We start from the raw sequence: 72089 nt of genomic DNA on the forward strand, positions 1-72089 counted from the left end.
CCACTGGCACTTGTTGTCAATCTGAGTTTGAGGTATTGTATCTCTGGGATAGATTTTGGTAAGATTTAGAGCTGCAAAATATACTGCGCTGTATTGCTGCAGGAGACCAAGTAGAGTGAGAACAAAGATTCATAACATCCTTATGACCAACTAGCCAAGGGATACTTGTCCCTAATGGAGAAACTGCATTCAAAGGCTAAGGCTGTCCAGGGAGATGGTTACTGACCTTTTCGACAATCTGCAGAGACATTCTTGGGTCAGCATTGTCCTCCTTGTGGAAGTCAAAGAAACATCTCTCAAGTTCCTATGCCACTGTTAGCTTTCTGGACCTAGTAAAGGACATTAAAGTGTACACAAGGTGAACCATAATTCATAATTATTATTCAAGTGACTGCTATGCTGTTTGGCCATAACTGCCATTTACCTCAGTTTTCAGGGCCTATACCTGTTGGTACGGGTACTTTCCCAATGCAATATTTAAATTTCTATTTCTATTTTATTTGAAGATAAATATAATCAATTTGTAGCAATAGATCCCAGGGTTTCTAACAGCTAAGTAACATTGATAGAGCAAACAGGACTTTTGACCCTACTTTGTGCCACTCATGTTCATCCTGCAGTTCCCAAACAGCCTCTCTAATACTGAGCGACCTGGGCACCAGGATGTACTTGGCATCCAGGACTGCTCAGCAGCAGAAGTGGGGCTCATCAGGGTTTCCAGGCCTGGGTCCGTGCCTCAATCATTAATCAAAATGTCGTCAGCTTTACTGATATTGCCCCCCAACTAGTGAATCAAATTTTTCAAATGATTGGCCAGCGAGCTGCTTAGTGGCACCAGTTTCCCCACACCCCCCTTCCTCTGACAGGGTGCCCATAGTGGCACAGGCGCCTGTCACTTCCACTGATGGAGTGGGCCGTGGATCTTTGGGGCCATCAAGTTTCAGCATGGGCTTCAAAATATGGTTGTGTTCTTAGACCCAGGAGGGAGGGAGTCTCTAGTGCATGTTGGGTGTTTTCTCCACAGACTGCTTACACTGGTGTAGGCTGATAGCTATAGTCTGCTACCTTGCTGGGTTTCCTTTGAGTTGACAGAGTGGTAGCTTTGGGAACCCTCACAAACCCATGCCTTAGACTTCTCAGAAAGGAGAAAGTCTGTCAAACAACATTGTCAGAGACATTTCAAACACACAAAAGTCAAGGAAGGGAGGAAGGGACGAAGAGAGGAAGAAATAAATGTGAGCACATTGCAGATGCCCTAACTATACTCTTTCAAAGTTCTCTAGATTCAGGAACTGTCCCTCTAGATTGGAAAATTGCACATGTCACTCCGCTTTTTAAGAAAGGAGTGAGAGGGAAACCAGGGAATTATAGACCAGTTAGCCTAACATCTGTTGTGGGGAAAATGCTGGAGTCTATAATTAAGGATAGGGTGACTGAACACCTCAAGAATTTTCAGTTAATTAGAGATAGCCAGCATGGATTTGTGAAAGGTAGGTCGTGCCTGACAAACCTCATTGAATTTTTTGAAGAAGTGACTAAAGTAGTGGACAGGGGAATGTCAATGGATGTTATTTATATGGACTTCCAGAAGGCATTTGATAAAGTCCACATAAGAGACTGTTAGCTAAGATAGAAGCCCATGGAATCGAGGGAAAAGTACAGACTTGGTTAGGAAGTTGGCTGAGCAATAGGCAACAGTGAGTAGGGATAATGGGTCGGTACTCACATTGGCAGGATGTGACTAGTGGAGTCCCACAGGGATCTGTCTTGGGGCCTCAATTATTCACAATATTTATTAATGACTTAGATGAAGGCATAGAAAGTCTCATATCTAAGTTTGCCGATGACACAAAGATTGGTGGCATTGTAAGCAGTGTAGATGAAAACATAAAATTACAAAGGGATATTGATAGATTAGGTGAATGGGCAAAACTGTGGCAAATGGAATTCAATGTAGACAAATGTGAGGTCATCCACTTTGGATCAAAAAAGGATAGAACAGGGTAAAAAGTTAAAAACAGTGGATGTCCAAAGGGACCTTGGGGTTCAGGTACATAGGTCATTGAAGTGTCATGAACAGGTGCAGAAAATAATCAATAAGGCTAATGGAATGCTGGCCTTTATATCTAGAGGACTAGAGTACAAGGGGGCAGAAGTTATGCTGCAGCTATACAAAACCCTGGTTAGACCGCACCTGGAGTACTGTGAGCAGTTCTGGGCACCGCACCTTCAGAAGGACATATTGGCCTTGGAGGGAGTGCAGCGTAGGTTTATTAGAATGATACCTGGACTTCAAGGGTTAAGTTACGAGGAGAGATTACACAAATTGGGGTTGTATCCTCTAGAGTTTAGAAGGTTAAGGGGTGATCTGATTGAAGTTTATAAGATATTAAGGGGAACAGATAGGGTGGATAGAGAGAAACTATTTCTGCTGTTTGGGGATTCTAGGAGTAGGGGGCACAGTCTAAAAATTAGAACCAGACCTTTCAGGAGTGAAATTAGAAAACATTTCTACACACAAAGGTTGGTAGAAGTTTGGAACTCTCTTCCGCAAACGGCAATTGATGCTAGCTCAATTGCTAAATTTAAATCTGAGATAGATAGCTTTTTGGCAACAAAGATATTAAGGGATATGGGCCAAAGGCAGGTATATGGAGTTAGATCACAGATCAGCTATAATATTATCAAATGGCGGAGCAGGCTCGAGGGGCTGAATGACCTACTCCTGTTCCTATATTCCTAAGTTCCTAAATTGTATTTATATAGTTTTTTCACATCCTCAGGGAATCCCAAGGCACTTCACAGCCAATGACTTACTTTTATTTTGTAGTAGATTTTGGAATATACAGCATAATGTACCTTGAAGTAGAACGGTATAAGCAATAGGTTAGATCTTTGTGCTTTTAACCCCTGGATAAAGGAGAGGCATATAACATTGGCAACCACGGTTCAAAAGCAAAATAATTTGTTTGCAATATGTTGCTTCCATTGAAGTTCACTTTATAAAGAAAGAAAGTTTTGAGATCAAAATGAAGCCTTGAATTTTAATTTATGTTTTGCATCTTACAATCAAGTAAAAACAAAAATGTACAAATATGAAATAGTTAGTTGAAGCTTTAATTTTACTGCACTAGGAGATGAATAATCCTGATTTGATGAGCATTTTTTTGCATCAGATGTGTAAAGATAGCATATGAACATAAGCAGATTTAAAATGTTGATATATCAGTCTCCAAAGATCATAGGCTACATTATGTATATTTTAAATACCCTGCTGTAGGAGTTGCTTTAACTTACAATGTGTTACATTTGATGAACATCAATAAATCTAACAGCCGTACTGTCGTAACCTCCCGTTAACTGCATGAATATTAATTGTCTGTTAAGCCCCACTGTAGACCTTTTCCCAAGACTGTTGTGCAGGAAACCAAATTGTTAACAGAATTGTTCTCATGGCAACAAGGAAAGTCGAAGCCAAGGAGCTTTCAAGCCCTGTACAGAGGCCAAAGAGGCTGGATTCAGGGTTTTGACAAAAGGTTTTGCTTTCTGCTCATTATAGCAAGGCGTCAATGATCCTTCAGTATTGTGCGCTGTTAGCTGTAAGTTAGATCATTAGGAGAAGGCATAAAAAAAAGCAATAATTTTTTAAGTGACTGCTGGCCATTATAATTTGGTAATGTAGAAGTTTTTGTGTTGATGGAAAAAATTTAAAACAACAAAAGAATATACCAAGATTGACAAATTAAAGGAAAGATGAATGTGGGCCCCTTTTTTAAAATCATAGATGCACCCTTGTAGCTAAAGACTTGCTGTCACTTCTAATATCAGCACAAAATATGGTGCATTGATCTTATAGTCTTGCTCTAGTGATTTGTATTTACTGTGATTGACATAACAATTAGAGACTCCACCTCAGAGATCAACTGGTTGGTGAAATTTCATTCTCAGCTTATTTACTCTGTCACCGCTGTAATGTGTATTTATAATGACAACATTATTCAGAGTTTTGCTTAAAAAATATCAATGCATTTCATTTTCACGCTCCACTGACTATTCCACTTAAGCTGTAACTTTCATAAGTAAACAAGTGTCAGCTTGCCTCAGTTGGTCGAGCTCTTACCTCTGAGTCAGAGGTTCTACGGTCAAGCCCTACTCCAAGACTTGAGCACATAATCTAGTTTGATACACTAGCATCAACTTGCATTTATATAACACCTTTAACATGGAAAAACATCCCAAGGCGCTTCACAGAGGCATAGTATGAAAAATGGACGCGGAGCCAAAGAAGGAGATATTAGGAGGGGTGAACAAAAACTTGTGGTAGTCATTTTTAAGGATGGTCTTAAAGGAGGAGAGGGAGGTAGAGAGTCAGAGGAGATCAGGGAATGAATTCCAGAGTGTGGAGTATAGTATTACTGCAGGATATTTGTATTATTTGAAATTCTGTCCTTTGAATTAAATGCTAAACTGATGTTATGTCTAGCTATTTCATGCAAGAACACAATAAACTGAGGGGTTTGGATGACTCTGTAGCTCAAGATATCATATCATCTGAATTATATATAGAATAATGGATAGCTGGGAGTGATTGCAAGGTTGTAATCTAATCAAGGAATTTCAGATGACATCATAAACAACTTGGACAGTTTCTGAATATCATCTGGAACCCAAATTTAGATAACAGCCAACGTGTTGCTATTTATAATATATGCTGGGCACTTTTTATACGTGTTTCAATTTGTTCTTCCCACCATTTTTGGTCATGGGGCTGTGTCTGGAAGTTGTGTGATGTAAGGAACCCGTGGGCATATCTCACATCGGCAGTCAACCATTTATTTTCAGCATGTTGCTGCCATTCTCATGTTGGTGGATAAAAATTCCTCTCTCTTCATTAGCAATTGTGATTAAAAATAGAGTTGACCTGAGTTTGTTTTTTTTTGTTATGGTGTTTGAATTGCTGACCTTTTTTAGCTCTATGTAGGTTTCTGTGATAAGCTAAAAGCTAAGAGCAGTGCAATACGATGTTCACAGAAGAACATTAAAGATGTTTGTCAGTATTACATGTTTAAAGAGAAATAATCTGCATTTGACTAGAGGAGTACTGTACATCTAGGGGGAGTAATTTTAACTTTGGGCGATAGTGTCAAACGGGTGATATCAGATCAGCCGCCCATTATACATCACTTCCGATTTTCCTTTCAATTGACTTCAACCTATTGGTGTAAACTTGCCATTGTGGATCAGCCGCCCCTTATAGAAACCACCCGATTTTTATTCCTATTGATTTAATTGGCTGCTTTCTATAATGGATGGACGAACCACAACATCAGTTTTACACCCAGGCAGCATGATGATAATCTACCCCAATTTTTCTAGTTTCTTCCTTGCTAATCTCCCATCATCCATCCTCCATAAATTGCCATAGTCCAAAATGAGGTGGCCCACATTCTGTTCCACATTAAATTCAGCTTGCCCATCATCACCCCCCCCCCCCACCCCCAACCCCCTGCAATGTGGCTCAATCCATTTATTAAATTTAAAATCCTCATCCCTGTCTTCAAATCCCTCCATGGCCACACTCCCTCTACCTTTGCGACCTTCTCCAGTCTTTTATATCTTCCTACACACTTCAGTCTTCCAACTCTGACCTTTTGTGCATCCCCTCCTCCCCTCACCCCGCATTAGTGGCAGATCCTTCAGCTGCCTTGGGCCTACCCTCTGGAACTCTCTCTCTAAAACCCTCCACCTCTTCACTTCTCTCCAGCTTTAAAATCTTCTCAAAAAGCATATTTTCATCTAAACTCCTAATCTCATCTCCATTTCTCAGTGCCTGTTCCCTTATCTGTTCCAGTTTTTTTTAGCTTCTGCCTATGTAAAGCACCTTGGGAGATTTTCTGCTTTAAAGCGCTATATAAATGCAAACTGTTCTTGTTGTTGTTTGTTTTTCTATCCTACATCCATCAAGACTGACTTCTTCCACTTCCAGAACATTGCCCAATTTTCCCCAACTCACCTGCACCATTGCTGAAACCCTCAAATCACTACAAGAATTGACTTCTCAAATATTCTTCTCAATAGTCCCAGCCCCTTTAGTCTACACAGTTTGCAGTCCATATTCTGACCCACATGAAGTCTTACACACCCATCACCCTGTGCTCATCCACTGACTTTGCGATCCTTGTTCCCAATTTCGAATTACTCCACAGTCCAGGTCTCAGTCACTTTAGAAAATCTTCTTCAGCTATACACCCTCAGACCACACCCTTCACTGCTCTGACTTTGGATTGCTGTTTGTCCCTCGCCCTTTCCAATCCACCAGTGGAGGAAAATTCTTCAGCCATTATGCCTCTGATGTGAAACTGTCTTCCTCAACCACTTTGCTTTTTCCCCACCTTCAGAAGCCTGTAAAGATCTTGTCACCATGTCTTCATTCTCTCCCTCACCCCAAACATGTTTACTTCATGCTCAGTGTCTGTCTCTCCCTGGAATGTTCTTTTATGTGAGGACCACTATATAAATGTAATTTACTGTTGTAAATTTACATTATCTGTAATATAAATGGTTGTCAAAAATCTGGCATATATATTCTATTAGGTATAAATTGTCAGTGGTCTATGGAACTATTGTAATTATTTAACACTTACAACAAACTTCAGCACTCCTGGGCTAGAGGGGCAAAAATTGAGCCTAAATTGCCACCCATAATCATTATGGAGTGACACATGTTAGTACACTCGCATGTGTGGCTGTTGAGTGAGAATAGGATTGAGCTGTGCTGTGATGCCTTCCACAATCAAATAGCTTTCTAACACTCACTGTCTAGGCTTACATTTGAAGAATGGTCACTTGGGCAAGACACCAAAGGAATGCATGCATCCATGGAAATGTCCCCACCAAAGATCAACACCTTCAGCAGAGGAAGGAGAGAATATTGGCATTAAAAGAAGTAATCACTTTTCTAGCAACAAGGAAAAAGACCGAGATGAAAAAGCAATGAAAAATAACATTTTATTAAAAAGAATATGCAATCAATTTTCAGGCAATGATTATATCCTGGATTCTTCATCTTCCTACTTGAGTAGCCTTCCTCTCCTTCAAACACAACAATGATTCTACATTTGAACATAAATTTGGATGTTTGGATGTCTAAAATAGGAATTGTAAATCGAATGATTTTTAAAAGCTATGCCACATAAGACATGCAATATCACTATATCAATATATACTATATAAAAATGGATTGTAAGAGCTTCTCCAAGAATGTAAAAAGGAAAAGTGCAGCAAAAGTAAATGTGGGTCCCTTAGAGGCTGAGACAGGAGAAATTATAATGGGGAATCAGGAAATGGCAGACGTTAAACAAATATTTGCAATCTGTCTTCACAGTAGAAGACACAAAGAAAGCATATCAGAAATAGTGGGGAACTAAGGGGCTAATGAGAGTGAGGAACTTAAAGTAATTATTATCAGTAGAGAAAAAGCACTTGAGAAAATAATGGGACTAAAAGCCGAAAAAATCCCCTGGACCTGATGGCCTACATCCGAGAGTTCTAAAAGAGGTGGCAGCAGAGATAGTGGATGCGTTAGTTATGAACTTCCAAAATTCCCTAGATTCTGGAATGGTTCCAACAGATTGGAAGGTAGCAAATGTAACACAAATGGAACACAGCTATTCAAGAAAGAAGGGAGAGAGAAAACAGGGAACTACAGGCCAGTTAGCCTGACATCAGTCACCGGGAAAATGCTAGAATCCATTATTAAGGAAGTTGTAACAAGGCACTTAATATGATTAGGCAGAGTCAACAGGGTTTTATGAAAGGGAAATAGCGTTTGACAAAATTATTAGAGTTTTTTGAGGATGTAATTTGCAGGGTAGATAAAGGGGAACCATTGGATGTAGTATCTTTGGATTTTCAAAAAACATTCAATAAGATGCCACATAAAAGGTTGTTACACAAGATAAGGGCTTATGGGGATGCAGGTTACATATTAGCATGGATAGAGGATTGGTTAATGGACAGAAAGCAGAGAGTAGAGATAAACGGGTCATTTTCAGGTTGGCAGGTTGTAACTAGTGGGGTACCACAAGGATCGGTGCTTGGGCCTCAGCTATTTACAATCTATATTAATGACTTGGATGAAAGGACCGAGTGTAATGTATCCAAGTTTGCTGATGATACTAAGCTAAGTGGGAAAATAAGCTGTAAGGACACAAAAAAGGGATATAGACAGGTTAAGTGAGTGGGCAAGAAGGTGGCAGATGGAGTATAATTTTGGAAAATGTGAGTTTATTCACTTTGGTAGGAAGAATAGAAAAACAGAATATTTTTAAATGGTGAGAAACCATTAAATGTTGGTGTCGAAAGAGACTTGAGTGATTTGGTACAAGAAACACAAAAAGTTAGCATGCAGGCACAGAAAGCAATTAGGAAGGCAAATGGCATGTTAGCCTTTACTGCAAAGGGGTTGGAGTACAAGAATAAGGAAGTCTTACCACAATTGTACAGGGCTCTGGTGAGACCTCACCTGGAGTACTGCGTACAGTTTTGGTCTCCTTATTTAAGGAAGGATATACTTGCCTTGGAGGTGGCGCAACAAAGGTTCACTAGATTGATTCCTGGGATGAGAGGGTTGTCCTATGAGGAGAGGTTGAGTAAAATGTGCCTATACTCTCTGGAGTTTAGAAGAATGAGAGGTGATCTCATTGAAACATATAAGATTCTGAGGGGCTTGACAGGGTAGAGGCTGAAAGGTTGTTTCTCCTGTCTGGAGAGTCTAAAACTAGAGGGCTGTGGATGCTGAGTCGTGGAGTATATTCAAGGCTGAAATGGATAAATTTTTGGACTCTAGGGGAATCAAGGGATATGGGCACCAGGCAGGAAAGTGGAGTTGAATTTGAAGATCAGCCATGATCTGATTGAATGCTGGAGCAGGCTCGAGGGGCCGTATGGCTGCTCCTGCTCCTTTTTCTTATGTTCTTATGTTCTTAATCTTTTTGGCACTTCTCGGCATACCTACTGATATGGGACACCTTGTTTATTTCTTGGGGCATCTTAACCCAGGCATTTTATTGCATAGATGATTTTGGCTTTGACTGGGTAATCCAATGATACTTTTTTTCTTCTTTTAGAAATTCTTTCACTGCTCTATTCAATTCTGTGAAATATGCCATTTTCCTTGATTTACTGTTGTTCACAGTACAAATGATTCATTTCATTTTTGCTCTGCAATTTGCATAATTTCATCAAAGCTTATTACAGGATGGTGTAACTCACTGCCAGAAGTACATTATCATGCAGAAATTTGAAAAATATCATCTGTGCAGGAAGTATGTATAGTTCACACAGAGTTAACACCAAAGTTGCATTGATACACAGAAAGGATGATTCACTGTGCTTAGCGATTACATCACTTGACTCAGTATAGCTTTAAAAAATTACTCTAAATAGCACATTTAATCAAAAGAATCATTCTGATATGCATTTGACTCAAAGGACCATTTCAGACGGTGCTGCTTAACTCCTTCAATAGCCAGGGGCAGGGACATGGGAGCTCGGGATGTGAGAGAGGTGGTGGCCAGAAAATACCTGGAAGAGGTGCAGAGCAGGATATAAAAGCAGCAGGCAAAGTGGGCTATTAGAATAGCAGCCAGATCAAAGATGTCAGCGACAAACTTCAAGGAGCTACACCTGCAAGTCCTTTTTGAATCTCAGGACTCCAAACAAAGCAGGAAGAAGTTTAATGTCTCACCAGGGCAACCTACCTACTACCCGACCCTTGCTTGTAATCTCTTTACATATGTGGTACTGCTTCATTCATTCCCCTCAAAAGGTTTTTTTTTAAATTCGTTCACGGGATGTGGGCGTCGCTGGCAAGGCCGGCATTTATTGCCCATCCCTAAGAGGGCAATTAAGAATCAACCACATTGCTGTGGGTCTGGAGTCACATATAGGCCAGATCGGGTAAGGACAGCAGGTTTCCTTCCCTAAAGGACATTAGTGAACCAGATGGGTTTTTACAACAATCCGGTAGTTTCATGGCTATCATTACTGATACTAGTATTTTAATTCCAGATTTTTATTTAATTAATTGAATTTAAGTTCGCCAGCCGCCGTGGCGGGATTTGAACTCATGACTCTGGATTTTAGTCCAGGCCTCTGGATTACTAGCCCAGTAACATAACCACTACGCTACCGTACCCAAATCAGAAGTGAAAGTGGGATTTGGCAGTGGGGGGATAGAGCATCCACAGAAGTCAGCTTGTGGAGCCAGTTCTCTGGGGCCCTGCTCTAAAAAGGAATGCTGGATGAGTATCACACTCACATAGAGGCATTGAGGATTATCTCAAGGACCTGAGACTGATGCCAGGGGGCACAGTGGAGTCCAATGACATCCTCGCTGCCAATATCTGAGAAGAATTTGTCGCAATGCAACACTACCTAGAGCAGCTGATGGCACCCCTGACAGAGAGGCCACCAGTCTAGGCAATGCATCCAAAGTGGATACTTTGACCACTGCGAGACAGTTTGTAGAGAATGATGGACAGCTTTGAGATTCCGAGAGCTTCGAGGTGACATCTCTCAGGGTCTGTAGGGGCTAACTGGTACCATGCCTGCTCCTCCCGCTGATCAGTGGGTATTCAGATCCTGGACCTAGTACAAGTGGCATGGCTAGAGTGCACCTTCATGATGCCATCCTCTCTCCTGATGACAGTTTACATGACCTTTCTAGCCAGCCCCCTCAGATGCCTGCTCATGTAGGTGTCAGGATGCAGAATCAGGCTGCCCACGCACTTGCTGTGATGACGCAGGCTGCTGAATAATCTTCCCAGGACTTAGAAACCCTGAGACAAGAGCCAACTCAGTCTTATGATATCACAGCACAGCCAACTACCACTGGCGTGCCTGGCCTTCAGGTAGCACCTCAGCACAGCACCAGGATAGCTTTAAGAACAGTACAGAAAAGCACCGGGGCAGGTGTGGTAGTAACAAGAAGCACTTGCTGTGTGCGGCACAGTAAAAGCTCTTTGTGATGTGCACTGCAGTGTTTCTAAGTAAGTCTGTTGTTTGATTTTTGTATTTTGGGGATGCTTGGAGGTCAGTCTCTAATGGGAGACAAGAGTTCCTGTTCCATATCGTCTTAACAAGGCCTCCTCTGAGATCATCAGGGGAACAGTGCGGTCTGCGCGCTCTGGTGGAAGGGTCTCTCCCATTTGGTCTTGTTCGCCTTTGGTGTAGCCTTATCCTATGTGCCTCTGTCATTTCCTCTTCCACCTGCTCCTGTTCTGCCTCCACAATAAGGAAATACATGGGAATGCCCAGAGTGAACCCCATGCTAAAGGCTCCACAACAAAAGGCTGGGGAACAAACAATTTCACTGCCTGAAACTGCTGAAAGGCATTTGGAGAATCCTTTCTTAGCAGCGCAGCCGAGAAAAGATTTTTCTAATAGCTTTGGTCGGAGCTGCTATTTCAGATAAATTTTATGGACATTCAAAGCCTGTGAACTCAACCACTTTCAAGTTTGACAAGACATGTAGGTAATTCACCCCTCTTTTCTACAAGCTTAGTTCAGGTGTAATTCTGGTGTAAATAGCGGCATTTCTGGGACAACAGCTATGGCGCACATTATCTTGTTATTTGCATATATATAGGTGCAATTCCCTTTTGAAAATTACTATTGAATCTGTTTCCACCATCCTTTCAGGCAGTGCATTCCAGATCATAACAACTCGCCACGTAAAAAAATCTCATCTCCCCTCTGGTTCTTTTGCCAATTACCTTAAATCTGTGTCCTCTGGTTATCGACCCTCCTACCACTAGAAACAGTTTCTCCATCAAAACCCTTCATAATTTTAACACCTCTATTAAATCCCTTAACCTTCTGTGCTGTAAGGAGAACAATCCCAGCTTCTCCAGTCTCTCTACATACTTGAAGTCCCTCATCCCTGGTACCATTCTAGCAAATCTCTTCTGCACCCTCTCCAAGACCGTGACATCCTTCCTAAACTGTGGTGCCCAGAACTGAACACAATACTCCAGCTGAGGACTAACCAGTGATTTATAAAGGTTTAGCATAACTTCCTTACTTCATACATCAGAAATCAAACTTCAAAATGTCTAAAATATTTTTTTAAAAGGCAGTTATTTTGTGCTGTATTTTCTTACCTGTTATAAGCAGCTGCCAAACTGCAAACATCTCTCACCAATAGCAATTATCCTGTAATTGCCCTTAGTAGATACCTATTTACAGGAATCAGAATGTGTGGCTTTAATGGTAGGCCATTTTAAATACAGAGGCACTTTGGAAGGGAAACAATGCATTATGCATTACATGGTACTACAGTTTTTAAATAAAACATATTTTTAACCCGGCCTCGCCCAGGTCGGGTCCTCGCCGCCGCCACTTCTTCCTCATCGCTCCCACAGCTCCAGTGTTCTGATGGACGAAGAGTGTTTGTTAGTCCCCATCCTACAGTAGAGCCTGGTCTCCAATCATCTCAGATTTCCCTGCCATTGGGCCAAGACCTTGCTCCGCTGGGATCGTGTGGTGGTTGGTGTGCAACGACCATCCCACGTTAAAAGAATCCACGCACAGGCATCTTCCACCCCAACCCCACCCTACCCACCCAAATGAATTTCGGGACCTGGAACGTCAGGACCCTTATGGACAATCCCAACAGCGACAGACCTGAACGTTGCACTACCATCATAGCCCGGGAACTCCGGCACTACAACATCGACATCGCTGCCCTGAGCGAGACACAGCTGGCAGGAGAAGGCCAGCTTAAAGATCAAGGCGGCAGATACACCTTCTTCTGGAAAGGCAAACCAGAAGAAGAATGCTGTCTTAATGGGGTCGGCTTTGCCGTAAAAAACTAATTGGTTGGACATCTCAACGAATCCCACTTTGGGGCAAGTGAACGCCTCATGACCCTACAGCTCACCCTGGCCCAGAAGCAGCACACCACAGTTGTCAGTGCCTACTCCCCGACCCTAGACGCAACGGACGAGATAAAAGAGGTATTCTACTCTAGCCTTGACCAATCGCTGTCCCGTATCCCAAAAGGAGACAAGCTGATTCTCCTCAGCGACTTCAATGCCAGAGTCGGGAGGGACGCAAAACTTTGGAAAGGCGTGTTAGGCAAGGAAGGCGTAGGGAAAGCAAACCCCAATGGAGTGCTCCTCCTGACAAAATGCCTAGAACATAACCTCATCATAACGAACACCCTGTTCCACCAGAGGGACAAGTACAAGACCTCATGGCAACACCCCCACTCTAAGCACTGGCACCTAATAGACTACATCATCGTCCGAGCGAGGGACCGCAAAGATGTCCGCATCACCCGCGCCATGACCGGAGCCGACGACTGCTGGACTGACCACTGACTAATCCGCTCTACCATCTCCATCAACCTGGCCCCAAACCGGCAGCAGCAGAAAAAACTCTGCAGCAGGAGACTTAATGTCGCTGGACTCAAAGACCCTGAGAAGAAAGACCTACTCAGCCGTCACCTTACAACCAACCTGGCGACGACCAACGAACCAGAGCCGCAGAGTGCCCACAGCGCCTGGTCCGCCCTAAAAGCCACCATAATCAGAACCTGCGAGGAGACGTTCGGTCTCTCGACCAGGAAATTCCAAGACTGGTTCGACGAGAACAATCAGGAGATCCAGGATCTCCTAGACCGCAAACGCAAGGCGTTCCTGAATTGGCAGCTCCACCAAAACTCGAGCAAGAGGAAACAAGCCTACAGGCAACTGAAGGCCAAGGTGCAACAAAGAACCCGTGACCTAAAGAACAGATGGTGGGTGGAAAGAGCGCAGGAGACTCAGCAACTCGCCGACAGCCACGACGAGCGCAGCTTTTTCAACGCAATTAAAGCCATCTACGGTCCGAGTACCCAGGGACCGACCCCACTGAGAGCCAAAAATGGAGAGGCGCTCATCAAAGACAGAGAGGCAGTCAACACCCGCTGGAGAGAGCACTGCAAGGACCTCCTCAACCAAGACGCAGTCCTCGACGCAAGTGCTCACGACACCATCCTGCAACACACTACCCGCCACCATCTCAGCACAACCCCAGCCCGCTGTGAGGTAGAAAAAGCCATTTGACAGCTGAGAAACAACAAGGCCCCTGGCGCAGATGGATTCCCCGCTGAAGTACTAAAATACGGCGGAGAGGCACACTTGTCCCGAATACACAAACTTATCACCCTTGTCTGGAAGGAAAAGAGCATGCCGGGAGATCTCAGAGATGCCGTAATTGTGACCATCTTCAAGAAAGGAAATAGGTCCGACTGCGGAAATTACAGAGGGATTTCCCTACTGTCCACCACGGGAAAGATCATCGCGAGAATGCTCCTCAACCGCCTCCTTCCAGTGGCCGAAGAGCTCCTCCCTGAGCCTCAATGCGGCTTCCGCCCATCAAGAGGCACAATGGACATGATCTTTAGCGCGCAACAAGTCCAGGAAAAGTGCAGGGAGCAGCATCAACCCCTGTACGTGGCCTTCTTCGATCTCACAAAGGCCTTCGACTCTGTCAACCGTGAGGGATGGTGGAGCATCCTCCTCAAATTCGGCTGCCTGCAGAAATTCGTCACCATTCTCCGCCTGCTCCATGATGACATGCAAGCTGTGATCCTCACCAATGAATCTACCACAGACCCAATACGATTGCAAACTGGGGTCAAGCAGGGCTGTGTCATCGCACCAACACACTTCTCCATCTTCCTCGCTGCAACACTCCACCCCACCACAATGAAGCTCCCCGCCGGAGTGGAGCTAACCTACAGGACAAGCAGGAAACTGTTCAACCTTCAACACCTCCAGGCCAGAACCAAGACCACCCCAACTTCTGTCATCGAGCTGCAGTACGCACACGACGCCTGCGTGTGCGCACACTCAGAGGCCGAGCTACAAACCACCATCGACACATTCACCGAGGCGTATGAGAGAATGGGCCTCAGGCTAAACATCCGGAAAACAAAGGTCCTCTACCAGCCCGCTCGTGCCACACAACACTGCCCCTGATCATCAAGATTCACGGTGAGCCTCTGGACAGCGTGAATCATTTCCCACACCTCGGGAGCCTCCTCTCGGCGCGAGCAGACATCGACGATGAAATTCAACATCGATTCCAATGCGCCAGTGTAGCCTTCGGATGCCTGAGGAACAGAGTGTTCGAAGACCGAGACTCAAATCCAGCACCAAGCTCATGGTCTACAGAGCAGCTGTGGTCCCCGCCCTCCTGTACGCATCAGAAACATAGACAATGTATGACAGACACCTCAAATCCCTGGAGAGATATCACCAACGTTGCATCCGTAAAATCCTGCAAATTCACTGGCAGGATAGGCGTACCAACGTGAGCGTTCTCTCCCAGGCTAACATCCCCAGTATCGAGGCACTGGTTACACTCAACCAGCTGCGATGGGCGGGCCACATTGCCCACATGCCCGACACAAGATTCCCTAAACAAATGCTCTACTCCGAGCTCCGCAATGGCAGGTGATCACTGGGAGGGCAGAGGAAACGTTACAAGGACAATCTCAAAGCCTCTCTAAAAAAATGCAACATCCCCACCGACACATGGGAATTGCTTGCCCTAGAACGCCCAAACTGGAGAAGAAGCATCCGTGAAGGCGCCAATCACCTCGAGCGTCACTGAGTGAAGGCCAAACGTAAGCAGCGGAAAGAGCGCGCAGAATCCAGAGCATCTCACCCACCCGCCTTATTAAACACTACCTGCTCCACCTGTGGCAGAGTCTGCGGCTCCAGGATTGGACTATTCAGCCACCGCAGAACCCACCCTCCCAGAGTGGAAGCAAGTCATCCTCGACCCTGAGGGACTGCCAAAGAAGAAGACTACAGTTTTAGTGAGACCTCAACTGGAGTACAGCGTACAGTTTTGGTCTCCTTATCTAAGGAAGGATATACTTGCCTTGGAGGCGGTGTAATGAAGGTTCACCAGATAAATTCCTGGGTTGAGAGGGTTGTCCTATGAAGAGAGGTTGAGTAGAATGGGCCTATACTCTCTGGAGTTTAGAAGAATGAGAAGTGATCTCATTTAAACATATAAAATTATGAGGGGGATGACAGGGAGGTTGTTTCCTCTGGCTAGGGAGTCGAGAACTAGGGGGCATAGTCGCAGGATAAGGGGTCAGCCATTCAAGACTGAGATGAGGAGGAATTTCTTCATGCAGAGGGTTGTGAATCTTTGGAAATTTCAACTCCAGAGGGCTGTGGATGCTGAGTCATTGAATATATTCAAGGCTGAGATGGATAGATTTTTGGACTCTAGGGGAATCAAGGGATATGGGGATCGGGCGGGAAAGTGGAGTTGAGGTCAAAGATCAGCCCTGATCTTATTGAATGGCGGAGCAGGCTCGAGGGGCCGCATGGCCTACTCCTGCTCCTATTTCTTATGTTCTTATGGTATATTGTTACTGTCATGGTGTTACGCATACTAATTTCTACCCCAGTGCGTCCAAATAACTGAATGTGGCCATGCCAAGTGCCAGGATGTCGGATCGGGCCCATCATGTAAATTGAGTTTGACACCCATGGTCTATGGCATTCTCTCAACCCCTCAATGACATAACTGTCCTGTAATTGTTCTTTAATTGTCATTATTCTTTCCTTTTTCTGTGAAGACATTTATTCTTTTTGAGAATCAGTTTAAAATCTATTAATTTGCTAATGTTTTCAAGTGTATCCAATAATGAAACATCTAAACTGTGAAATGATTTTTAAATGATGGGTGATAGTAAACATTTATCAATATTTCATCATTTACATTTTTTTTTCAACATTTCCTTTTTAATATTTATTAAGGTAAAATATAATGCAAAAAACAGGTCACTTAAGTCGTGAATTGTAGAATGGATAATTTATTCCTCTTGTAAAGAGGATTTTTAATAAACTTATGAATTTGTCACTCACCAGTTATCTGGTCTTTAGATTAGGTTTTACTCAAAAAAAGCTCCCTGATGGTAGAGACACTGACTAATTGTGAAATATTGAGACTGCTAGATATTGAAGAGAAAACATCAAGTACACAATGCATTTAGTATATTAGTGCGTGAAACAGTGATTCAGAAATGTCACTCCAGACACTGACCAGCTAATTCATGAACTTGAGTTCTATTATTGGCACCTTGAACAGATTCCTTTTAAAGCATAACTGAATAATTTTCTAATAAATGCAATTAAATGGAATCATATGAGGTTTGACGGATCAGTGCATATCATTTTTTACATCTCATGAATCACAAATTTATAGCTACAAGAATAATTATAGTTTATGTAACTGAATTAGTCCTCCACAATAACTAATAATGTTCAAAATTGATTTCCTTCTCGAGATTTAAACTGTTGATACTCAAGTTCATTAAATTATACAAGTACTAAACCAAGGTCTGATGCTTCATTAGCCAGTACCAGATACAATCTAAGTTTTCCCGTTGAAAAGAATCGAATGCTTACCTTTACAATTGGCAGTGGACTATTTAGTTTCATGGAAATATTATGCTCAAATATAATCACAAATAAACACACACTGGGACTCATGATTTATTAAAGAGTTGGACCAACACAATGCACTTTGTGATTTATTAACTTTCTGGCAAAGCACTAAATTCCATTGTGTATCTTACTCGCAATACATATTTCCAGGAAATTGTAAAGTAAATATTGCTCATGGTGAATGGATTTATCATTGTAAAAACTAACTGGATGCAATAATACAGGGTTGCAATGATGTAATATGGTATAATATGTATATTGACGCATCACAAGACTTCAGCAGGCTCTAAGTAATGTTGGTTAACAAAATGCCAAGCTTAGTTAGAACAGTGCTGTTACATTGAGTTACATCGAAACTACAGCACAGAAACAGGCCATTCGACCCAACTGGTCTATGCCGGTGTTTATGCTCCACATGAGCCTCCTCCCTCCCTATTTCATTTAACCCTATCAGGATACCCTTCTACTCCTTTCTGCCCCATGTGCTTACCTAGCTTCCCCTTAAATCCCTTAAAATGTCTTTGCGAATGGAAATCCGTTTCCAGTGGTGTGCCACAGGGCTCAGTGTTGGCTCCCTTGCTGTTTGTGGTATATATTAATGATTTGGACTTGAACGTAGGGGGCATGATTGGCAAATTTGCAGATGACACAAAAATTGGCCATGTAGTTGATAGTGAAGAGGATAGGTGTAGACTCCAAGAAGATATCAATGGGTTGGTGGAGTGGGCGGAAAAGTGGCAAATGGAGTTCAACCCGGAGAAGTGTGAGGTAATGCACTTAGGGAGGGCAAACAGTAAAAGGGAATACGCAGTAAACGGGAATATATTGAGAGGGGTAGACGAAGTGAGAGACCTTGGAGTGCATGTGCACAGGTCCCTGAAGGTGGCAGTACAGGTAGATAAGGTTGTGAAAAAGGCATACGAATGCTCTCCATTTTTAACTGAGGTATAGAATACAAAAGCAGGAATGTAATGATGGAACTGTATAAAACGCTGGTAAGGCCACAGCTGGAGTATTGTGCGCAATTATGGTCACCACATTACAGGAAGGACGTAATTGCTCTGGAGAGAGTGCAGAGAAGATTTACAAGAATGTTGCCAGGGCTTGAAAATTGCAGCTACGAGGAGAGATTGGATAGGCTGGGGTTATTTTCCTTGGAGCAGAGGAGGCTGAGGGGAGACTTGATTGAGGTGTACAAAATTATGAGGGGCCTAGATAGAGTAGACAGGAAGTACCTGTTTCCCCTAGCGGAGAGTTCAAGAACTAGAGGACATAGATTTAAGCTGATTGGCAGAAGGATTAGAGGGGAAATGAGGAAAAACTTTTTTACCCAGAGGGTGGTGGGTGTATGGAATTCGCTGCCCAAATTGGTGGTAAAGGCAAGGACCCTCAACTCTTTTAAAAAGTACCTGGACCTGCACCTAAAGTGCTGTAAGCTGCAGGGCTATGGACCGGGTTTTGGAAGGTGGGATTAGAATGGGAACCTGGTTGTTCTTCGAGCTGGCGCGGACATGATGGGCTGAATGACCCCCTTCTGTGCTATATCGTTTCTATGGTTCTACGGTTCTATGGTTCTAAATGCATCTATGCTATTTACCTCAACTAGTCTTTGTAGTAGCTCGTTCCACATTCTTACCACTCTTTGGGTAAAAAAGTTTCTTCTGAATTCCCTATTGGATTTATTAGTGACTATTTTATATTTAGGACCTCTAGTTTTGGACTCCCCACAAGTGGAAACATTTTCTCTATGTCTACCCTATCAAACCCTATCAGTATCTTAAAGACTTCTTTCAGATCACCCCTCAGCCTTCTCTTTTCTAGAGAGAAGAATCCCAGCCTGTTCAGCCTTTCCTGATAAGGATATCCTCTCAGTTCTGGTATCATCCTTGTGAATCTTTTTTGCACCCTCACCAATGCCTCTACATCTTTTCTATAATGTGAACACCAGAACTGTGCACAATACTCCAAATGTGGTCTACCAAGGTTCTGTACAAGTTTAACATAACTTCTTTGCTTTTTAATTCTATTCCTTTAGAAATGAACTCCAGTGCTGATTTTTATGGCCTTATTAACCTGTGTCGCTACTTTTAATGATTTGTGTACCTGTACTCCTAAATCTCCTTGCCCCTCTATCCCGTTTAGACTCTTATTATCCAAGCATTTTGTGGCCTCCTTATTCTTCCTACCAAAATGCATCACATCACACTTATCTATATTGAAATTCATTTGCCAATTACATGCCCATTCTGCAATGTCCTCTTGCATTTTGATGCATTCTTCCTTTGTATTAACTACACCCCCCCAATTTGGTGTTATATGCAAATTTTGAGATTACACTTCCGATTCCCAAATCCAAATCATTAATGTAAATTGTGAACAACAGTGGTGCCAGCACAGATTCCTGTGGAACACCACTTCCCATCTTTTGCCAGGCTGAGTCGCTACCCTTAACCCCTACTTTCTGTTTTTTTGTTTTGTAGCCAGCTTGCTATCCATTCTGCTTCCAATCCCCTAACTGAGTCATACAACGAGAAGGTCTCAGGCTTGATCTTCAGTTAGTATTGAGTTAGCTGATTTCAGCTGTGGCAGAAGTTAAAATCTTGCAATTGGGCACAGCACCTCTTGCGTAAGAAAGATAAAAATTATCCAGGGTTCCCACTTTTGATTGTTATCCACTGACATATGCTGGAAAATGTGCATGTACTGCCATCATCACACCCATTCTCAAAAAGCTTACACTCGATCCCTCTGCTCTTGCAAACTGTTGCCCCATCTCCAACCTCCCTTTTCTCTCCAAAGTCCTTGAACGTTTTGTCACCTCCCAAGTCCGTGCTCCTCTTTCCTCCAACTCCATGTTTGAATCTCTCCAATCGAGTCTCCGCCCCTGCCACAGCACTGAAATGGCTCTGATCAAAGTCACAAATGACATCCTCTGTGATTCTAAACGTGGTGTACTATCGCTCATCATCCTTCTTGACCTTTTTGACATGGTCGACCACATCATCATCCTTCAACACTTTTCCTCTATTGTCCAGCTGAGTGGCAAGTGAACCTCGCTTGGTTCCACTCTACCTATCCAACTGTAGCCAGAGCATCACCAGCAATGGCTTCTCTTCCCTCCCCCACATCATTTCTCTTGAGTGCTCCAAGGATCTATCCTTGGCCCCCTCCTCTTCTTCATCTAGATGCTTCCTCTTCGTGACATCATCCGAAGACATAGGGTCAGGTTCCACGTTTACGCTGACGACAACTAGCTCTACCTCTCTACCACCTTTCGACCCCTCCACTGCCTCTGTGTTGTCAGCCTGCTTGTCCAACTTCCAGTCCTGGAGCATTCACATTTCCTCCAGTTAAACATTGGGAAGACCAAAGCCATCGCCTTCGGCTCCCGGCACAAACTTTGTACCCTCGTCACCAATTCCATCCCCCTCCCCAGCCACCTTGTCAGGCTGAAACCGAGCGTTCACAACCTCAACATCTTAATTGACCCTGAGCTGAGCTTCCACACCCTATCTGCACTCCATCACAAATTCCACCAACTTCCACCTCCATAACATCACCTAAATGTGGTCCTGCCTCAGGCCATCTGCTGCTGAAAGCAACATCCATGTCTTTGTCACATCCATCCCTGACTATTCCAATGATCCCCTGGCCAGCCTTCCATCCTCTACCCTTCATAAACTTCAACTTACCCAAAACTCTGCTGCCTTTATGCTAACTTGCATCAAGTTCTGCTCACCCATGTGCTCACCGACCTACATTGGCTCCAAGTCCCCCAACACTTCCAATTTCAAATTCTCATCCTCGTATTCAAATCCTTTCACGGCCGCGCCCTTCCCTATCTCTGTAACCTCCTCCAGTCCTATAACCCTCCGAAAATTCTGCATTCCTCCTACTCTGGTCTTTTGTGCATCCCCCACTCTTTTTGCTCCACCATTGGCGGCCATGCCTTCAGCTGTCTAGACCCTTAGTGCTGGAATCCCCTCCCTGAACCACTCCGCCTCTCTCTCCTTCTTTCAGATCCTCCTTAAAACCTACTTCTATGACCAAGTTTTTTGTCATTCCTCCTAATATCTCCTTCTTTGGCTCTGACAATTTTTGTCTCATTACACTTCTGTGAAGCATCTTGGTATTTTTTTTACATTGGAAGACCTATATAACTGCAAGTTGTTGTTGTTACTTGACTAATACACACACCCAATTTCACTTAGTACCATCACTGACAGTAATAGTTTACTGCATAAGTGGAACAAATGGGTAAATGTCAGTGGGTCACCATAATTACTACCTACTTTCAATTTTATCTTTTTTGAAGGCGTATTACCTTCCAACGAAGGTGCACATCTCTTTTTTGTTACTGTCCAGCAGAGCCACGTAACTCCAGTCGCTGAGACAGCCAAGTGGTGTGCAAAGTCTCCTGTTTATAATCCACAAGCATCTCTCCTATATATCTCTTACCAAGATAAGTTATGCTAAACCTTGATAAAACAGGAAAATTATGCTAAACTTTAATAAAACACTGGTTAGGCCTCAGTTGGAATATTGTGTATAATTCTGGGCACCACACTTTAGGAAGGATGTCAAGGCCTTAGAAAGGGTGCAGAAGAGATTTACTAGAATGGTAGCAGGGATGAAGGACTTCAGTTATGTGGAGAGAATGGAGAAGCTGGAGTTGTTCTCCTTAGAACAGAGAAGGTTAAGGGGAGATTTGATAGAGGTGTTCAAAATCATGAATGGTTTTGACAGAGTAAATAAGGAGAAACTGTTTCCAGTGGCAGAAAGGTCTATAGCCAAAGGATACAGATTTGAGGTGATTGGCAAAAGAAGCAGAGGCAACATGAGGACTTTTTTTTGACGCAGCAAAATGTTGTGATCTGCAATGCACTGCCTGAAGGGTGGTGGAAGCAAATTCAATAGTAACTTTCAAAAGGGAATTGGATAAATACTTGAAGGGAAAAAATTTACAGGGCTATGGGGAAAGAGCAGTGGAGTGGGACTAATTGGATAACTCTTTCAAAGATCTGGCACAGGCACGATGGGCCGAATGGCCTCCTTCTGTGCTGTATCATTCCATTATTCTATGATAATCGTACTCAAGTCTAATCAATAACCTATTTAAAATCACACTGCATGGCCAGTGTTTGCATTTTCTTTTGCAGGTTTTGCAGTTGCATTCAGCTTATCTGTTAGACATGACAAAATGTTACCTAGAAAAATCAAATAGTAGGCACCTGTGCAGCAAAATCCTCTTCAGAGCAAATAATAGTGCTTCCAGGAGATCGTTCCCATATAGATTTAACTTTCACACCATTATTTGGCCTAACTAAAAGTTTAGGCTGTATATAGTGACACCACTATTCCCGGCCAGAATGGAGATGATTGGGTAATTTCCCCGTCAATCACACCAGGAGACTGCACTGCTGTAAGTGACTGTATTGATTTTACGCACATAATTTGTTTTATGTAACTATCCTCCATTCATTGCATTTTGCTGGAGAAATTATCCTGTTTTTATCGGGAGATGTTGCTGTAGTTTGTAGTTTTGGTCATGAGTTCTCTTAGAGACTCTTTTTAAATAGACTCTGTTTGCTGTTTACTGAGTAAATAGACTTTGTTTGCTGTAAAATAGACCTTGTAAGTCCAACCCTGCCTCCAAATCATTGGCTGACACAGTTGTGTCAATAGACATTCTGAAAAGTTTATTCCACGTAAGATAAAAACTATAATACTAACAATATATTAGCATTTTTGCATAATGGCAATTCCTGTTTTCAGAACCTACCATTACCTATATAGGACAACACATATAGATTGGAATGTTTATAAGACAGTAATATATCAAGGGACTCAGATGGCATCATGAATTGCAACCGTGACTCTCAAGTGGATTAAGATCATCTGAACCCTGAGATGTATTCTGTCCTTGAAACAGTTTAATAATACACACAGATGGAGCTCATAGGATGATTTATTCATTATTTGGTGAGACTGTTTTGCTAGTGAGAGGAACCATTGCAGACAAAAGAGGATGGCACATTACTGCAGCTGAATCCTGTGATTTGAACTAATGTGCTGCTGTACCTCATGATTTAAATTGTAATAATCACAACCCATATTACAAAGGAATAACATTTCTTTTAATTATCAAAAGGTTGTGTGCCTATAACATTTTGCAAATAAAACTCTTCACAATAGTTTGAAAGATATGAAAAAACTATGTAAGAGTCTAGAGTCCATCTGAAGCTGAACAGCGGTACTTTCATTCCACCGAAGAGCTACTTCTCCCAATCCCATCCCATTTTATGAAAAAGGTACCTAATTCTGGTATACTCTCCCTTGTACTTTGCATGTAGTTTAGCCTCTACATCCCTTTCTACCTCACCTCCTGTGGTTGCTGGCTCATACTCACCAGCTGCCCTCTGTATCTCATCAGACGGTTATTCCTCATGTGCAAGTTTGCAGTGAGTGTTGGTGGGCTATTCAACTCTGGATGGCATAACATCTGAGCCTGATTATCTGCACTGGGGATATTGGATAGCAATCACGAGTGAGAACCCAGACTAATTTCTTCCAACTCAGCACAGGATGTGCTGAGGCCAATTATAGTGTTCCAACTGCAATGAGCTAATTGGGCAAAAATCAGGAATTGAACCTCAAACCTTCTGGTTTGCATGGCTTAGTACTACACCAGATGGTGCCTTTATCCATTAGGTGATTGTGGAAGTTGAATGTGGTTTTTTGATTAGAAGAATATTTTAAATAGAGAATTTCCCTTAGCTATCTAATTGCAGTAACTGCCCTGCCTCCATTTTTAGCACTATTATAATATATTCCTGAAGACATGTCGGGAATAAAAAGAGGGAGAAAGTGATTCACCTTCATTGTGGCTGTCTCATTCCTTGAATTGATTGTTCACATATTTCCTCCTATTTTTAATTCTTCATAGTCTAACTATATCCCATGCTTCATGCTGGTGGCAGGGCTTTTAAGCAATATGGGGGGAAAATCATAGGATTCTCACACAACTGCATAGAGAATTAAATTTCTAAGAAAAACAATACTCCAGCTGGAGAATTAGGTCTATCGTAAAAGCACATGGAGAATAAATGAGTGAATAAGATTGTTCTACATATATATTATAAACACAGATGTGTATTTCAAGTCAGTAACACATCAAGTAGTTTTTGACGATGTGGAAATGACTCAGACTTTTCCCTAAATCAAAAGCAAAATACTGCGGGTGCTGGAAATCTGAAATAAAGACAGAAAATGCTGGAGAAGCTCAACAAGTCAGGCAACATCTGTGGAGAAAGAAACAGTTAACGTTTCAGGTCGAAAACCTTTCGTCGGAACTAGAAGATATTAAAAGAGTTAAAGTGTTTGAGCAAGCACAGAGCCAGGGGAAGGGTGGGGGGGGGAGGAAAGAAAAAAAAGGGAAGGTCTGTGATATGACGAAAGGGATGATGGTGCAAGGCAAGGAAGGTGGTAATGGAACAGGTTAAGAAACAAAAGATTGATCAGGAGTAGCTGTAAATGGCAGCAACAGAACCATTACCAGCACAAGCTGACCAAAAAAATGGGAGCAGTGCTTATGATCTGAAGTTATTGAAATCAATGTTGAATCCAGAAAGTTGCAACGAAAGATGAGGTGCCATTCCTTGGGCTTACGTTGCGCTTCGTTGGAACAGTGTAAGAGGCCGAGATCAGAGAGGTCAGAGTAGGAGTGGGAAGGGGAATTAAAATGGCAAGCGACCGGCAGGTCAAGGTCACGCTTGTGGACAGAGTGGAAGTGTTCAGCAAAGCGATCACCCAGTCTGCGTTTGGTCTCGCCAATGTAGAGGAGATCACATTGTGTGCAGCGAATACAGTATACTAACTTGAAAGAACTACAAGTAAACCACTGTTACACCTGGAAGGAGTGTTTGGGGCCCTGGATGGTGGGAAGAGAGGAGATGAAGGGGCAGGTGTTGCATCTCCTGCGCTCGCACAGGAAGTTGTTCAACATAAGTACAACTTATTCCCTCCAATCTTGACTTTTTTTTTCTCCCCTTGTCCAGTCTCTTCATACCTACATCCGCAACTCTTCTGACACCCTCCACCACTTTAACAGTTTCCAGTTCCCCGGCCCTAACCATCTCCTTTTCACCATGGATGTCCAGGCCCTCTACACCTCTATCCCCCACCTGGATGGCCTGCGGGTCCTCCGCTTGAACGGAGGCCCAACCAGTCCCCATCCACCACCATCCTCCTCTGCCTGGCTGAACTCGTTCTTATGTTGAACAATTTCTCCTTTGACTTCGCTCACTTCCTCCAAATAAAAGGTGTTGCTATGGGAACCTGTATGGGTCCGAACTATGCCTGCCATTTTGTGGGATGCGTGGAACGTTCCTTGTTCCAGTCCTACTCAGGTCCCCTCCTTCACCTTTTTTTCCGGTACATTGATGACTGTATCGAAGCTGTATCCTGCTTTCACCCTGAACTGGAAAATTTCATTAACTTTGCTTCCAATTTCCACCCTTCCCTCGCCTTCACATGGTCCATCTCCAACACTTCCCTTCCCTTCCCTTCCTTGACTTCTCTATCTCCATTTCTGGGGATATGCTGTCAATCAATATCTATTATAAGCCCACCAATTCCCACAGCTACCTTGATTACACTTCCTGCCACCCCGCTTCCTATAAGGACTCTATTCCCTTCTCCCAGTTTCTCTGTCTACGTCGCATCTGTTCCGATGATACCACCTTCCGAGACCAGTACTTCCGATATGTCTTCCTTTCTTCTCAACGGAGGATTCTCCTCCACTGGAGTTGACAGAGCCCTCAACCGTGTCCATCCTATTTCCCGCACTTCTGCCCTCACCCCTTCCCTTTCCTCGCAGAACGATAGGGTCCCCCTTGTCCTCACCTTCCACCCGACCAGTCTCCACATTCAACGTATCATCCTCCGCCATTTCCGCCACCTTCAGCGTGATCCCACCACCAAACACACCTTCCCCTCCCCTCCCCTTTCAGCATTCCAAAGGTACTGCTCCCTCCGCAACACCCTGGTCCACTCTTCCATCACCCCAAACACCCGCTCTCCTCCCCATGGCACCTTCCTTTGCGTGGTTTATTTGTACTTCTTTCAATTTAGTATACTGTATCCGCTGCACACAATGCAGACCCCTCTACACTGAGAAGACCAAACGCAGATTGGGTGATCGCTTTGCCAAACACTTCAGCTCTGTCCGCAAACGTGACCCTGACCGGCCGATCACTCGCCATTTTAATTCCCCTTCCCACTCCTACTCTGACCTCGGCCTCTTACCCTGTTCCAATGAAATACAATGTAAGCTCGAGGAACAGCACCTCATCTTTCGTTTAGGCACGTTGCAACCTTCCGAACTCAATATTGATTTCAATAACTTCAGATCATAACCACTGCTCCCATTTTTTCGGTCAGCTGGTGCTGGTAATGGTTCTGCTGCTGCCATTTACAGCTACTCCTGATCAATCTTCTGTTTCTTAATCTGTCCCATTACCACCTTCCTTGCCTTGCACCATCATCACTTTTGTCAGTTAATCACTCGTGCCCTCTACCCTATCACAGACCTTCCCTTTAGTCCTTCCCTTCCCTCCCTCCACCACCCCCTTTCCCTGGCTCTGTACTTGCTCAAAAATTTTAACATCATCCAGTTCTGACGAAAGGTCTTCAACCTGAAACGTTAACTCTGTTTCTTTCTCCACAGATGCTGCCTGACTTGCTGAACTTCTCCAGCATTTTCTGTTTTTATTTCAGACTTTTCCCTTGTTTTCCCTCAACAAGTTACTCCCTTATAATACAAAGGGTATGCTATTCCCCTATAACATACAGTGGAAAATCCAATACCATTTCAGTTAAAATCACATGGTACAGTAGTATTTCAACTCAAATTACATGATTTCATTGCTGTACTCTTCTATCCATTATTTTGTGCCATGAAACCCAAAAGTGGCAAAGAAAGGCCAACAGAATAACCCACTTCCAAATTTCACTTATATATTCCATTGAAATCATGTGCAGGTGTATATTTCAAGAATTACACATCTCAGGTTTCAGATTTTGTCAATGTCACTTTCAATTTTTGATGTCATCTAAGCTCCTCAATGTGAACAGCTTCACAACATGCCCCAGGCTATTTGCTATCTTAGATGTAGTGCAAATAAAGAGCCTGACATAAAGAGAGAGCAAAATTAAAGCAATTTATAACAATCACTAGACCCTGACTAAAATATACGATAAAACTACATCATTTTTTTCCTTGCTAATTTCTCCCCCAAAGGGATTAATTCCTTGTTGAGAGTTGACAGTTCCATAATTGCCTGTCACTCTACAATCCAAATAGCCCTTGTTCATGCAAGTAGCCTTTATAGGGAATATTGGCAGGTTATTTGACTGCAGGGGGCAACACAGCCAAGTCCAATCCTGTCCTCACCCAAAATTCCACATTTGCAAACTGTGTCAGATTGCTGGATAATAATCAGGAGCAAGAATACAAGCCAATTTTTCTTTTCCTAACCCAGGGGCACAGAGGTCAGCTGTAGCACCTGAATCTTCCTTGGCTGAAAACAAGTAACGCAGCACGGATCAAACCCAGATGTTCCTGGTCCGTATGCCTGAACTACTCACTGACCAATCAGAAGGGCCCCATCTTGTATTTTTTTGAATTCATAGAATCGTACAGCATGGAAGGAGGCCATTCGGTCCATCGTGCCTGTGCCAGCACCTTGAAAGAACTATCCAATTAGTCCCTGCTCTTTCCCATAGCCCTGCAAATTTTTCCCCTTCAAGTATTTATCCAATTTCCTTTTGAAAGTTACTATTGAGTCTACTTCCAAATTGTTGAAATTTCACATTCGAGTTCATATCTTGTATTACCAAACAATTTTTCAACAATTGCACCAATTCAGTATTATGGCACAGTTATTCCGTTAGGCTTTTTTTTTGTCTGATTACACTCCTGTAAAGCACCTTAGGACATTTTACTACATTAAAGGTACGATACAAATTCAAGTTGTTTTCTGTCTCTTTTTGGCTTTCATGTCAGGTAGGATACTGCAATCAAATGATGGAACTTGAGGTGAAGTATGATTGTACCATGTGATTTTAAATGAAATGGTATTGGATTTTTCCACTGCATGTTATAGGGAATATGGTTTGTATTATAAAGCAGTAACTTCTTGTGGTTTCTTATCATTTCAATCCCACAAGAGAAAAGTCTGAGTTATCACATCATCAGAACGATTTGATGTGTTACTGACTTGAAACATTTTGCAGGTTCTGCAGTTGCAAGGTACAATTTTACCAGGATGTTATTACCCTCCATACATCGTATGAACACACTGCAATAATTCAGAACTGTGTGTGTTTTACTTTACACCAAATAAGTGTCAAAATTCACATATGGAAATAGGATTATCATGTGAGAAAAGCTTAACCATCTCCCAATTTATCTGTCAGTTTATGGTAACATAAAATATAACAATATTTATTTTGCTTGCAACAGAATTCCACACTGTTTTAGCAACATTTTAGTTCTTTTTACTTTTGCTTCCTTTGTTTAGTGTGAATATCAATCTGATTGACACACTGGTCTACACCATAACGATATGATGATACTTGATAAATAGTACACTTCCAGCAATATCGGGCTAGATTTTGCTGTCAAAATAACAGTGAAGCTAATGGCAACTTCAGAAGAGGGGCAGATGCGCGGTTAAATAGCAATATTCAAAAGTTGCTGTCTGAGTTGTGCCGCTTTGCCATTAGCTTCACGAAAATGGTGTTTCGCTGTCAGCCTCACCATTGACCTGCATTGAATGTCATGAAGTTGCTGTATCTGCGCAGTAGATACAAATTAAACTTGCCACAGAAAGTTAAGTCTTGTCATTTCAAGCACAAGTACCCTTTTAAAGATGTGATAATTGTTAATTACTATCAATCAGCCTCTCTGACACTGAAAATTAATTGTTACAAATGTGGAGTCTCATTCCTTCAGGTATTAATTGTTTACAAAAATGTGAAATTTAATTTTTTATTAAAAACATTTCCTTTGTCTCTTTTTTCACTTTCTCTTAATCCAATCTTTCTTTCCCTCTCTTTAATCAAGTTCCTGTGCCTGATTTGACATTGAATTAATGCACTCTAATTTACACTTACTTTTCAATCCTTCAATCTGATTGATTGCCCTGTTTACTCAGGTCCCAGATACCCTGTTTCCCTCACTGCACCATTATCAGCTCATATTCAGCAACTTAGTGGGCAAAAATGTTTTCAGCTGAAGGGTGCAGGGGCAAGTCTAACTAATCGCAGACACCATTGGATGCCCTGCTACAGCAAAATCTGGCCTATGCTTTTTTGCCTTAAACCCAAGCAAGATAAATAGGATATTTATGTAATCATTCACTCAAGAAAAACTCTACACTACCACCCTCACTTACGAAATAAATAAGTTGTTAAATTCAGAAATAGGGTAAGTTTCAGTCATGATAACTTGACTTCACAAAATAAAAAGCCTATGCACTGCAAATAAATGTGGACAATATACTTCTATTAATAGAAAGCCAGCCTAATGCATTCGCATGCCGAATTCTTAGCTATAATCTAATCCAAATAAAAAAGTTTAAAACTTAGAAGTACTTAATTAAATCCAGATTAAACATCTCAACAGATCCATATCTTGAAATTTCAATATAACCCTTGTTACCAACTCTCCCAGGAAACATGTCTGAGATCAGTTCCAAACAGCAGTTTTCAGATAGGCCCAGGGGAGTAATTGAAGAGTCAAGCATTTATAATCATAGAAAGTTACTGCACAGAGGAAGACCATTCAGCCCATGTCCATGCCTGCCGAAAAAGAGCTATCTAGCTTAATCCCACTTTCCAGCATTTGGTCCGTAGCCCTGTAGGTTACGGCATTTAAGTGCTCATCCAAGTACTTTTTAAATGAGTTGATCCTTTCAGGCAGTGAGTTCCAGACCCTCTGGGTGAAAAAAATTCTCCTCTGCTCCCCTCAAATCCTTCTACCAATTACTTTAAATCTATGCCCCCTGGTCACTGACCCCTCTGCTAAGAGAAATATGTCCTCCCTATCTAGTCCCATCATAATTTTATATATCTCAATTGAATCTCCCCTCACCTCCTTTGCCCCAAAGAGAACCACCCCAGCCTATCCAATCTTATCTCACAGCTAAAATTCTCCAGCCCTGGCAACATCCTCTTCTATCTCCTCTGTACCCTCTCTAGTGCAATCACATCTTTCCTGTAATGTGGTGACCAGAACTGTACACAGTACTCAAGCTGTGGCCTAACCAACATTTTATACAGTTTTAACCTCCCTGCTCTTATAGTCTATGCCTTGGTTAATAAAGGAAAGTATCCCATATGCCTTTTTTAACCACCTTATCTACCTGTCCTACTACCTTCAGGGATCTGTGGATATGCACTCCAAGGTCCCTTTGTTCCTCTACACCTCAGTATCCTCCCACTTATTGTGTACTCCCTTACCTTATTTGCCCTCCCCAAATGCATTACCTCACACTTCTCTGGATTGAATAATCTCTGATATTCGAGAATTGATTACATCATCTCTACGTACAATGGAGTTGTTAAACCCCATTATTTGCTGGAAATTAAAGGTCAGATGACAAAAATTCTATTAATAAATGGACCAGATAAAGATGAGGCATAGGTAAGTTAAACATCTTTAAAAGTTTGATATCAGGCATGCTAATGGCCCAAAAAGTATAGTTCTCAGCACCTATCTTGAGAAATTATTTTTCCCTTCATTTGCATTTTAGTTGACTTTTTGAATAAGGATCACCACATCCGAATGTAAGGCAGCAAACATCGTGCCTATTCACAAGGGATCAAAATCAAACACTAACTATAGACCAGTGTCCCTATTGGTAATTATGTCAAATCTTAAAGAAATCATCGTAACTAAAAGCTGTTGCAACATCTCAAGCACAACTTTGCTATCTGATCTCCAATTTGGATTTAGAGCAAATCAATTGATTTTCAGGCTCTCAACTTTGTGGTCAAGAAATGGTGCAATTCTCTCAATGGGTAGCACTGAATGAACCAAAGTATTGCCCATTTACAGAGCTTTTGATAAAAGTATTGTACAGCTAATTTTTTTTGTGTGGCATACAGAGTTAAGTGCACATTAAGACTTCCTGAGGATAGGGTCATTTTGAGTAGCCATTCATTCTTATCCTAACACCCATAAAGGATTCATCAGGGAAGCATACTTGGCCCAAATTGGATTCTCTTCTTTATCAAAGACCTGGTCAATATCAAAAACAACCATATCTTTGCTGACTAATCTCTGCTGAGCGATTAAATCTTACCTGGAAAGTGGCAAATGAATCACTGCTAATATAGATATAATTGGGGCAGTGGGTGTACAAATACATTATCCTCAGCACAAAACATAGCAAGTCAAGAACTCTGTTTAGGAAGATTGACCATTGCTATTACTATAACACCGAAAGGTCGTGGCTAAAATTTCAGTCTTCAAGATTACGACTGGAGTTCACAACTACATGGTTGCTCAGACATTCAAGCCAGACTTTCACATTTATGGCAAAAGCACAGAAGTTGCTGCTGCCACACCTCAGAGTTCTGTAGCCACCCAGAAAACACTACAGATTGATAGCAATGAAGCTTCAGATGCTGTTCCTCCTGCTTATGGAACTCCCCGATCAACTTGCTACAATGTTCCTTGTACACAGAAGTGCAAGTGTAGAATTAACTGTAAATTGCCTAATAATTCCCCACATTGCAGCATTTCCAATGACCAATAGAGTGATATTAGAGAAGCATTGGACCTTGTAAGTTATTTCTAACTGAATTTGCTATAGTACTCAATTTTTGTTTTATAAATGCATTCCCATACAGAATAGGTTTTCAAACTGCATCCCTGGACCCTAGGGGGTCTGCAAGGCCATCAAATTCCTGTTGGTCTGATTTAAATCTCCTTTCCGTCCGCTTGTATTTGTTGACTTACTGGCATGTTACTTTTCTGTTGCTGTATACCAATTTTTTTTTAAAATTCTGCAATCATAGCACTGAGGGGAAACACTTATGGAGGTTAAGACCGTGGGTCCCAGTGAGTACATCAATGGTTCCAGGCAATCACCACACGCAATAGTTTGAAAATAATACCATTCAATAAGTTTCCAATCTTAACCACAGTTTCGGTTAGGTGCCAAGTGGGGGATACTTCATCCAAAGAGGGGGACAACAGAAGAAAAAGAAAGGAAAAGTCAATCTACATCTATGCCTTATACATCTCCTGAAAGCCAGATTAAATGCTGCATAATTGGAGGCTTTGGAATGGTCACTTGTCCACCCTCTTGAATGGGACATGGCATTAGTGAAAGGGAAAAATAAAATGAGAGGTGCACGTTTGTTGGTATTTACCTTGTTTAAAGACACTCTATTAATATTCAATAAAAGACTTTCTACAGTGGCATATGGAAAAATCAAAAACTTTATTTAAAATGAACATGTGCCTTAAGGACACACAAAAATTCACAAACCTCAAGGAAGACAGGGACCAGAAAAATACTCTTTTCCCCCCCCCCCCCTCACAGAATAGTCAGTACGTGGAACTCCCAGAGAACATAGTTGATTTGGGATTGACTGGCACCTTTATAAAGCTGGGTTACCTGTTGTGAAGTGAGAATGAGGGTTTCAGAGAAATTTAACATCACTGCTTGATTTGGCACCCCCAGGAGAGGTATGGAAAGGAAATTATTAAAGTAGCATGGGATGGACACCCATGGACTCTGGATACTGCGAGCTCTAAGGGCTAAATAGCCTTTACTCACTCTGGATTTACTTACATTCTTATTTTCTCCCTTTAAAGTAATTTATAAATTGTACAGCTGGTAATAAATAAAATATTAAACAAAAATCCATTTAAGCGTTCTGGTAGCAAAGAACTTATTTTATTACAAAAATTGCTGTACTGACCAGCAATATACAAAATGAATTCATCATGTATACTGGTACAAAAGTATCTGAAGATCGGTTGTACTGAGTTCATCTACGTATCCAATCGTAATGTTGCCGTCACGTAGTCAGACGCATACTAACTAAATTCCATTCAATCCAAGTACTAATGCATCTAGAAAGAAAAAAGGCATTTGCTTCTTCCCCAGTTATTTTCAGGTCTTTTTCAGTGTAGGAAACAAATTATGTATTCCTTTTAAGATTTCAAGAATAATTTCTTAGGCTGCAAAAAGCTAGCCACATTCTGTTTGTTTCCTGGAAAAAGGAGGCAGTATAATTCCACAAAATAGAACACAACGGATCCAGCTATGTGGGCAGATGATCTTCACATCGGATAGCTCGGTATTTGGACATTTCTTCAGGAAAAACTTTGCTCAGTTCATGAATCAGAAGTCCCTTGAATTTCTGAAACAAAAAAAAGTATTCAGTACTTGCAAAATATTATCCCAAGACAAGCTTAAAGCTAGCATATTTTTATTGCCCAAGCTATCATTTTTAGTTTGCCATTTTAACTTCCTTGCAAGGGCATATGATCCTCCACCGCTTTTTTTCCATTGCTACCAGTCATTTTCAGGCCCTATTATCTAACGGACAAGTACCTCTAATGATATTTGAATGCTCTGAATGTTACACGTACAAGATTGCGACAACATTTAAAAACATTCTTTAAATATAAAAACAAAACCAGAGGAAAATAATTATACAAATAAGAACACGTCATCACAGAATGGTAGGATGACAGTTCATTTATGCAATATTCTCTACAATCGGGCACCAGGGTGTAGCATTGGTAAGGAAAAGCAAGGTGCACAAAGGATTGGGAGAGAAAGATAGCACTAGAGCAAGAAATAGTATGGCAGTAGATGGGACCAGACTAAGAGAGAGTACAAGAAAATCTAAGATAAATTTACAGTGCATGTGTAAACGTGGTAAACAAGGTTGGGGAGCTGCAGGCGCAATTAGCCACATGGGACTATGATGTTGTGGCAATAACGGAGACCTGGCTCAAAAAAGGACAGGATTGGGTACTAAATATTCCTGGATATAAGGTGTTCAGGAAAGATAGGGAAGGGAAGAAAGGAGAGGGTGTGGTGGTATTAAGGAGAATATTGCAGTGCTGGAGAGAGAGGATGCCCTGGAAGGGTCAAGGACAGAATCTATTTGGTCAGAGTTAAGAAACAATAAAGGTGCCATTACACTACTGGGTGTATTCTATAGGCCACCAACTAGTGGGAAGGAACAAAGAGGAGGAAATTTGCTGGGAAATTACAGAGAGGTGCAAAAGCCATAGAGTTGTGATAACAGGGGACTTCAACTATCTTAATATAAACTAGGATAGTAATAATAAGGGGCAAAAGAGGGGGAGGAATTTGTGAAGTGTGTTCAGGGGAACTTTCTTGACCAGTACATTTCCAGCCCAATAAGGAAGGAGGCACTGCTGGACTCAGTTCTGGGGAATGAGGTGGGTCAAGTGGAGCAAGTGTCAGTGGGGGAGCATTTAGGGAGCAGCGATCATAGTATCATAAGGTTTACAATAGCTATAGAAAAGGACATGGGCCACTCAAGTAAAAATACTCAATTGGAGGGTCAATTTCAGCAGCATGAGAGCAGATCTGGCCCAGGTAAATTGGAATCAACGATTGGCAGGCAAAACTGTAATTGAACAATGGGCAGTCTATAAGGAGGAGATAGTTCAAGTATTCTCTAGGTACATTCCCACGCAGGAGAAAGATAGGGCTACGAAAGCCATAGCTCCCTGGATGACAAAACAGATAGAGAGTAAGATGAAGCAGAAAAAAGGGGCACCTGTCAGATGTCAGGTTGATAACACAAGTGGTAACCAGGCTGAATATAGAAGGTTCAGAGGGGAAGTGAAAAAGGAAATAAGAGGGGCAAAGAGAGAGTATGAGAATAGACTGGCAGCAAACATAAAAGGGAATCCAAAAGTCTTCTACAGGCATATAAATAATAAACAGGTAGTAAGAGGAGAGGCAAGGCCAATCATGGACCAAAAAGGAGGCTATTTTGGATCTGGTAATGGGTAACGAAACAGGATTAATGATCTCAAATTAAAGGATCCCGTGGGAAGCAGTGATCATAACATGATGAATTTCACATCCAGTTTGAGAGTGAGGATCTTGGGTCTGAAACTACCGTATTCAACTTAAATAAGGGCAATTATAAAGGGATGAGGGCAGAATTGGCTAAAGTGGACTGGGTAAACAGATTAACATAAGAACACAAGAAATAGGAGCAGGAGTAGGCCAATCGGCCCCTCGAGCCTGCTCCGCCATTCAATAAGATCATGGCTGATCTGATCTTAACCTCAAATCTAAATTCATGTCCAATTTCCTGCCCGCTCCCCGTAACCCCTAATTCCCTTTACTTCTAGGAAACTGTATTTCTGTTTTAAATTTATTTAATGATGTAGCTTCCACAGCTTCCTGGGGCAGCAAATTCCACAGACTGACTACCCTCAGTGAAGAAGTTTCTCCTCATCTCAGTTTTGAAAGAGCAGCCCCTTATTCTAAGATTATGCCCCCTAGTTCTAGTTTCACCCATCCTTGGGAACATCCTTACCACATCCACCCGATCAAGCCCCTTCACAATCTTATATGTTTCAATAAGATCGCCTCTCATTCTTCTGAACTCCAATGAGTAGAGTCCCAATCTACTCAACCTCTCCTCATACGTCCACCCCCTCATCCCCGGGATTAACCGAGTGAACCTTCTTTGTACTGCCTCGAGAGCAAGTATGTCTTTTCTTAAGTATGGACACCAAAACTGTATACAGTATTCCAGGTGCGGTCTCACCAATACCTTGTATAACTGCAGCAATACCTCCCTGTTTTTATATTCTATCCCCCGAGCAATAAAAGCCAACATTCCGTTGGCCTTCTTGATCACCTGCTGCACCTGCATACTAACTTTTTGATTTTCTTGCACTAGGACCCCCAAATCCCTTTGTACTGCAGTACTTTCCAGTTTCTCGCCATTAAGATAATAACTTGCTCTCTGATTTTTCCTGCCAAAGTGCATAACCTCACATTTTCCAATATTGTATTGCATCTGCCAAATCTCCGCCCACTCACCCAGCCTGTCTATATCCCCTTGTAGGTTTTTATGTCCTCCTCACTCTCTACTTTCCCTCCCATCTTTGTATCATCCGCAAACTTTGATATGTTACACGCAGTCCCCTCCTCCAAATCGTTAATATAGATTGGAGAGAGTTGGGGACCCAGCACCGACCCCTGCGGAATACCACTGGCTACTGGTTGCCAGTCCGAGAATGAACCATTTATCCCAACTCTCTGCTTCCTGTTAGATAACCAATCCTCCACCCATGCCAGAATATTGGTATGATGGTGGATAAGCAGTGGCAAACATTTAAAATGATATTTTATGACTCGCAACAAAAATATATCCCTGTTAGGAGGAAAGACTCCACAAAAACGGTGAACCATAGCTAACTAAGGAAGTAAAGGATGGTATCAGGTTAAAAGAAAAAGCATACAACATGGCAAAGATTATGGTAAGCCCGAAGATTGGGAAAACTTTAAAAACCAGCAACGGATGACTAAAAGAATAATAAAGAGGGAGAAAATAAATTGAGAGTAAACTAGCAAGAAATATAAAAACTGACAGTAAAAGCTTCCACAAGTATATAAAAAGAGGGTAGCTAAAGTAAACATTGGTCCCTTAGAGAATGAGACTGGGGAAATAATAATGAAAAACAGGGAAATAGCAGAGGAATTGAACAGATATTTTGTATCTGTCGTCACAGTCGAAGACACTAATAATATACCAATAATAGTAGAAAATCAAGGGGCAAAGGGGAGGGAGGAACTAAGAACAATCACTATCACTAGAAAAAAAGTACTAGGTAAACTAATGGGTCTGAAGGCTGACAAGTCCTCTGGACCTGATGGCTTGCATCCAAGGGTCTTAAAGGAAGTAGCTACAGAGATAGCGGATGCATTGGTTGTAATCTTCCAGAATTCACTAGATTCTGGAAAGGTCCCAGTGGATTGGAAAACCGCAAACGTAACACCCGTATTCAAGAAGGGAGTGAGACAGAAAGCAGGTAACTATAGACCAGTTAGCCTAACATCTGTCATTGGGAAAATGCTAGAATCCATTATTAAGGAATTAGTAGCAGGTCATTTGGAGACTCATCTTACAATCAAGGAGAGTCAACATGATTTTATGAAGGGGAAATCATGTCTGACAAATTTATTAGAGTTATTTGAGGAAGTAACGGGCAGGGTGGATGAAGGGGAACCAATGGATGCAGTATATTTGGATTTCCAAAAGGCATTCGATAAGGTGCCACATAAAAGATTACTGCACAAGAGAAGAGCTCATGGTGTTGGGGGTAATATACTGGCATGGATAGAGGATTGGCTAACTAACAGAAAACAAAGTCGGGATAAACGGGTCATTTTCAAAATGGCAATCTGTAATTAGTGGGGTGCTGCAGGACTCAGTGCTGGGGCCTCAACTATTTACAATATATATCAATGACTTGGATGAAAGAACAGAGTGTCGTGGCCAAATTTGCTGACGATACAAAGATAGGTGGAAAAGCAAGTTGCGATGAGGACACAAAGTGTCTGCAAAGGGATATTGACAGGTTAAGTGAATGGGAAAAAATTTGGCAGATGGAATATGATGTGGGAAAATGTGATGTCATCCACTTTGGGAGGAAAAATAAAAAAGCAAAATATTATTTGAATGGAGAAATACTACAAAATACTGCGGTACAGAGGGATCGGGTGTCCTCGTACATGAAACACAAGTAGTCAACATACAGGTACAGCAGGTAATCCGGAAGGCAAACGGAATATTGGCCTTTATTTCTAGGGGGATGGAGTACAAAAGCAGGGAAGTCATGCTACAAGTGTACAGGGTGCTGGTGAGAGCACACCTGGAGTACTGTGTACAGTTCTGGTGCCCTTACTTAAGGAAGGACATACTTGCATTGGAGGCAGTTCAGAGAAGGTTCACTGGGTTGATTCTGGGTATGGAAGGATTGTCTTATGAGGAAAGATTGAACAGGTTGGGTTCTATATTCATTGGAGTTCAGAAGAATGAGGGGAGATCTTCTTGAAACATACAAGGTTCAGAGGGGACTCAATAGGGTAGATGCTGAGAGGATGTTACCCCTCATGGAGGAATCTAAAACTAGGGGGCATGGCCTCAGAATAAGGGGTTACCCGTTTAAGATGGAAATGAGGAGGAATTTCTTCTCTGAGGGTCGTGAATCTTTGGAATTCTTTACCCCAAAAAGCTGTGGAGGCTGAGTCATTGAATACATTCAAGGCTGAGTTAGATAAATTTCTGATAGCAAGGGAGTCAAAAGATATGGGGAAAAGGAGGGAAAGTTGAGGTAAAAATCAGATCAGCCATGATCTCAGTGAATGGCGGAGCATGCTCGAGGGGCCGAATGGCCTACTCCTGCTCCTATCTCTTATGGTCTTATGGACTCATGGAGGTAGAGAGCATGGCCGAGGTACTAAATGAGTACTTTGCATCTGTCTTTACCAAGGAAGATGATGCTGCCAGCATCTCAGTAAAGGAAGATGTAGTTGAGATACTGGATGGGCTAAAAATTGATCAAGAGGAGGTACTAGAAAAGCTGGTTGTACTTAAAGTAGATAAGTCACCTGATCCGAATGGGATGCATCCTAGATTGCTGAGGGAAGTAAAGGTGGAAATTGCGGAGGTACCGGCCATAATCTTCCAAAGATCCTTAGATACGGGAATGGTGCCAGAGGGCTGGAGAATTGCAAATATTACAACCTTGTTCAAAAAAAGGGTGTAAGGATAAACCCAGCAACTAGGCCAGTCAATATAACCTCGGTGGTGCGGAAACCTTTAGAAACAATAATCCGGGATAGAATTAGCAGTCACATGGACAAGTGTAGATTGATTAGGGAAAGCGAGCACGGATGTGTTAAAGGCAAATAGTGTTTAACTAACTTGGTAGAGTTTTTTTGATGAGGTAACAGAGAGAGTAGATGAGGGCAATGCGGTTGATGTGGTGCGTATGGACTTTCAAAAGGCGTTTGATAAAGTGCCGCAGAACAGGCTTGTCATCAAGAGTGAAGCTCATGGAATAAAGGGGGCAGTAGCAGCATGGATACAAAATTGGCTAAGTAACAGGAAGCAGAGTGTAGTGGTGAACAGTTGTTTTTCAGACTGAGGGAGGTGTACAGTGGTGTTCCCCAGGGATCGGTACTAAGGCCACTGCTTTTCTTGATATATATTAATGACTTGGACTTGGGTGTACAGGGCACAATTTCAAAATTTGCAGATGGCACAAAACTTGTAAGGGTAGCGAAGTCTATCGCTACCCTCCTCACTGTTTAAGAGGATACAGACAGGCTGGTGGAATGGGCAGACAAGTGGCAGATGAAGTTTAACGCAGAAAAATGCAAAGTGATTCATTTTAGTAGGAAGAACGAGGAGAGGCAATATAAACTAGAGGGCACAAATCTAAAAGGGATACAGGAACAGAGAGATCTGGGGGTATTTTTGCACAAATCGTTGAAGGTGGTAGGGCAGGTTGAGAAAGCGGTTAAAAAAGCACACAGGATCCTGGGCTTTATAAATACAGGCATAATGTACAAAAGCAAGGAAGTCATGATGAACATTTAAAAAACACTGGTTGGACCACAACTGGAGTGTCGTGTCCAGTTCTGGGCACCGCACTTTAGGGAAGATGTGAAGACCTTAGAGAGGGTGCAGAAAAGATTTACTAGAATGATTCCAGGAATGAGGGACTTTAGTTACATGGATAGATTGAAGAAGCTGGGTGGTTTTCCTTGGAACAGAGAAGATTGAGAGGAGATTTGATAGAGGCATTTAAAATCATGAAGGGTCTAGACAGAATAGATAGAGAGAAACTGTTCCCACTGGCAGAAGGGTAAAGAACAAGAGGACATAGATTTAAGGTGATTGGCAAAGGAACCAAAGGTGACATGAGGAAAAACATTTTTACGCAGCGAGTGGTTATGATCTGGAATGCACTGCCGGTGGTGGGGGGGGTTTGAGGCAGGTTCAATCGTGGCTTTCAAAAGGGAACTGGATAAGTACTTGAAAGGAAAAAATTTGCAGGGCTACAGGGAAAGGACGGGGGAATGGGACGAGCTGGATTGCTCTTGCTGGCTCGGTCTCAATGGCCTCTTTCCATGCTGTAACCTTTCTAAGATTCTAATTTCTAGATTTTCACTGGGTTAAAAAGCAAATGGCGTGGAGGTGTTTCGTTACCAGTGTAGAAGAAAAACTGTTTTTGTGCATTTGTGTTCAGTTCAACACCATCCTCACAACAGTGTAAGCAGGGATTTTTTTTTAAATGGAAGAGGGAACAGGAAGCACCTGCTTTAGTAGTAGTCTGGGGAAGGGTGGTTTGTCCTGACTTTGTAAGTACAATAGTTGCACACAAGGCACAGAAACAATGACAGCAACTTTAATACACCATGAACTACTGAAATACAGATAATGATTCCTTAAATAGTATCAAATGTTTCACCATAGAAAAAGGCCGTTCAGCCCATGAATTTACACCGGTGTTTTTCTCCACGTGAACCACTTAGTTTCATCCCATCTACCGCTGCTCCTCATACCCTGTGTTACTCCTCTTTGTCAAGTAATTAATTCCCTTTTAAAAGAATTTATAGATGATGCTTCAACAATGGTTTGATAATCTACACTATCTCTGAAATTACCTCGAGATAACAAAAGCAGCAAAAGAATAATGCACTTTTACATTACACAGCCAAGATCAAAAAGGCACTTTTATATTGATGCTGAGGCAACAAGAGAGCAGCAGTGGCCAATGAGTTAATCTAATCACCGAGTGATTATTCTCCCGGGGGGTGGGGGCGGGCGGGAAGAAACAGTGGGAAAGAGACACTAGGTAGGATCTTTTTACAGTTAAAGTGGCTCCAAGGCGACGGACCTAGCAACAGAAGGTTGGAACAGCCAACCCCCATGGTAGATTGAGATTCTTCCCACATGGCCTCTGTTAAACCTGAAAAATACTGTTCCAGTGCCTTGGTATGCAAGGCTGAAAAGGGCTTTCTTGTTCCAGTTTAGTTCACATCGTGACAGACGAGTACAAAGCCACAACTGCCTAAAGGAAATTCTGCCCTTCATAGTTCATGGACAGTCACTGCAGCATTCAGAACCCGGGAAGCTTGCAGACTTCATACTCCTTTTATCTCAAATATGCCTCCTGTCACTTGCTGCATCATGATGCATTGCTCACCTGGCCATTCTCCCTCTGGTCATGCTAGCCCTGGTGCTGCATGACACCAAGCGCAACAGATCAGGGAAATTGGTGATTTATCCGAAGTATCTTATGGAAATGATTAGACATACAAGGACACAATTATCACAACAGTGTGAATTCTCATTTTTTGGGCATGTATGCTACACGACACCATGAATTCATTTCTTGGGGCATCGGGGTTATTATGGAGTATAAACAACAAAGGCATGGGAAGTGCTCCTACATATTAAATAGCTTCAATGGGTAGCTGCTTCTATGCCTCCAGAAGTATTGAACAAAGGAGCACAAGTTTGTGTGCAGCACTTTCAAAAAACAAACACAGAACTGACAATCTAGCCAATAACCAAATCTCTAGATTTAGCAACTTAATCTGCACAGATAAAAACGTTAAATTCAACTAAACTCCAACGACAATGAAACGATATAAAACTCTGAATACCCAACATTTTTAAAATTCTCAGCTTTGAAAAGTTATAAATTTCTAATATTGAATATCACTACAGATGAGAAAACATAAAACAGAGCAGTTCTCTCTTTCTAGTACACACTGACCTAATTAAATAAGTGCCTGGAGTCCCTTAGATATGCTCTGCTGCATAGATTCAATACAGTCACCAGAATCTGTGTTCCAGATTGTTTCCATTGAGACTTTTTCTATTTGGCATACTTTTAACTCAGATACAAAATGCCAATTGTTTATGATATATAAAACCTAATCTAAGAATCTTCCAATATAAAATAACCATTTCTGAGTCAGATCAGAAAGGCCCTGGTTTGATCCCTGGGCTGTACTAATTTAGCTGGTCTCTCAGCAGATTCTTTGGTAGGGGTGCCACAATTAGCTACAACACCGCTGGTTTAGAGAAGGGCTGCTTCTCGTCACTATCATGACCTTTACTGGAAGTATGTATGGATGCCAAATGAGGAAAGGATAAGGCTCAGATATGCTGCCTTTGAGTCAGATAGCCTGCCAGTACTCACCGTCAAGGCTCTTATATGAATAATGGGCACTTGGGTAATCTTTCAGTAAGAAAATCAACAGCTTCGGGAGAGATCAGGAGAAAAGAGGGGAAGAAAACTATGTTATATTTTACCAGTTGAAACACTTAAGAATTCTAAAAAATCTGTTTATGATTAGTTGTCATAACTAGATGGAACCACAAAAACAAGATCCTGCAGTCAAAGCTTATTTTATGTCTTCCTTTGTATAGTTCCTTTATCTCAGCTTTCACCTTCCAGTCTTTTCCCAGCTACAGCCCATTCCACACCTTCCAAGGATATTGTTTTCAACCATACAGCACACATCTCCTGCCCATTGTAATATTTTTATCATAACCTGCTCTATCACACTGGACGCACCTTCTCATTAATTCAGCAATCACTGTCCCGCCGAAAAGGTTTTGAGGAAATAGAGCATAGTGTCAATTAAATGGTGATTTTTCCCAAAGCATTGTATTAATAGATTTGTACTGCTTTGTTTTTTCCAGGATCCAGTGGTAACTTAATCTGTAACCCCATTTGATTCCAATAAAATATCGGTCAGCACACCCACATCTGAAGGCACAATGACCTTCCCTTAGCTTTCAATTCAAATGACCCTGCAGTATATTCAGGAGTGAGGACCTTCCTTGGCAGACTAACCACAGAAAAGTTATTCCTCTCAATCGGTCTCATCCACCACCTCTATAATTAATTTCTCCATATTTTATGCATCTCAGGTACCTCTCAAGAGTTCCTTAAACCATTGCTATTAGACATGCAGGATACTTTCCTCCTTGCATTCTTCTGTCCTTGCCCACCACAGTTTTAAATTCCTTGATCTTTCCAGTTTTCTTTCCACTGAACCATTTGCCAGTGCAATTCCTTATTGTAAACAATTTTACAACACCAAGTTATAGTCCAGCAATTTTATTTTAAATTCACAAGCTTTCGGAGATTTTCTCCTTCCTCAGGCAAATGTTTTCATAGAGGAAGGAGAAAATCTCCGAAAGCTTGTGAATTTAAAATAAAATTGCTGGACTATAACTTGGTGTTGTAAAATTGTTTACAATTGTCAACCCCAGTCCATCACCGGCATCTCCACATCAATTCCTTATTGTCACCTTATCCATTTCCATTGTTCTCTGCACAAAGAACTCTTTTCCTCATCTTACTTTTGCATTCTCGGCACTTTTCCCTTGCTTTTCATTTTTTCCTGTGCTTATCCACATTTCATCATCTGTACTTTGTTTCACTAACTTTGTGCGTCAGGCAAAGAGAAAGGGAAAGCAAGTAAAGTGGCCGAATATCGCCCTGCTGTCTCTTCTAGCACCCGCTTGTAGGCATTCTATAGCCTCCCTGCATTTTCTTCAATCACATCAGCAAGTGAGACAACTTGCTTGCCTATTACACCGCGAGCTGATGTTCCTTTGCTTGGTCCTTTAATGCATGAGGTTCACATTCATAACCGTTCATTGCTAATTTTCCTTGCAATTTAACCACACATTGATGAATAGGTGTAAAGATCCCTTTAGCGAAATTCTGGTATATAAAGCACGCAAACATACTCATCAATCCCCAGGTTCATACTGACTGCCTCATTAAACTCCAACACATCAAATCTTCAAGCCATGTGTTAAAAATAGGAATGAGAAAAGGCTGTTCAGCTCAGGAACATAGGAATTCAATATGTTCTCAACCTTTGTTTCAAATAACCGAATTGCCACCTCAGAAGCAAATCCTGCATCATTCCATTATTTCACTAATGAAGATCTTGTCCACTTCCTTAAAATTCTTCACTCATTACGCTCAACAATATATTCCATTTACAAACATTTCTTTGGGCAACATTAGTGCACTTTCCCCATTTTTGCAAAAATGCTACAGCAGCTTCCGGATGACTAAGTATTCATCTAGCTTTAACAACATCACTTCTATTTGACTGTCACAGTGCTATGCTTTTCACAAGAAGCAGCTATCTTTGGTGATCTCCATACAATGCCTCCTTTAATCATTGTTTATGAATACATTCCTTAGATTGTCTACCTTCAAGGTGTCAACTTTCCCTTTGACTTGTTCATTCTTGGCCAAGGCTCTCTCTAAGCATTCTTTGGTGTAAAGCTGAGGATTTCGACCTTGATCAATGTACCTGTGTTTAAAATGAATAATTGGCATTAAGAGTACATACTGTTTGTGTAATTTTTCTAAACATTTCCTAGTAATACTGCACAAGAGGGTCATCATTACCAGAGACTCAAACAATGGTAAAAATCAGAAGTTGTAAATACTAGTCTCCATCAATGACGAGGCCATCTCTGACCATTTCCTTGCATGCCACACTACCCAAATCCCCCCACCCACTTTCAACCCCACTTCCTTCTGTGCCCACTCCTGGAAAGAAAACTCTTCCCCCAAATCCCTTACAAATGCACCTTGGGCCCTCCATTCACCAGGATACCTCTGCAGCTGTTGATCTGCACAACCAATCCCCGACCTCTGATGCCCTTATCTCTCAACAAAACCGTCACTCTCTCCCATCCCAATCATTCCCACCTGCTGCAAGCTGCATCTTCGCTCCCTCAAGTGCATGAGGTGCAAACATGTGTATTTGGCATACAACTGGCTTAGCAATCCATCACCAGAGCTGGCTGGAACAAATCAGCCTCTACATTCCTCTGCCAAAATCGCCTACTATTCTAGGATCATCCAGGAGAGCAAAGTTAACCCCTGGCTTCTCTTTACTATCAACTGCCTCCTTAAACCCCTCTCTCCTGCCCCCTCCAACAGTACGAGCAGCTGATGGATTTCTCACTTAGCAGGAGAGACCAGTTATCCCTGCCCATCAAGCCAAATCACCCCCTTCCCATCCTAGCCCTGAGAACCCATCTCTCCTTCCCATCTTCCCCTTTACCTTCTCCGAACTCACCTCGTCAACACCCAGCTCCTTCAATCTCATTCCCACTAACCTGCTGAGAACCCAACTTATCTGCCTAGCCCCCATGCTAGCTGACATTATAAATGGTTCCTTCTCTGCAAGAACTGTCCCCTTCCCTTTTAAAATGCACAATCACTCCACTCCTCCAAAAACTCACCCTCTACCTTGCAAACTACAGCCCCATCTCCAACCTTCCTTTCCGCAACAATGTCCTTGAACATACATAGGAGTAGGCCATTCAGCCCCTTGTGCCTGCTCTGCCATTTGATAAGATCATGGCTGATCTGTGATCTAACTCCATATACCCGCCTTTGGCCCATATCCCTTAATACCTTTGATTGCCAAAAAGCCAGCTATATCAGATTTAAATTTAGCATTTGAGCTAGTATCAATTGCCGTTTGCGGAAGAGAGTTCCAAACTTCTACAACCCTTTGTGTGTAGAAATGTTTTCTAATCTCACTCCTGAAAGGTCTGGCTCTAATTTTTAGACTGTGCCCCCTACTCCTAGAATCCCCAACCAGCGGAAAGTTTCTCTCTATCCACCCTATCCGTTCCCCTTAATATCTTATAAACTTCGATCAGATCACCCTTTAACCGTCGAAACTCTAGAGAATACAACCCCAATTTGTGTAATCTCTCCTCGTAACTTAACCCTTGAAGTCCGGGTATCATTCTAATAAACCTACGCTGCACTCCCTCCAAAGCCAATATGTCCTTCTGAAGGTGCGGTGCCCAGAACTGCTCACAGTACTCCAGGTGCGGTCTAACCAGGGTTTTGTATAGCTGCAGCATAACTTCTGCCCCCTTGTACTCTAGTCCTCTAGATATAAAGGCCAGCATTCCAGAAGCCTTATTGATTCTTTTCTGCACCTGTTCATGACACTTCAATGATCTATGTACCTGAACCCCTAAGACTCTTTGGACATCCACTGTTTTTAACTTTTTACCATTTAGAAAGTACCCTGTTCTATCCTTTTTTGATCCAAAGTGGATGACCTCACATTTGTCTACATTGAATTCCATTTGCCACAGTTCTGCCCATTCACCTAATCTATCAATATCCCTTTGCAATTTTATGTTTTAATCTACACTGCTTACAATGCCACCAATCTTTGTGTCATCAGCAAACTTAGATATGAGACTTTCTATGCCTTCATCTAAGTCATTAATAGTGTGAATAATTGAGGCCCCAAGACAGATCCCTGCGGGACTCCACTAGTCACATCCTGCCAATGTGAGTACCTACTCATTATCCCTATCTGTCGCCTTTCGCTCAGCTAACTTCCTAACCAAGTCCGTACTTTTCCCTCAATTCCATGGGCTTCTATCTTAGCTAACAGTCTCTTATGTGGGACCTTATCAAATGCCTTCTGGAAGTCCATATAAATAACATCCATTGACATTCCCCTGTCCACTACTTTAGTCACCTCTTCAAAAAATTCTATCAGGTTTGTCAGGCACGACCTACCTTTCACAAATCCATATTGTTGCCTCCCAGATACCATAGAAAGGTTACAACACGGAAGGAGGCCATTCAGCCCATCGAATCCACGCCGGCTCTATGCAAGAGCAATCCAGCTAGTCCCACTCCCCCGCCCTAACCCCGTAGCCCTGCAAATCTTTTCCTTTCAAGTACTTATCCAGTTCCCTTTTGAAGGCCACGATTGAATCTGCCTCCGCCACCCACTCAGGCAGTGCATTCCAGATCCTAACCACTCTGTGTAAAAAAGCTTATCCTCATGTCACCTTTGGTTTGTTTGCCGATCACCTTAAATCTATGTCCTCTGGTACTTGACCCTTCTGCCAAAGGGAAGTTTCTCTCTATTCTGTCCAGACTCTACATGATTTTGAATACCTCTATCAAATCTCCTCACAACCGTCTCTGTTCCAAGGAGAATAACCCCAGCTTCCCCAGTCTATCCACATAACTAAAGTCCCTCATCCCTGGAATCATTCTAGTAAATCTCTTCTGCATGCTCTCCAAGGCCTTCACATCTTTCTTAAAGTGCAGTGCCCAGAACTGGACATAATACTCCAGTTGTGGCCGAACCAGTGTTTTATAAAGGTTCATCATGACTTTCATACGATTGTACTCTATGCCCAGGATCCCGTATGCTTTTTTAACCGCTTTCTCAACCTACCTGCCACCTTCAACGATTTGTGCACATATACCCACAGATCTCTCTGTTCCTGTACCCCTATAAATGTTGTGCCCTCTAGTTTACATTGCCTCTCCTCGTTCTTCCTACCGGGCGATATGTGGTCATCTCTCCTATAACTCTCCATCTGAATACCTAAAATCAGGTTACTGCCCCTCCCACAGCACTAAAACAGCGCTGATCAAAGTCACAAACATCATTCTGTGACTGCGTTACATTATCCCTCAACCTCTCTGTAGCCTTTGACACAGTCAACCACACCATCCCCCTGCAATGCCTGTCTTCCATTGTCAAGCTTGGCGAGACTGGCCTCGCTCGTCCCACACTTATCTATCCAATTACAGTCAAAGCATCTCTACCGATGGCTTCGCTCCCTGCACTTTTACTTTGCGTCAGTATTTACAGTACAAAAAGAGGATAGCATGCCAGAAATCCCAAGAAAACTAATGTTGAATCAGGGACAGGGACTCAATAAAATTAACATAAGTAAAACAACAGTAATGAAGAAAATTATAGCACTAAAAAGTGACAAATCCCCTGGACCAGATGGTTTCCATCCCTGGGTTTTAAAGGAAGTAGGTGAGCACATTGCAGATGCCCTAACTTGCCCAAAGTTTTCCAGATTCAGGAACTGTCCCTCTAGATTGGAAAATTGCACGTCACTGTTTTTTAAGAAAGGAGAGAGGGAAACCATGGAATTATAGACCAGTTAGCTTAACATCTGTTGTGGGGAAAATGCTGGAGTCTATAATTAAGGATAGGGTGACTGAACACCGAGAATTTTCAGTGAATCAGAGAACCAGCAAGGATTTGTGAAAGATAGGTCGTGCCTGACAAACCTGACTGAATTTTTTGAAGAGGTGACTAAAGTAGTGGACAGGGGAATGTCAATGGATGTTATTTATATGGACTTCCAGAAGGCATTTGATAAGGTCTCACATAAGAGACTGTTAGCTAAGATAAAAGCCCATGGAATCGAGGGAAAAGTACAGACTTGGTTAGGAAGTTGGCTGAGCGAAAGGAGACAGAGAGTAGGGATAACGGGTAGGTACTCACATTGGCAGGATGTGACTAGTGGAGTCCCGCAGGGATCTGTCTTGGGGCCTCAATTATTCACAATATTTATTAACGACTTAGTTGAAGGCATAGAAAGTCTCATATCTAAGTTTGCCGATGACACAAAGATTGGTGGCATTGTAAGCAGTGTAGATGAAAACATAACATTACAAAGGGATATTGATAGATTAGGTGAATGGGCAAAACTGTGGCAAATGGAATTCAATGTAGGCAAATGTGAGGTCATCCACTTTGGATCAAAAAAGGATAGAACAGGGTACTTTCTAAATGGTAAAAAGTTAAAAACAGTGGATGTCCAAAGGGTCTTAGGGGTTCAGGGACATAGATCATTGAAGTGTCATGAACAGGTGCAGAAAAGAATCAATAAGGCTAATGGAATGCTAGCCTTCATATCTAGAGGGCTAGAGTACAAGGGGGCAGAAGTTATGCTGCAGCTATACAAAACCCTGGTTAGACCGCACCTGCAGCGTAGGTTTACCAGGATGATACCCGGACTTCAAGGGTTAAGTTATGAGGAGAGATTACACAAATTGGGGTTGTATTCTCTAGAGTTTTGAAGGTCAAGAGGTGATCTGATCGAAGTTTATAAGATATTAAGGGGAACAGATAGGGTGGATCGAGAGAAACTATTTCCTCTGGTTGGGGATTCTAGGAGTAGGGGGCACAGTCTAAAAATTAGAGCCACTCCTTTCAGGAGTGAGATTACAAAACACTTCTACACACAAAGGGTGGTAGAAGTTTGGAATTCTCTTCCGCAAACGGCAATTGATACTAGCTCAATTGCTAATTTTAAATCTGAGATAGATAGCTTTTTGGCAACCAAGGGTATTAAGGGATATGGGCCAAAGGCGGGTATATGGAGTTAGATCACAGATCAGCCATGATCTTATCAAATGGCGGAGCAGGCAGGAGGGGCTGAATGGCCTACTCTTGTTCCCATGTCCGGACCCCTTGAGACCGCTCAAGAATCAATCTTTGGCCTCCTACTCTCTCTCATCCAAGTCACACACTATCTCGACTTGGAAATACATCGCCATTCCTTCATCGTCGCTGGGTCAAAATCTTGGAACTCCCTACCTATCCCATGGTGAAATCATCTACAGCCAACGAAGACAGACCTGAAGCCCTACAAAATGAGTTTAGGAAACAATTTTAGGAGGAAATCACATGTGGTAATCCCCAGAATTATTCATGTGCTAGAATAGGGAAGGACAGGAAAATTAAGGAAATCAATGCATGATTAAAGTAGTAGTGTCAGGATGAGGGATTCCAATTTGTTGGGCATTGGCAACAGTTCTGGGACAGATGGGACTACATATGAACAGGAAGGGTGTTAATGTATTGGCAAAATAGTTATATAAGAGAATGAGTAAGCATTTCTCCTGTTGATGGGTCCTGCTGATAGCAGTCACAATCCAGATCATTCCAATCACCAAGTAAATGAAGTTGCATAGCACTAAGTGGCTTTATGAGGAATTTGCAAATACAAAAAAATGCTTTTTTTTGCATTTTCAAGGAGTATTTAACTACAATTTCACAATGACGCTAATATGGCTTCTTCGGGGAATCTTACTTTCACTTCGGTTTCAAATCAAGATGATCTCTGACTCTGGATTTACAGTACAATTTAATTAGAGCAAAGTACACCCACTTCGCACCAATGCTACTGTTCTTGTGTAAATGCAGCCTAAAATAGCAAAGACTGAATATAACTGTAGTAACTGCTACAAATACTTAAATCAATAACTTCCATTTGTCACTTCAATAGTTTCAAATGTATTGACTTGCTTATTTGTAAAAGTACTACCTACAGAAATAGGAAGATAAGGCAGGTTACCCATGGCTAGAGACAAGTTTTTTTTTTAAAATTCGTTCATGGGATGTGGGCATCGCTGTCAAGACCAGCATTTATTGCCCATCCCTAATTGCCCTTGAGAAGGTGGTGGCGAGCCAACTTCGTGAATCGCTGCAGTCCGTGTGAAGATTCTCCCACAGTGCTGTTAGGTAGGGAGTTCCAAGATTTTGACCCAGCGACGATGAAGGAACGGCGATATATTTCCAAGTCGAGATAGCGTGTGACTTGGAGAGGAATGCAAAGGTGGTGTTGTGCCCATGTGCCTGCTGCCCTTGTCCTTGTTCATAGAGATGGTAGAGGTCATGGGCTTGAGAGGTGCTGTCGAAGAAGCCTTGGCAAGTTGCTGCAGTGCATCCTGTGGATGGTACACGCTGCAGCCACAGTGCACCAGTGGTGAAGGGAGTGAATGTTTAGGGTGGTGGATGGGGTACCAATCAAGCAGGCTACTTTGTCCTGGATGGTGTCAAGCTTCGAGTGTTGTTGGAGCTGCATTCATCCAGGCAAGTGGAGAGTATTCCATCACACTCCTGACTTGTGCCTTGTAGATGGTGGAAAGGTTTTGGGGAGTCAGGAGGTGAGTCACTCACCGCAGAATACCCAGCCTCTGACCTGCTCTCGTAGCCACAGTATTTACGTGGCTGGTCCAGTTAAGTTTCTGGTCAATGGTGACCCTCAGGATGTTGCTGGTGGGGGAGTCGGCGATGGTAATGCCGTTGAATGTTAACGGGAGGTGGTCATTGCCTGGCACTTGTCTGGCACAAATGTTACTCGCCACTTATCAGCCCAAGCCTGGACGTTGTCCAGGTCTTGCTGCAAGCGGGCATGGACTGCTTCATTATCTGAGGGGTTGCGAATGGAACTGAACACTGTGCAATCATCAGCAAACATCCCCATTTCTGACCTTATGATGGAGGGAAGGTCAGTGATGAAGCAGCTGATGGTGGGGCCTAGGTCACTGCCCTGAGGAACTCCTGCAGCAGTGTCCCGGGGCTGAGATGATTGGCCGCTAACAATACTACCATCTTCCTATGTGCAAGGTATGACTCCAGCCACTGGAGAGTTTACCCCGATTCCCAGTGACTTCAACTTTACTAGGACGCCTTGGTGCCACACTTGGTCAAATGCTGCCTTGATGTCAAGTGCAGTTACTCCCTCCCTCCTCACCTTTGTCCACATTTGGACCAAGGCTGTAATGAGGTCTGGAGCCGAGTGGTCCTGGCGGAACCCAAACTGAGCATCGGTGAGCAGGTTATTGGCGAGTAAGTGCTGCTTGATAGCACTGTCGACGAAACCCTCCATCACTTTGCTGATGATTGAGAGTAGACTGATGGGGCGGTAATTGGCCGGATTGGATTTGTCCTGCTTTTTGTGGACAGAACATACTTGGGCAATTTTCCACATTGTTGGGTAGATGCCAGTGTTGTAGCTGTTCTGGAACAGTTTGGCTAGAGGCACGGCTAGTTCTGAAGCACAAGTCTTCAGCACTACAGCCGGGGTGTTGTCGGGGTCCATAGCCTTTGTTGTATCCTGTGCACTCAGCCGTTTCTTGATATTATGTCGTGTGAATCAAATTGGCTGAAGACTGGCTTCTACAATGGTGGGGATATCGGGAGGGGGCCAAGATGGATCATCCACTCAGCACTTCTGGCTGAAGATGGTTGCAAACGCTTCAGCCTTGTCTTTTGCATTCACGTGTTGGCCTCTACCATCATTGACGATGGGTATGTTTACAGAGTCTCCTCCTCCCGTTAGTTGTTTAATTGTCCACGACCATTCACGACTGGATGTGGCAGGAATGCAGAGCTTTGATCTGATCCATTGGTTGTGGAATCGCTTAGCTCTGTCTATAGCACGTTGCTTCCGCTGTTTAGCATGCATGTAGTCCTGAGTTGTAGCTTCACCAGATTGGCACCTCATTTTTAGGTACACTTGGTGCAGCTCCTTGCATGCTCTTCTACACTTCTCATTGAACCAGGGCTGATCCCCTGGCTTGTTGGTAATGATAGAGTGAGGAATATGTCAGACCATAAGGTTACAGATTGTGCTGGAATACAATTCTGCTGCTGCTGATGGCCCACAGAACCTCGTGGATGCCAAGTTTTGAGCTGTTAGATCTATTCTGAATCTATCCCATTTAGCAGTCTCCCATCCAGAGTACATTTTGTGCCCTTGCTACCCTCACTGCTTCCTCCAAGTGGTGCTCAACATGGAGGAGGACTGATTCATCAGCCAAGGGAGGGCAGTAGGTGGTAATCAGCAGGAGGTTTCCTTGCCCATGTTTGACCTGATGCCATAAGATTTCATGGGGTCCGGAGTCAATGTTGAGGACTCCCACGGCCACTCCCTCCTGACTGTATATCACTGTACCGGCACCTCTGGTGGGTCTGCCCTGTCGATGGGACGGGACATACCCAGGGATGGTGATGGAAGAGTCTGGGACTTGGCTGAAAAGTATGACTCTGAGTATGGCTGTGTCAGGCTATTGCTTGACTAGTCTGTGAGACAGCTCTCCCAATTTTGGCACAAGTCCCCAGATGTTGGCGAGGAGGACTTTGCAGGGTCGACTGGGCTTGGTTTGCCTTTGTCGTGTCCAGTGCCTAGTGATCCGTCCGGTTTTATTCTTGTGACTTTTTGTAGTGAGATCGTACAACTGAGTGGCTTGCTGGGCCATTTCACAGAGCCATTAAAAATCAACCACATTGCTGTGGGTCTGGGGTCACATATAGGCCAGACCGGGTAAGGATGGCAGGTTTCCTTCCGTAAAAGACATTAGTGAACCAGATGGGTTTTTACAACAATCCAGTTGTTTCATGGCCACCACTACTGATACTAGTTATTTTTAATTCCAGATTTTATTTAATTAATTCAATTTAAATTCCTCAGTTGCAGTGGCGGGATTTGAACTCATGACTCCGGATTATTGGTCCAGGCCTCTGGATTACTAGTCCGGTAACATAACCACTATGGTGCATAAGAACATAAGAAATAGGAGCAGGAGTAGACCATACAGCCTCTTGAGCCTGCTCCAGCATTCAATCAGATGATGGCTGATCTTCAACCTCAATCTCAACTCCACCTTCCTGCCCAATCCCTATGCCTTGATTCCCCTAGAGTCCAAAAATCTATCTATCTCAGCCTTGAACATACTCAACAACTCAGCATCCACAGCCCTCTGGGGTAGAGAATTCCAAAGATTCACAACCCTCCGAGTGAAGAAATTCCACCTCATCTGAGTCTTAAATGGCCGACCCCTTATCCTGCGACTATGCCCTCTTGTTCTGGACTCTCCAGCTAGGGGAAACAATCTCTCAGCATCTATCCTGTCAAGCCCCCTCACAGAATCTTATGTTTTAATGAGATCACCTCTCATTCTTCTAAACTCCAGGGAGTATAAGCCCATTCGTTAGCAAACTTGGATACATTACACCTGGTCCCTTCATCCAAGTCATTAATATTGATTGTAAATAGCTGAGGCCCAAGCACTGATCCTTGCGGTACCCCACTAGTTACAGCCTGCCAACCTGAAAATGACCCGTTTATCCCTACTCTCTGTTTTCTGTCCATTAACCAATCCTCTATCCATGCTAATATGTTACCCCCAACCCCATGAGCCCTTATCTTGTGTAACAACCTTTTGAGGCAGCTTATCAAATGCTTTTTGAAAATCCAAAGATACTACATCCACTGGTTCCCCTTTATCTAGCCTGTTGGTTACATCCTCAAAAAACTAATAGGTTTGTCAAACACGATTTCCCTTTCATAAAACCATGCTGACTCTGCCTAATCATATTATGATTTTCTAAGTTCTCTGTTACCATTTCCTTAATAATAGATTCCAGCATTTTATCGATGACTGGTGCAAGAACATAAGAAATAGGAGCAGGAGTAGGCCAATCGGCCCTTCGAGCCTGCTCCGCCATTCAATAAGATCATGGCTGATCTGATCTGATCCTAACCTCAAATCTAAATTCATGTCCAATTTCCTGCCCGCTCCCTGTAACCCAAGAGGGAGAGCTTCAGATTCTGGGGCATTGGGACCAGTTCTGAGGGCGGAGGGACCTGTTCAAGATGGACAGGTTGCACCTCAACAGAGCTGGGTCCAATGTCCTTGTGGGGAAGTTCACTAATGCTGTGGGGGAGGGTTTAAATTAATTTGGCAGGGGGATAGGCACCAGGATGTAGCATTAGAAAGGAGAAACAAGGTGCACAAAGAATTGGGAGAGACAGATAGCACTAGAGTAAGAAACATTAAATATTAGGTGGGATCAGACTAAGAAGGTCTAAGACAGGTTTGGTTTAGAGTGCATGTGTGTAAATGCATGAAGCGTGGTAAATAAGGCTGGTGAGCTGCAGGTGCAAAGTCACATGGGAATACGATGTAGTGGCATTAATGGAGACCTGGCTCAAAAAAGGACTGGATTGGGTACTAAATATTCCTGGATACAAGGTGTTCAGGAGAGATAGGGAAAGAAAAAAAAGTGGCCGGGGGGGGGGGGGGGGGAGGGGTCAGTATTGATTAAGGAGAATATTGCAGTGCTGGAGGGAGAGGATATCCTTGAGGGGTCAAGGACAGAGTCTATTTGGTTAGAGTTAAGAAACAACAGAAGCACCATTTCACTACTGGATGTATTCTATAGGCCACCAACTAGTGGGAAAGATTTAGAGGAGCAAATTTGCAGGGAAATTTCAGAGGTGTAAGAACTATAGAGTAGTGATAATGGGGGACTTCAACTATCCTAATATAGACTAGAATAGTAATAGTGTAAAGGGCAAAGACAGGGAGGAATTTCTGAAGTGTGTTCAGGAGAGCTTTCTTGATCAGTGTGTTTCCAGCCCAATGAGGAAGGAGGCATTGCTGGATCTAGTTCTGGGCAATGAAGTGGGTCAAGTGGAGCAAGTATCAGTGGGGGAATATTTAGGGAACAGTGGTCATAGTTTCATAAGGTTTAGATTAATGTAAGGAATCTTACAACACCAGGTTATAGTCCAACAGTTTTATTTGAAAATCACAAGCTTTCGGAGGAGTTATGGAACAGGATAAGGAGCATTCTAGAGTAAAAATACTTAATTGGAGGAGGGCCAATTTCAGTGGGTTGAGAACAGGTCTGGCCTAGGTAAAGTGGAATCAAAGATTGACAGGCAAAACTATAATCGAACAATGGGCAGCCTTTAAAGAGGAGATGGTTCGGGTACAGTCTAAGTACATTCCCACGAGGGGGACAGGTAGGGCAACCAAAGCCAGAGCACCCTGGATGATGAAAGAGGTAGAGAGTAAGATGAAGCAGAGAGAGGGGACATACGACAGATGTCAAGTTGATAATACAAGTGAGAACCAGGCTGAATATAGAAAGTTCAGAGAAGAAGTGAAAAAGGCAATAAGAGGGGCAAAGACAGAGTATGAGAATAGACTGGTGGCTAACATAAAAGGGAATCCAAAAGTCTTCTATAGGCATATAAATAATAAATGGGTAGTAAGAAGAGGGATAGGGCCGATCAGGGACCAAAAAGGAGATCGACTCGGAGGTGGAGAGCATAGCCGAGGTACTAAATGAGTACTTTGCATCTGTCTTTACAAAGGAAGAAGATACTGCCAACATCACAATAAAAAAGGAGGTAGCTGAGATACTGGATGGGCTAAAAATTGATAAAGGAGGTACTAGAAAGGCTGACTGTATTTAAAGCAGATAAGTCACCCAGTCCAGATGGAATGCATCCTAGGTTGCTAAAGGAAGTACGGGTGGAAATTGCAGAGATGCTGGCCATAATCTTCCAATCCTCCTTGGATTTGGGGGTGGTGCCAGAGGACTGGAGAACTGCAAACGTTACACCCTTGTTCAAAAAAGGGAGCAAGGATAAACCCAGCAATCACAGGCCAGTCTGTTCAATCTCTGTGGTGGGGAAGCTTTGAGAAGCAATAATCCGGGACAAAATTAATAATCACTTGGACAAGTGTGGATTAATAAAGGAATAAAACTGTTGGACTATAACCAGGTGTTGTAAGATTCCTTACATTTGTCCACCCCAGTCCATCACCGGCATCTCCACACGATGAAATTTAAGGCAGAGAAGTACGAAGTGATACATTTTGGCAGGAAGAATGAGAGGCAATATAAACTAAATGGTACAATTCTAAAGTGGGAGTAGGAACAGAGACACCTGGGGGTATAGGTGCACAAATCTTCGAAGGTTGAGAAAGTGGTTAAAAAAGCATACAGGACCCTGGGCTTTACAAATAGAGGCAGAGTACAAAGGCAGGGAAGTTATGTTGAACCTTTATAAAACACTAGTTCGGCCACAGCTGGAGAATTGTGTCCAATTCTTGGCACCGCACTTTAGGATGGATGTGAAGGCTTTCAAGGGAGTGCAGAAAAGATTTACTAGAATGGTTCCACGGATGAGGAACTTCAGTTATGTGGATAGGCTGGAGAAGCTGGGGTTGTTCTCCTTAAAGCAGAGAAGGTTAAGAGGAAATTTGATAGAAGTGCTCAAAATCATGAAGGGTTTAGATAAAGTAATTAAAGAGAAACTGTTCCCATTGGTTCTTGACCCTTCTGCCAGAGGACACAGATTTAAGGCGATTGGCAAAAGAACCAAAGGAAACATGTGGAAAAACATTTTTTTTATGCAGCAGGTAACTATGATCTGGAATTCGCTACCTGAAAGGGTGGTGGAAGCAGATTCAATCGTGGCTTTCAAAAAGAAATTGGATAAATAAGTGAAGGGAAAAAAATGGTGGTGCTACGGGGAAAGGGACTAACTGGATTGCCGGTACAAACTGCCAGCACAGGCTCGATGGGCTGAATGGCTTCCTTCTGTGCTGTGACCATTCTATGATTCTGTAAATGAAAATTCATCTCAGTAATAGTATCATAGTAGGTACAGCACAGGAATAATGTACTGTAGAAATACAGCTTTTGGATCAAACACCATGCTGAGTGTACACTGATTTCTGTGTTGTAATCAATAAAACTAGTCACGAGTCATAATTTCTTTTTTTGTCACAAAATATAAGCCACAATTACTTACTCAAATACTTCCAGTGGTACATTAATATCATGCAGTTGTTGTCGGCATTTATCAACATCTTGTAGCCCCGTAATCATAGAATTTCTGTAGATTAAAATAAGAAAGTTGTGCTTTTACCGACAGGCTATCATCTTTAGTTGAGAACGTGTATAAAATAGTTACTTTAGAAGTTTTTTGAGGCAAACCATATTGATTGCTTGATCAGTCTGATAAATTTTAAGTAGGTTTAGTCTAATCCAACGTTTCAAAACAAAGATTATTTTCTGCAGATTTGGTGTGGAATATGCAGATTTTTAAAAATGTTAAAAAAATTACTGATGAATCCTAATAAACATTTACCTGCTTTTACATTCATTCAGATTTTGGGAGGCTGATGTCCATGAGCTGGTTCTCAGTATTTACACTGTTAACAGTTTTATGAAGCTCTTTTAACCTGGGTCTATGAATCTGCCACTGGACTATAATAAATAGATTAAACAAACAGCAGGACCCAGCTCCTAGAATCTGAATTAGAATATAACCAATAATTTACTGCTAGCGATGGAATATTTGCGCTGCCAGGTCCTGATGCACAAGTCCCACTCAGCCAGCCGCAAACCAAATGCGAACCTGCCACATTTGCTAATGCTGACGCCAAGGCAGATCATAACGGGCCATAACAAATCTAGCAGGTTTATGTTGGGGCTGCTGCCAATTGTGCAAGATCTACACTTCGGAAAGCAGCACATCCCAAAGGTACCCCCCCCATTCAACTGAGGTATCCACAGATATCCCCCTCTCACTGAGGATACATTCGCAAATACTCCCTCACGAGCATATCTTTCCTTAGACATTTGACTGTTATGAACTTATACTTAAATTCGTTCTTATTGCAATTATGGCTTTCTTGTACCATGTAACTTTTATCTTTTAGTATTTTTGTCTGTTTCTTTCCCTCTTCGATGTTTTAACTATTGCCATGTAATTCAAAAATTCCAATAAAATTCTTAAAACTTCTTCTAAATTGAGAACGTTAAACAATGTGCCAGTCAATGCACAGGAGAGAAATTAAAATGGGAGCAATATTTCAAGGAGTTTTGTTGAACCAGAGTATGTTTAGAAGGATATTCAATAAAATCATGAACCAGCAGATAATATTTTAGTGTGCAATCTCAGACTTTTCTGTACAAGTGTACATTTTTTTGCTAAAACATTTCTAACTTTTTCTTTGATTATTTAAGGGGAAGCTAGATAAGTACATGAGAGAGAGAGGAATAGAAGGATATGCTGATAGGGTGAGATGAAGTAGGGAGGGAGGAGGCTTATGTGGAGCAGAAACACCAGCACAGACCTGTTGAGCTGAATGGCCTGTTTCTGTGCTGTAAAATTCTATGTAATTCAATGTAACGCTAAAAACAAACATTCTTGTAAAGCCAACATGGATACTTAATGGTGTCACTGTGCCACTTGTTTAAAAAGAAAATGTATCTTTGATTAGGCTTCTCCAATACCATGGATTGCTAAAGTCTAATTCAATGGAAAATTATAGAGCTGAATATTGAAATTATGCTTTGCAAACTGCAATTGTGTCTGCCTACAAATTTAAAACAAATAAATGAAACACACAAAATCCAATAGGTGTATCGACCAGCTGGTCTTTTTATATTCCCTCTGTTCCTTCCCCTCATCCCCCACCACCCTCCCTTCATTCCCCTCTCTCCTCATTCTCCCCCCTTCACCCCCCTCATCCCCTTCCATTCCCCCCTCCCCGTCCCCTTCCATCCTCCCCCCATCCTCCCCTCCATTCCCCCCCCCCATCCTCCCCTCCATTCCCCCCCCCTTCCATTCCCCCCTCCCCGTCCCCTTCCATCCTCCCCCCATCCTCCCCTCCATTCCCCCCCCCCATCCTCCCCTCCATTCCCCCCCCCCATTCCCCCCCCCATCCTCCCCTCCATTCCCCCCCCCCCATCCTCCCCTCCATTCCCCCCCCCCCATCCTCCCCTCCATTCCCCCCCTCCATTCCCCCCCCATCCTCCCCCCCCATCCTCCCCTCCATTCCCCCCCCCCCCCATCCTCCCCTCCATTCCCCCCCCCCCCATCCTCCCCTCCATTCCCCCCCCCCCCCATCCTCCCCTCCATTCCCCCCCCCCATTCCCCCCCCCATCCTCCCCTCCATTCCCCCCCCCCCATCCTCCCCTCCATTCCCCCCCCCCCATCCTCCCCTCCATTCCCCCCCTCCATTCCCCCCCCATCCTCCCCCCCCATCCTCCCCTCCATTCCCCCCCCCCCCCCATCCTCCCCTCCATTCCCCCCCCCCCCATCCTCCCCTCCATTCCCCCCCCCATCCTCTCACAGTTTCTGGTTCAGGCCCGCCTGGCTGCTGGGCTGGAAGTCGCTGACGATGATGCCGAGCTGCCGAATGTTCTCGATGAATTTCTCCAGATGCTCCTCCAGGTTGTCGAACTTCTCCGCCATGGCGCGGGCGGGAATCCGCGCGGCTTCAAAAAAAAAACAAACCCCCCAGACTCGCGGAGACAGGAGCAGGAACCGAACTCCCCCCCGCGCCCCGCTTCACGCCGCCATGACGGGCAATGGGGAGAGCGGTTGGTGACGTCACCTCCGCCCGCGCGCGGTGGATCCTGGGATAGAGGAGGACTCGCCGCCTCCTCCTGGTCTCCTGAGGCTGCAGTGTGTGAGTTGGCTGCTCGCTTTGTGCCAGGCTCTTTGGAGCTGGAAGATCAAGTGATTGACTTTACAGCTTGTGTAAAAAAAATGCTAATAAAACCACATGGTCCTCCGTCTGGCTCACAAAATAAAAGTCAAGGACCAGGCTCTTGAGACCAGAGCCGTCAGACCAGGGCTGGGTTTGACGGTGTAACGTGGGATGTGTCTGAAGAGCCTGCCTTATCCTGGTGTGTGGTGCACAGGGGCATCATCTGCCCTCCGCCACCTCCACCAGGTACTCATTCTGACTAGGGAGGGGGGCGGTCACAACCTCCACCAACCAACATGCAGCTTTACTAGGGTCACTGGATAGTTATCAGGTTGGCTGACATTCCTCCCTCGCCCAGGAAGATCTCCCCTAATGTCTCATTCTGAAGGTCTTCAAAAGGGATAAACTCAACGATTCCATCCAAGGGATCTGATGCTTGTTAGTTACTATAACAAATACCTTTCTGACTATTAATCTCTAGTGGAATAACTCTAGTTCTGTTGTTTTTAAGCATTGTGCTATTTTACTGCCTTATTGTGTCTTGCTTTTGTCTTTTGATTTCACATTGTAAATAAATATGACCTAGTAGTTTCATCCTATTCATATTGACCTGGTGATGTGTTGTTCACCACCTTTGAAGATTATGGGAAATGTGGTGGGCATTATATATATATATATTCTTCAGTAAGTGGTTCTTCATGATTAGAAGCTCATTTTTAAACTTGCACTGGTGAATGAAGATGTAAGTTTTGGTTCAGAAGGTACTTGCTCTGCTTACAACAAATGCCACCTAGCCATGAACACAAGAGCAACTGTTGAAATAAACATGAATGGTAAATGCTCTTTTTGCTAGAACATATTTTTACACAAAATATTTCATCCTATGGATATCACAATCCTTGTCAGTGTGCTCTCGTGCACTTCTTCAATCTTCCAAAAGGTGAACTAATCAGTGAGATAAAGCCAGATACAAATTGTCAAGCTGCTTTATTTTACTGTCAGAAATGAACATACAGTCTAACAATTGCAGTAAATCTCACCTCTATACAACTTAACTTCAGTTCCTCCTCATAAATTAAAAAAAAGCATGGACCATTTTAGCAGGCTAAAAAAATGGATTTTTTTTTTCTTGGACAGTTTTTTCTCTGAAACCTGAACAATTATCTAAGCCAAGGTCAGCGGTCTCCATAAAGTAGACTTGCCTCCTCCCTACCTCACTCGGCAGCCTTTGTTGGAACTGACCATGAACATCTTTTACTCCCTGTGTTCACGGGAGGTAGGGGAGGAGAATCAACCTCCAAATACTTCCCTGTCCAGGGTTGGCTAATTTCAGTAGATTTAGGTCAAGGGTGAATGTTGTACCGGTATGGTCACTATTGCAGGTGTATGCACACTGGAAATTCCTGCCTCCTTTCAGAATAAGATGGGGAATGAAGCAATTCCCCTTCCCTGGGTGGAGGTCTGGCCAGACCATCTCATGCTGTGTATGCATGACTTCAGTTCCTCTCACCCTCAAATATGAATGCCTACTGGAAGTGTCTGAAGTGAGATAATGAATCCCCTATTGTTCCAGATAAATATGGATAACTGGGATATTATCATTTATGGTTTTCAGTGGCTGCTCATAACATACCAATTCTTCTTTGTTCCAGCATGTAGCTATAAGATAGGTTTTAAACTTTTGTAAATTGGCTTAAACTTAAAGCAAGACTTCAATGTACATAATTTCCAAGGCCTTTCTCTAGAAAAATGATCAAAAATCCCAAAATGCACCAGGCACCTTTGCCATATATTTTCTCCTGTAATGTCATCTTTTCCCTATATTTCTGCACTCACATTTAAAAAATCGCGCCGTCCCCCACATACGCACATTGAGATGGGGAAAGTGCAGCTTCATTCCCCATCCTATTCTGAAAGGGGGCAGGAATTTCCAGTGTGCATACACCTGCAATACAAAGACCATACAGGCACAACATTCACCCTTGACCTAAATCTACTGAAATTCAGGCTTTATCTGGATTAAACTGTTTTACAATCTGCTAAATCTCATTAGATGTGTCATCTTGTCTGGGTGAGTTCAGATTATATAAAGGAGATTGTAACAAGGTGCCTCTGTTATAGCCATCTGAATGTCAAATATCAAATGTGTCTTGTAATACATGTCAGCCTTCATTAACATACATTGTTTATGGGCTGCATTGTACTGCAGCAAGTTAATACCCAAACCTGCTGTACCTGACTGGTAAGATGTGAGTTTGCTATCATAATTCTCCATGTGGCAAATTCTTGATATCAACTCTGCTACCAAGTGGAAGCAATAAAATTAAGGCAGCCATTGGCCGCAAACAGGGAGAGAAATTTGTACAGTTCACCATAGGCCACCCTTGGCACCTCCTGGAAGCCAGGTGAAGAGCAGTATCAGAAAAGACTTCAGAGACACCTCCCCACCATGTTGGCCATAAGTACTATATGGGTTATGGAGTCTTAAAGAGGGGTATAAAATAAAATAAATTGTTAGAAATGAATAAAAATACAAATATATGTAGTTTGACTAAAAAGAGAAAAGGAATTATGACAATGTACTATTCAGAATTATTTTCTTTTTAGAGACTCCAACATAGGATACAAAAATTCTCACTGCTTTCCTCCGAACCCCAGAATATAGTCTTATGAGGGTGTGGATCCCTCTTTTTTTCTCCATTCCCCCTTTATCTTACCAAGCCATGTGCCTCCTGTGGCCTGAACACTTTTTTTATTAGAGCTTTTCTCGTGGTGATGTTTTTCCGTGAACCAATAAATCCAGGGTCTACCTTGTTAAATAATTAACCCATTCAATGAACAGTCCCATAACAAACTCTTTTCTTCCCCCTTTCCCCTCCATTCCACTACACATTTTATCACACTTGTAATTACATTTCTACAAATCTTTAACAATTAATTGTGCATTTGCTGGAGTCTTTTATTGATTAGTGTTCTGCTCCCAGATGATCAGTGCGTTAGCTGACTGTGTATATTCTGTGAATCATGCCTGGCCTGATTGTTTATTAGCATTAGTTGGCCAGAGTGGCAGCAACATTAAGCCTTTTACCTTGTTCTTAGGCCACAGGGACTTGAATTGCTGTTTGCCTGCAATGCATATTGTCAGAGTTTAATGTGGGATGGTAGTTGCCTCCAGGTGCTGATTCCCTTGTTCACATGGATTTTTTCAGCCACTTCAACCATTTAGATTTGCAATTGCAATGGATTTGTTTTGAAGCAGAACCTTGATGGGGTTTATCCTATCAGTCAAATACCTCCTAGGATAGACCATAGGAACATAGGAACAGAAGTAGGCCATTTAGCCCCTCAAGCCTGTTCCACCATTCAATGAGATCAACATAAATGGATATGCAGTATCATGTTTTGGCTAGAAGCCGCTTTTCATTTTATTGTTTCGTCCCATGAGAACTGTCAATGATACTTTGGTAAAGGAGTTTACTTCCCATCTATTGAAACCTTACCATATTCCAAAGATGCAGAGCTTACCCAGTCTGAATCTGCTGTTCAAGTCATCCATTTTACATAGCCTCTCTGTGTAAAGCCCTCAGTTTTATCTTCCAATGAAATGATGCAAGCCTCTTGTTCAGAAAAGCAGTGTTCGGTTACATTGATCTGGACCTAAGCTTGAAGGTGCTTTTGTGGGAAATCTACAAAGTCTTGGTGGACAATGACCAGCAAACCATTTACTTTATCCCAGTATTATGAGACTTTCACAAGGATCCTGATAGTTCAATGCTGATGTTCTTTGGTATTGATTCAAAACCAAGGGATGGTGGTGGGCAGGACTTTGCTAGGGCGTTATGGCTTTGATCAATTATAGGAGAGAAACAGGGATTGTTGATTACTTTGTAGTGGTGACATGATGGTTACAGGCTCACTTTACGCAGTGAGTGGTTGGAATCTGGAATGCACTGCCCGAGGGAGTGGTAGAGGCAGATTCAATCATGGCCTTCAAAAGAGAACTGGTTAAGTACTTGAAACGAGAAAACATGCAGGGCTACGGGGATAGGGTGGGGGAGTGGGACTAGCAGGATTGCTCGTGCATAGAGCCGGCGTGGACTCGGTGGACCGAATGGCCTCCTTCCATGCTGCAACCTTTCTATGATTCTATGATCTTAAAGTGTGTATTTTTAAACGAGAAATTGTTCATTGAACCTTTTTATTTGGGGAAAGAAGGTAAACATAAGAGACAGATTGTGTTTTCATTACAATTGATATAATGCAAAATGATGCCATGAACATTTTGGCAGGATTTGCGTCATATTATGCACCTGTAAACAAATGGAAAAAAGGTTTGCCAAGCACTTTGCAAAATAAAAATGGAAGGCAGCATCTCTTTAAATGTATGAATGCAGCGTGGGACTGTAGGATCTATGGTCAAATGCTTTCATCAGGGCTGATGGAGGTGGTGTTTTTACTTAAAATGTTCTAATTGACTCCCGCCCCCTCCCTCTCCTAACAGTTACGCAGCCAAACGAAGTCCTGTTATTTCCTTTGTGTTACTAATGAATTTAAAAATAATACAAATTGCTAGGAAAGGGCCAGGGGACAGGATTAAGAGGGACCCTTTATGTAGTGCATAGAAAATAGAGCTAACGATGAGGAGTCAGATGCTCTTTGAATTTAAATTTAAACAAGGGCTGTGTGTGTGTGTGTGTTATTCGTGCTGGTAATATATCTTAGCGTGAGGTCGACGTAGCAGGCAGCAGGGACACTGACGTGCAGTGTATAATTTATGAAAGCTGTGGGTTGGACGTCAGGTCCGGACCGCCAGTGCACGATCAGCCTCAGATCCCTGCGCCGGGGCTGTGACACCAATACATAGAAGCACTTTACCGCAATGACAAGCGGTGCAAAGCCCGCCGGAGAGCTGATCTGCACCGAAACAGATCTCCTTTCACTCTTGCGTGATTCAGGAGTCACAGCGCTGGGTCGGGGCTTGACAAGTTGATCATATATTTTTTTTTTAAATTGTTGTTTGGTGTTGGTTGGCCAAAAAAAAAACAGAGGAGGCTGGAGATTTTTCTTTTGCAAGATCTGGAGAGAACACACAACAGAGGTTGGAAAAGCCACGGGAAAAAGAGAGAGTGAGAGAGAGTGAGAAAGGATTGTGTTTTTCTTTGCCATCGTGCAGCAGTTTCTTCGAAGGTTGTAGCTGCAAAAGGAGCGGTCACTCTGCTGACTGCGAATTGATATTGTAGGGGTTTTTTTAAAAAAAATTTAAAGCTAAGAAATATTCCCGTCGATTCCTTACTCTTTTGCACCTACCTATTCGTGGGATTTAAAAAATGACTTCGTTTTGATGTTCTTGAGCTGCACGAATCGTTTTTTGTTTCCACGTCGATTCACTTTAGCCTTTTCCTCCTAAAGTATTTTTAAGGATTTTTCTTTAAAAACTGGTCAATATTGTAATTCAACTTGCCAAGAGATGGCCACCCTGCTTCGAAAAATAGGTCTGATTCGCCTCCACGAACGAGACACCGACGGTGCAAAACACCAAGGCTCCCGCAAAGCGACCAAGAGCGGCAGCCAGAAAAACGCCAGCAAGCAGTGCAATTCTTCGAGCAACGAGAGCATCCTCCTCCAGTCCGACCACCACCATCACCACCACCACCACAACTACCACAGCAACCACCACCAACAACCACAACACAACCACAAGAGGTCCGAGCAGCCCGCCTCCACCAAGGACAGCAACAAGGACAAGCAGCAGCAGCAGCAGCAGGCTGGCAGCAAGGTGCCCCCGGCCACCACCAGCACCGGCACCGGCACCAGCACCAGCACCAGCTCCATCCCCGGGCAACCCCCCAACAAGCAGCACTGCGCTCAGGTCCGCAGCCGCAGGCTCATGAAGGAGCTGCAGGACATCCGCAAACTGACGGACCACTTCATCAGCGTGGAGCTGGTGGAGGACAACCTGTTCGAGTGGAACGTCAAGCTGCTGCAGGTGGACAAGGACTCGGCGCTGTGGCAGGACATGAAGGAGACCAGCACCGAGTGCATCCTGCTCAACCTCAACTTCCCCGACAACTTCCCTTTCTCGCCGCCCTTCATGAGGGTGCTGAGCCCCCGGCTGGAGAACGGCTACGTGCTGGACGGAGGGGCGATCTGCATGGAGCTGCTGACCCCGCGGGGTTGGTCCAGCGCTTACACCGTGGAGGCGGTCATGAGGCAGTTCGCGGCCAGTCTGGTCAAGGGGCAGGTAAGGGAGGAGGAGGAGGGTGGGGAGGGGGAGGGGGGGGTGCTGCTGGCATAATACGAAACATCTATCTTCCTACCTCAAGTAATAATACATGTCGGTTTTGATCGAGTAAATAAGGAGAAATTGTTTCCAGTGACACAAGGGTTGGTAACCAGAGGACACAGATTTAAGGTGATGGGCAAAAGAACCAGAGGCGACATGAGGAAACATTTTTTTTTAAGCGGCGAGTTGCAACGATCTGGAATGCACTGCCTGAAAGGAGATTCACTAGTAACTTTCAAAAGGGATTTAGATAAATACTTAAAGGGAAAAAAAATTGCAGGACTATGGGGAAAGAGCAGGGGAATGGGACTAATTGGATAGCTCTTTCAAAGAGCTGGCACAGGCATGATAGGCCGAATGGCCTCCTCCTGCACTGTACCTGTTATGATGTTACAGTGGACATACCTAAAGCTCAAGAAACTGGCAATCTTCCATCTTTTTATTTTTGCTCAAAATATTTTCCCTATAAAATCTTATTTAAACAGTCATGCTGCATACTCAGTGTATTGCTGTTCATCAACTGTCAGACTTCAAGGAGTCAATATTGACCTCATGCCAGTTATGATTTTGCCAGATACCCAAGTGTACAATATTCTTTGATCAATGATGTAAACATATTGATAATTTTAATAGGAAGCAACCATGTGCCGAGTATTTCTTCATTATGCCTACATTTTAATAATAATGAGCACTCATTACTCATTGGACTGTATTTTATCTTGAATTTGCCACGATAGAACTATGCTATTGCTTAATTGATAGAGAAATTAATGTAATTTCAGATTTTAACCATGATTGAGAAGTAAATGCATACGTTTCTCATATAAATGCTTCAGTTCATAGAAATGCACCAACAATTATAAGTGAAGTCACCCAGATGATGAACTTAATATTAGAAGTTATTTTCTACTTGTGTTTTTTTTAGTACTGTGTTGGTAAAAGGCTAAGGAAAGCTGTATTCCATTATAATCTGAGATATGCAATTCAGCACTTCTCATTGGAATTCCCTCCATGAAACCCTGTGTACATCTCTCCTCCTTTTAAAAACCTCCTCAAAACCCATCTCTTCAACCAAGGTTTTGTTCCTCCCTCCTAATTTCTTCTTTCCTGGCCCAGCATTCCATGCACCTACCAATGAACTGTCTTGAGATGTTTTCTATGTTGAACATCATAAGCTGTTGTTGTTTTACCAATGAAAAATACACTTTGCTTTCAGTAATATCTGTCTTAATAAGTAAATAACACCAGTATTGCAATGGAAAAATATTTAATGTAGTTATACATTATATCATCCCAAACACCTTGAATTACATTATAGATGTATAATTGGAATCATATATGTGAAAAATGTTTTGTATCATTAATTTCAATGATTTAGTGAATATTTAAACATAGCCAAGGACAGTGTAGGACAACTCATTAGTTCAACTTGAAGCAAAAGTAGGAGTACTATTACTATTGACTCAAAATGGGACCAATAGATTTTAGCCAATTAAATTTTGTTTTGCCTACTGAAGTCAGTAATATTATGCAGTATAGCTCTAGGATATTTATAACGGCAAATTTCAGAGGAATCACAAATGACTAGTTGTAAAATATGACTGATTTGTACCTTTTGACAGAAACAATCAGATAGCGCATCATTTTTATTGGCTTAATAATAGGATGTGGCAAATGCCAATTTTCATTATAGAGTTTAGTATGAATAATTGATGCCAATTATTCACCCTCATTAAATTAGCAAAAGTACAGTCGTCACCATTTCAGTGCTAAGTCAGCATTTATTGGTGTAAGTTTAGACACCGTCTCAAGGGCTTTGACACAGCAGCCCCCTCCCCCAAGTATTGACTGTACAAATTAATGAGACAGCAAGTGAAGTTGCAGGCAATTTGATGTCCAGATACCATTTTAGAAAACTTATTAGCTGCTGTTTGACTAGAAAAGCAAGTATCACTTTGTCAGTACAACAATGAGGTGCTTGCTTTTCAGCTCTAGGCCTCATGACTCTGTTTTACCAAAAACAGTATAGATGATAAACTGCACGTCATCTCATCTGGACCACAGCTAACATGTGTGGGAGTGGGAGCAATTAGTATGAATCCAGTCTATGTCTGCTTCCTGCAGATTCACAGAGTGCAGAGAAAATTCTGGGAAAGGATTAAAAAATGAGAATACACATCTTAAAAAAAAAATGCTTTTGTCAGTCATGAAATATGCAGAACTAATTTAGACTTGAAGGTTCAGAATCCATCTTTAATAGTCATCTTTTAGATGTAAAAGTGCAAAGTAGTCTCCTTCAAAAAGTATTTTGTGAATAACAATGGAAGTTGAACAGTCATATCTGAAATCTACATGGCATTTTAATCCCTCATCTCCCTCAGTATAGGCAAAACTACCAGGGGGAAGGGAACTTCTACCCCCTCTATTTATTTTGCCATGGGTTATGTCCCCTTCTTCCCAAAATCCCAGAAATGCCGCTGATGCCCCTCCAACTCTTCATCTGATTGCTCTTCAGCTGCTCAGAGCAGGGAGAGAGGTGTGGACATCATTACCCATTCATGATGTCACTTGAGCAGAGCACCATAGTGCTACATTAGAGGGACTACTGCACAAAAGATCTGCTCCAAGGCTGCCATTATCTCACATCTTAAAAGCATAAAACATGGAAACAAGGGGCAACAGAGAGATTCCTATTTTGAATTATGTGATGATCCAGTTGTCAATTGTTGGTTAAATGTTCCTGACACGTTTGATTTTCTTACAAATTGCAAACATTTTTATTCTTATTTGGTGGTTACAGAAACTGTGAAATGAAATTGTTTTATTGCCATATAACCACTAAAGGAGTTGGAACATCATTATTTGGACAAAAGGTAGTAGAGTTTCTGTTTCCCGATTTTCCAGTTTTCCAAAAGGATAGGCGAGTTACTCTCTTTGAATTACTCAATTTTCTCAAGAATGAGCTGGCAATCTTTGTAGACGTGAGTTCCTCTCCTCAGCTGAAATTTCAATGTTCAGAGAGGGACAGGGTGGAATTTACTGCAAGTAAATTTGCCTAGTTGCAACCTGATCCACCTTCCCACTGTTTTCTAACTGTGCTTCCAGAGCACCACTAAATTTATTTTTTTTATTCGTTCACGGGATGTGGGCGTCGCTGGCGACGCCAGCATTTATTGCCCATCCCTAATTGCCCTTGAGAAGGTGGTGGTGAGCCGCCTTCTTGAACCGCTGCAGTCCGTGTGGTGATGGTTCTCCCACAGTGCTGTTAGGAAGGGAGTTCCAGGATTTTGACCCAGCGACAATGAAGGAACGGCGATATATTTCCAAGTCGGGATGGTATGTGACTTGGAGGGGAACGTGCAGGTGGTGTTGTTCCCATTTGCCTGCTGCTCTTGTCCTTCTAGGTGGTAGAGGTCGCGGGTTTGGGAGGTGCTGTCGGAGAAGCCTTGGCGAGTTGCTGCAGTGCATCCTGTGGATAGTGCACACTGCAGCCACGGTGCGCCGGTGGTGAAGGGAGTGAATGTTCAGGGTGGTGGATGGGGTGCCAATCAAGCGGGCTGCTTTATCTTGGATGGTGTCGAGCTTCTTGAGTGTTGTTGGAGCTGCACTCATCCAGGCAAGTGGAGAGTATTCCATCACACTCCTGACTTGTGCCTTGTAGATGGTGGAAAGGCTTTGGGGAGTCAGGAGGTGAGTCACTCGCCGCAGAACACCCAGCCTCTGACCTGCTCTAGTAGCCACAGTATTTATATGGCTGGTCCAGTTAAGTTTCTGGTCAATGGTGACCCCCAGGATGTTGATGGTGGGGGATTCGGCGATGGTAATGCCGTTGAATGTCAAGGGGAGGTGGTTAGACTCTCTCTTGTTGGAGATGGTCATTGCCTGGCACTTATCTGGCGCGAATGTTACTTGCCACTTGTGAGCCCAAGCCTGGATGTTGTCCAGGTCTTGCTGCATGCGGGCTCGGACTGCTTCATTATTTGAGGGGTTGCGAATGGAACTGAACACTGTGCAGTCATCAGCGAACATCCCCATTTCTGACCTTATGATGGAGGGAAGGTCATTGATGAAGCAGCTGAAGATGGTTGGGCCTAGGACACTGCCCTGAAGAACTCCTGCAGCAATGTCCTGGGGCTGAGATGATTGGCCTCCAACAACCACTACCATCTTCCTTTGTGCTAGGTATGACTCCAGCCACTGGAGAGTTTTTCCCCTGATTCCCATTGACTTCAATTTTACTAGGGCTCCTTGGTGCCACACTCGGTCAAATGCTGCCTTGATGTCAAGGGCAGTCACTCTCACCTCACCTCTGGAATTCAGCTCTTTTGTCCATGTTTGGACCAACGCTGTAATGAGGTCTGGAGCCGAGTGGTCCTGGCGGAACCCAAACTGAGCATCGGTGAGCAGGTTATTGGTGAGTAAGTGTCGCTTGATAGCACTGTCGACGACACCTTCCATCACTTTGCTGATGATTGAGAGTAGACTGATGGGGCGGTAGTTGGCCGGATTGGATTTGTCCTGCTTTTTGTGGACAGGACATACCTGGGCAATTTTCCACATTGTCGGGTAGGTGCCAGTGTTGTAGCTGTACTGGAACAGCTTGGCTAGAGGCGCAGCTAGTTCTGGAGCACAAGTCTTCAGCACTACAGCTGGGATGTTGTCGGGGCCCATAGCCTTTGCTGTATCCAGTGCACTCAGCCGTTTCTTGTTATCACGTGGAGTGAATCGAATTGGCTGAAGACTGGCTTCTGTGATGGTGGGGATATCGGGAGGAGGCTGAGATGGATCATCCACTCGGCACTTCTGGCTGAAGATGGTTGCAAACGCTTCAGCCTTGTCTTTTGCACTCACGTGCTGGACTCCACCATCATTGAGGATGGGGATGTTTGCAGAGCCTCCTCCTCCCGTTAGTTGTTTAATTGTCCACCACCATTTACGACTGGATGTGGCAGGACTGCAGAGCTTTGATCTGATCCGTTGGTTGTGGAATCGCTTAGCTCTGTCTATAGCATGTTGCTTCCGCTGTTTAGCATGCATGTAGTCCTGAGTTGTAGCTTTACCAGGTTGGCACCTCATTTTTAGGTACGCCTGGTGCTGCTCCTGGCATGCTCTTCTACACTCCTCATTGAACCAGGGTTGATCCCCTGGCTTGTTGGTAATGGTGGAGAGAGGAATATGCCGGGCCATGAGGTTACAGATTGTGCTGGAATACAATTCTGCTGCTGCT

General features: G+C 42.9%; 2 protein-coding genes across 3 annotated transcripts in view; one reads left to right on the forward strand and one right to left on the reverse strand.

The window, feature by feature from the left end:
• Window positions 1–33474: 33474 nt before the first annotated feature.
• med10 (mediator complex subunit 10) lies at window positions 33475–60496 on the reverse strand. 2 transcript variants are annotated; one of them, XM_068001911.1, is made up of 5 exons: window positions 60220–60496; window positions 57888–57971; window positions 44881–44983; window positions 42838–42898; window positions 33475–33965 (listed from the first exon to the last, which is right to left on the reverse strand). In XM_068001911.1, exons 1-5 carry the CDS (start codon window positions 60339–60341, stop codon window positions 33940–33942), a joined length of 396 nt encoding a protein of 131 aa, XP_067858012.1. In that variant the 5' UTR covers window positions 60342–60496; the 3' UTR covers window positions 33475–33939. The 2 variants fall into 2 exon arrangements, with proteins under 2 accessions (XP_067858012.1, XP_067858011.1); XM_068001910.1 differs by lacking the exon at window positions 42838–42898 and having other exon boundaries at window positions 60220–60485.
• A 4866-nt stretch (window positions 60497–65362) lies between these two features.
• ube2ql1 (ubiquitin conjugating enzyme E2 QL1) overlaps window positions 65363–72089 on the forward strand; it is an 18164-nt gene continuing 11437 nt past the window's right edge. Inside the window, exon 1 of the mRNA XM_067997911.1 lies at window positions 65363–66820. Coding sequence (XP_067854012.1) covers window positions 66047–66820 — 774 coding nt within the window. The 5' untranslated portion in view covers window positions 65363–66046. The remainder of the gene's footprint in view (window positions 66821–72089) is intronic.

Source organism: Heptranchias perlo, chromosome 2, assembly GCF_035084215.1.
Source record: "Heptranchias perlo isolate sHepPer1 chromosome 2, sHepPer1.hap1, whole genome shotgun sequence".
In the NCBI taxonomy this organism is placed as follows: Eukaryota; Metazoa; Chordata; class Chondrichthyes; order Hexanchiformes; family Hexanchidae; genus Heptranchias; species Heptranchias perlo.

Bases quoted from the DNA above. Each gene is read 5' to 3' on its own strand.
- med10 (XM_068001910.1), bottom strand. From the start codon at position 60,341: ATGGCGGAGAAGTTCGACAACCTGGAGGAGCATCTGGAGAAATTCATC. The intron at 57,972-60,219 runs GTGAGAGGATGG...TTTAATCTACAG, and splicing joins GCGGGCCTGAACCAGAAACT to AAATTCTATGATTACGGGGC. The intron at 44,984-57,887 runs GTAAGTAATTGT...TTTTAAACACAG, and splicing joins GTACCACTGGAAGTATTTGA to GTACATTGATCAAGGTCGAA.